At 41.8% G+C, this 71,478-nt stretch overlaps 1 protein-coding gene, 1 long non-coding RNA gene and 10 other non-coding genes across 12 annotated transcripts; 9 read left to right on the top strand and 3 right to left on the bottom strand.

Moving 5' to 3' along the window:
- Window positions 1-9,282: 9,282 nt before the first annotated feature.
- On the top strand, window positions 9,283-12,364 carry LOC110308596 (putative vomeronasal receptor-like protein 4). The gene has a single exon (XM_085830783.1). The coding sequence runs from the start codon at window positions 9,298-9,300 to the stop codon at window positions 10,204-10,206; it is 909 nt and encodes a 302-aa protein (XP_085686909.1). The 5' UTR covers window positions 9,283-9,297; the 3' UTR covers window positions 10,207-12,364.
- Window positions 12,365-22,753: 10,389 nt separating this feature from the next.
- Window positions 22,754-22,851, bottom strand: Trnai-uau (transfer RNA isoleucine (anticodon UAU)). Its single transcript has 2 exons — window positions 22,814-22,851; window positions 22,754-22,789 (listed from the first exon to the last, which is right to left on the bottom strand). It is a non-coding gene; the product is annotated as a tRNA-Ile (tRNA).
- Window positions 22,852-31,527: 8,676 nt separating this feature from the next.
- On the top strand, window positions 31,528-31,600 carry Trnav-aac (transfer RNA valine (anticodon AAC)). The gene has a single exon. It is a non-coding gene; the product is annotated as a tRNA-Val (tRNA).
- Window positions 31,601-31,782: 182 nt separating this feature from the next.
- Window positions 31,783-31,855, top strand: Trnaa-agc (transfer RNA alanine (anticodon AGC)). The gene has a single exon. It is a non-coding gene; the product is annotated as a tRNA-Ala (tRNA).
- Window positions 31,856-45,231: 13,376 nt separating this feature from the next.
- Trnaa-agc (transfer RNA alanine (anticodon AGC)) lies at window positions 45,232-45,304 on the top strand. The gene has a single exon. It is a non-coding gene; the product is annotated as a tRNA-Ala (tRNA).
- Window positions 45,305-46,222: 918 nt separating this feature from the next.
- On the top strand, window positions 46,223-46,295 carry Trnav-cac (transfer RNA valine (anticodon CAC)). The gene has a single exon. It is a non-coding gene; the product is annotated as a tRNA-Val (tRNA).
- A 5,903-nt stretch (window positions 46,296-52,198) lies between these two features.
- On the top strand, window positions 52,199-52,271 carry Trnav-aac (transfer RNA valine (anticodon AAC)). Its single transcript has one exon. It is a non-coding gene; the product is annotated as a tRNA-Val (tRNA).
- Window positions 52,272-52,485: 214 nt separating this feature from the next.
- Window positions 52,486-52,558, top strand: Trnaa-agc (transfer RNA alanine (anticodon AGC)). Its single transcript has one exon. It is a non-coding gene; the product is annotated as a tRNA-Ala (tRNA).
- Window positions 52,559-52,804: 246 nt separating this feature from the next.
- On the bottom strand, window positions 52,805-66,169 carry LOC110308580 (uncharacterized). Its single transcript, XR_002379575.2, has 3 exons — window positions 65,776-66,169; window positions 53,952-54,145; window positions 52,805-52,891 (listed from the first exon to the last, which is right to left on the bottom strand). It is a non-coding gene; the product is annotated as an uncharacterized LOC110308580 (long non-coding RNA).
- Trnav-cac (transfer RNA valine (anticodon CAC)) lies at window positions 60,312-60,384 on the top strand. Its single transcript has one exon. It is a non-coding gene; the product is annotated as a tRNA-Val (tRNA).
- Trnai-aau (transfer RNA isoleucine (anticodon AAU)) lies at window positions 61,770-61,843 on the bottom strand. The gene has a single exon. It is a non-coding gene; the product is annotated as a tRNA-Ile (tRNA).
- Window positions 66,170-70,532: 4,363 nt separating the features above from the next.
- Trnam-cau (transfer RNA methionine (anticodon CAU)) lies at window positions 70,533-70,605 on the top strand. Its single transcript has one exon. It is a non-coding gene; the product is annotated as a tRNA-Met (tRNA).
- The last annotated feature ends 873 nt before the right edge of the window (window positions 70,606-71,478 follow it).

The raw sequence follows: 71,478 nt of genomic DNA, 5'->3' as shown, positions 1-71,478 counted from the left end.
GGTTTCATCCCAGGGATGCAGGGATGGTTCAATATAAGGAAATCCATCAACGTAATACAGTATATAAACAAACTCAAAGACAAAAACCACATGGTCATCTCTTTAGATGCGGAAAAAGCATTTGACAAGATCCAACACCCATTCATGATAAAAGTCTTGGAAAGATCAGGAATTCAAGGCCCATACCTAAACATGATAAAAGCAATCTACAGCAAACCAGTAGCCAACATCAAAGTAAATGGTGAGAAGCTTGAAGCAATCCCTCTAAAATCAGGGACTAGACAAGGCTGCCCACTTTCTCCATACCTATTCAACATTGTACTTGAAGTCCTAGCCAGAGCAATTCGACAACAAAAGGAGATCAAAGGGATACAAATTGGAAAAGATGAAGTCAAAATATCACTTTTTGCAGATGATATGATAGTATATATAAGTGACCCTAAAAATTCCACCAGAGAACTCCTAAGCCTGATAAACAGCTTCGGTGAAGTAGCTGGATATAAAATTAACTCAAACATATCAATGGCCTTTCTCTACACAAAGAATAAACAGGCTGAGAAAGAAATTAGGGAAACAACACCCTTCTCAATAGTCACAAATAATATAAAATATCTTGGCGTGACTCTAACTAAGGAAGTGAAAGATCTGTATAATAAAAACTTCAAGTCTCTGAAGAAAGAAATTATAGAAGATCTCAGAAGATGGAAAGATCTCCCATGCTCATGGATTGGCAGGATCAACATTGTAAAAATGGCTATCTTGCCAAAAGCAATCTACAGATTCAATGCAATCCCCATCAAAATTCCAACTCAATTCTTCAACGAATTAGAAAGTGCAATCTGCAAATTCATCTGGAATAACAAAAAACCTAGGATAGCAAAAACTCTTCTCAAGGATAAAAGAACCTCTGGTGGAATCACCATACCGGACCTAAAGCTTTACTACAGAGCAATTGTGATAAAAAAAGCATGGTACTGGTATAGTGACAGACAAATAGACCAATGGAATAGAATTGAAGACCCAGAAATAAAACCACACACCTACGGTCACTTGATCTTCAACAAGGGAACTAGAAACATCCAGTGGAAGAAAGACAGCATTTTCAACAAATGGTGCTGGCACAACTGGTTGTTAACATGTAGAAGAATGCGAATCGATCCATTCCTATCTCCTTGTACTAAGATCAAGTCTAAGTGGATCAAGGAACTTCACATAAAACCAGAGACACTGAAACTTATAGAGGAGAAAGTGGGGAAAAGCCTTGAAGATATGGGCACAGGGGAAAAATTCCTGAATAGAACAGTTATGGCTTGTGCTGTAAGATTGAGAATTGACAAGTGGGACCTCATGAAACTGCAAAGCTTCTGCAAGGCTAAAGACACCATCAATAAGACAAAAAAACCACCAACAGATTGGGAAAGGATCTTCACCTATCCTAAATCAGATAAGGGACTAATATCCAATATATATAAAGAACTCAAGAAGGTGGACTCCAGAAAGTCAAATAACCCCATTAAAAAATGGGGCTCAGAACTGAACAAAGAATTCTCACCTGAGGAATACCGAATGGCAGAGAAGCACCTGAAAAAATGTTCAACATCCTTAATCATCAGGGAAATGCAAATCAAAACAACCCTGAGATTCCACCTCACACCAGTCAGAATGGCTAAGATCAAAAATTCAGGTGACAGCAGATGCTGGCGAGGATGTGGAGAAAGAGGAACACTCCTCCATTGTTGGTGGGATTGCAAGCTTGTACAACCACTCTGGAAATCAGTTTGGCGGTTCCTCAGAAAATTGGACATAGTACTACCGGAGGATCCAGCAATACCTCTCCTGGCCATATATCCAGAAGATGTCCCAACCGGTAAAAAGGACACATGCTCCACTATGTTCATAGCAGCCCTATTTATAATAGCCAGAAGCTGGAAAGAACCCAGATGTCCCTCAACAGAGGAATGGATACAGAAATTATGGTACATTTACACAATGGAGTACTACTCAGCTATTAAAAAGAATGAATTTATGAAATTCCTAGCCAAATGGATGGACCTGGAGGGCATCATCTTGAGTGAAGTAACACAATCACAAAAGAACTCACACAATATGTATTCACTGATAAGTGGATATTAGCCCAAAACTTAGGATACCCAAGATATGAGATACAATTTGCTAAACGCATGAAACTCAAGAAGAATGAAGACCAAAGTGTGGACACTGTGCCCCTTCTTAGAATTGGGAACAAAACACCCAGGGAAGGAGTTACAGAGACAAAGTTCGTAGCTGTGATGAAAGGATGGACCATTTAGAGACTGCCGTATCCAGGGATCCATCCCATAATCAGCTTCTAAACGCTGACACCATTGCATACACTAGCAAGATTTTGCTGAAAGGACCCAAATATAGCTTTCTCTTGTGAGACGATGCCGGGGCCTAGCAAACACAGGAGTGGATATTCACAGTCAGCTATTGGATGTATCACAGGGCTCCCTATGGAGAAGCTAGAGAAAGTACCCAAGGAGCTAAAGGGATCTGCAACCCTATTGTTGGAACAACATGATGTACTAACCAGAACCCCGGAGCTCTTGTCTCTAGCTGCATATGTATCGAAAGATGGCCTAGTTGGCCATCAATGGAAAGAGAGGCCCATTGGACTTGCAAACTTTATATGCCCCAATATAGGGGAATGCCAGGGCCAAAAGAATGGGAATGGGTGGGTAGGGAAGTGGGGGGCGCTATGGGGGACTTTTGGGATAACATTGGAAATGTAATTGAGGAAAATATGTAATAAAAATATTAAAAATTAAAAAAATAATAATTATTCTGTTTGTTGAATATTAACAGTTAAAATATTAAATATTATTATTATATAATATTATATATTATATTATATTATAAATATATATTTAATATTAAAATATTAAAATCCTGTTCTACAAACAAAAATAAAGTTCAACATTCTTAGTCATCAGGAAAATGCAAATCAAAACGACTCTGAGACTCTGATGTATAAACACGTCAGAAAGGCTAAGATTAAAAAAAAAAAAAAAAAAAAAAACTCAAGTCACAGCACATGCTGGCAAGGATATCGAGCAAGGAGAGCACTCCTCCATTGCTGTAGGAGTATAAATTTGTATAAAACTTTGGAAATAAATTAGGAAGTTTCTCAGAACTTTGGGAATAGATCCTCCTCAAGACCCAGCTATACCACTCCTGGGCATATACCCAAAGGATCCTCCACGATACCACAAGGACACATGCTCAACTATGTTTATAGCAACTGTATTCATAATAGACAGAAACTGGAAACAACCTAGATGTCGATCAATTGAAGAGTAGATAAAAAATAATGCGGTTCATTAATACATGGAATACTCTCAGCTACTAAAAATGACAACACCATGAATTTGGCAGACAAGTTGATGGGACTATAAAATATCATCCTGAGTTTGAAGAAACAAAAAGCAGCCAGCACTTGCCTCTGTGTTAGCCCTGGCGCTGAGTTTAGCACTCCCCTCCGCATTAGCACGCACACACACCAAGTTAAATTGCTAGCACTCCCTGGTGCAGCTGTATCCCATCTTTGAAGGAGGCAGGAAATTCAATGTCCTTAAAGTGATAAGGCCTTTAAGCGACTCTTAAGCTATGAGAAAGAGACAACCAGAGTTCCCAGACAGCTGTGACCAGCTGGTAAGAATGCACTAGTCACTGATATCAGAATGAGTTACTCTTTCCCAGGTCAAAAAACACCTTTTCCAGATGTATGGTCCGTCCTTGCTGTCTGAACAAATGTTATCAATTTAAAGGATAGCATTTCTTTACTCCTTACCTAACCATGTAATGCCAAGGTTCAAAAGCCCCAGCTTGTGCATTTTCCCTATATAATCACCAAGCCCCGGGGGTCACATTTCTAACATGCTGAGCAGGGAGAGTTGCATCTATGTACTTGCACCAGTGGTCCCTGAGAGTCTCTTGGGGTTCTCACAAACTGAGCATATCGAGTGAGGTAAACAAGACCCATGGTATTTTCTCACTTGTAAGTGGATATTAGCCATAAAGTACAGGATAACTCTGGTACAATTCTTAGACAAAAGAAGCTAAGTAAAAAGGATGGCCTAAAGGAAAATGCTTGAATCTCATTTAGAGGGGAAATAAAATAGTCATCAGAGGAAGGGAAGTAGTTGGAAGAGGGGGTGAGGAGAGTAACATGGATTGATGCACAAAAGAACTCATAGACACCATGGAAGCACACACAAGACCTGCACGAGTTTAAGTTAGATAGAGTACCAGTACTGAGAGAGAGAAGTAGAGGTTGTAACAGTAACCAAGAAACTATTTTCAATTAATGTCTGTTATAAATGGGACAATCAGTTTTCTACAACAATTGTCACTGGGTGACCTCAGCCATGCTCCAGGGAAACTCCATGTTTTTGTTCCTATTTCTGTTGTTGTTGTTGTTGTTGTTGTTTAGACTTTCTTTTTCAGATCTTTTGTTTTATTTTGTGGGGCAGAAAGCATAAGACAGCAAACTTAAAGTTGGGTGGGTAGAGGGATGTGGAGAATGTGGGATGTGTTGGGGGGAGGAAATGACATTATCAAAATCTATTGTATGGAAAAAACTGAAGTAAGAAAAAGAAAAGAACATCAGACAAACTTTTTTTTTAATTTTTTTTTAATTTTTAATATTTTTATTACATATTTTCCTCAATTACATTTCCAATGCTATCCCAAAAGTCCCCCATAGCGCCCCCCACTTCCCTACCCACCCATTCCCATTCTTTTGGCCCTGGCATTCCCCTATATTGGGGCATATAAAGTTTGCAAGTCCAATGGGCCTCTCTTTCCATTGATGGCCAACTAGGCCATCTTTCGATACATATGCAGCTAGAGACAAGAGCTCCGGGGTTCTGGTTAGTACATCATGTTGTTCCAACAATAGGGTTGCAGATCCCTTTAGCTCCTTGGGTACTTTCTCTAGCTTCTCCATAGGGAGCCCTGTGATACATCCAATAGCTGACTGTGAACATCCACTCCTGTGTTTGCTAGGCCCCGGCATCGTCTCACAAGAGACAGCTATATTTGGGTCCTTTCAGCAAAATCTTGCTAGTGTATGCAATGGTGTCAGCGTTTAGAAGCTGCTTATGGGATGGATCCCTGGATACGGCAGTCTCTAAATGGTCCATCCTTTCATCACAGCTACGAACTTTGTCTCTGTAACTCCTTCCCTGGGTGTTTTGTTCCCAATTCTAAGAAGGGGCACAGTGTCCACACTTTGGTCTTCATTCTTCTTGAGTTTCATGCGTTTAGCAAATTGTATCTCATATCTTGGGTATCCTAAGTTTTGGGCTAATATCCACTTATCAGTGAATACATATTGTTTGAGTTCTTTTGTGATTGTGTTACTTCACTCAAGATGATGCCCTCCAGGTCCATCCATTTGGCTATGAACCCACACACCTACGGTCACTTGATCTTCGACAAGGGAGCTAAAAACATCCAGTGGAAGAAAGACAGCATTTTCAACAAATGGTGCTGGCACAACTGGTTGTTAACATGTAGAAGAATGCGAATCGATCCATTCCTATCTCCTTGTACTAAGGTCAAGTCTAAGTGGATCAAGGAACTCCACATAAAACCAGAGACACTGAAACTTATAGAGGAGAAAGTGGGGAAAAGCCTTGAAGATATGGGCACAGGGGAAAAATTCCTGAATAGAACAGTAATGGCTTGTGCTGTAAGATCGAGAATTGACAAGTGGGACCTCATGAAACTACAAAGCTTCTGCAAGGCTAAAGACACCATCAATAAGACAAAAAAACCACCAACAGATTGGGAAAGGATCTTCACCTATCCTAAATCAGATAAGGGACTAATATCCAATATATATAAAGAACTCAAGAAGGTGGTCTCCAGAAAGTCAAATAACCCCATTAAAAAATGGGGCTCAGAACTGAACAAAGAATTCTCACCTGAGGAATACCGAATGGCAGAGAAACACCTGAAAAAATGTTCAACATCCTTAATCATCAGGGAAATGCAAATCAAAACAACCCTGAGATTCCACCTCACACCAGTCAAAATGGCTAAGATCAAAAATTCAGGTGACAGCAGATGCTGGCGAGGATGTGGAGAAAGAGGAACACTCCTCCATTGTTGGTGGGATTGCAAGCTTGTACAACCACTCTGGAAATCAGTTTGGCGGTTCCTCAGAAAATTGGACATAGTACTACCGGAGGATCCAGCAATACCTCTCCTGGGCATATATCCAGAAGATGTCCCAACCGCTAAGAAGGACACATGCTCCACTATGTTCATAGCAGCCCTATTTATAATAGCCAGAAGCTGGAAAGAACCCAGATGTCCCTCAACAGAGGAATGGATACAGAAATTATGGTACATTTATACAATGGAGTACTACTCAGCTATTAAAAAGAATGAATTTATGAACATGAGACAAACTTAAACCATTTAAGTTCTCTGTAAAGGCTTTCTGAGCAGAGCTCTTAGAGCACAGAAGCTACCAGAGTCTCCTCGTCTCTTTGTCCTAAACATGACACTGCAGACAGCCCCTGGCTGTGTACTCGATGATCTATTACTATTACTAAATAATATGCCTAAAAATTATTCAGAAAGTGATCACTTTGGATTGTCAGAAATTTCTTTCAAAGCAGTTCTTGGTTTAGCAGGTACATGGAGGGAAAGAGGCAAGACTGTAGTTAAGTCCAAAGGCCCAGAACCCCTCAGGCCCTGATCATCACCCTTCTCCTTACTCACAGACACTGTAATTGAAATCATAAAGTTTCTGGGTTCAGCACATGACAGAGCACCAGGGAGAAGGCAGAGCTGGCCTTGGGGATGGAGACAGAAGAGTCTATTCCCCTGACAAAGCCAAACTCCTGGTGGTGACATCCTGTCACCTTGCTTGAACACAAGGACTTGAGGTTGATAAACAAGGCCTGGCTGTGCTGTGAGGACACCGATCCTGAGCCCTGCACAGACTGCACAGGTGAGTGCTGCCATGCCATGGGAGATGGGGCTGCATTTGACCTTGATAGAAATCTGTGGAGGGCTGATGTGTGGGAGAGAAGGATGTGGGCTCCTTGTCACTCTGAGAGGGGACAGTGGCAGGATTCAGGAAGAAGATGGTCTATCATTTCCTAAGTGCAATCCAGAATTGTCTCAGTGTCCACAAGGACAGTGTGTGTGGTCACTGTGGGTGATCTGCTCCTTACACAGGACAGGCAGGGGTAGGAGACAGAGGCACCTGCAGTGCAGCCTGGAGTAGGAAGCTCTTGCTCCTACTGCTTCTCTTGGCTGTGTAACTTCTGGTGACTTCAGTCTTCTGTGCATGGAACACTCTTTCTTTCTTTATGGTGATTTCATTTATTGTAATTTCTCCTTTTCTAGATCAAATGTAAACCATCGAATATGAGAATTGCAGATAAAACAGACATGAGGCTAAATACTGGTAGTAACATCTGATTTTAGAAAATGCATTTTTTGTGCATAGTGGGAACTTCACAAGGTACTATTCCTGTCAGTTCATTGACTCCCTAAATTATACCTGTATTACATAAAAGCATACTTTACATATGAAAAGTACTTTTTAAAGAAGCCAAATAAGTATGCTCAAGGTGATGAACTTATGAACTGGAAAGCCAGAATTTAAGTCTACATTGGGTGGTCACAAAGGATGTTCTTGTGAAAACTGATCTTTCTATTTCTAAAACTTTGGTATCCATCAGACTATGTAGAGCATCCACACATCATTTGAATCCCTCATTTAACTGGTTGAACAGACTAAACTGTTTGATTCTAACATGGTAAAAGTAAGAAGTTTGTGGAAGTCAATTAAAAATGTACACATGCGGACTGAAGAGCAGGCTCTGTGGTAAGAGCTCTCACTGGTCTTGCAGAGTCCCTTGATTAAATTATCAGCTCAGACAGGAGCTATCAACCATGTGCAACTCCTGGTTCAGGGATCCAAGGCTGTATTCTGGCCTCTGCAAGCACCAGGTACACAGTGGTCATTAGAAATACGTGCACATAAGATGCCCATACACACAACAATGACTAAATTTAACATAAACAAAATATAACATAAATGTTTCTCTGACATTTCCTTGAATTGAAGTAAATGAATAATTTTCCTAGTCCAGAAATGGCACTATTCAGGAATCAAAGACATCTTCCTTATTTCAATACCTATTACTGCCAGTGTTACATTGCTCAGGAGTAGATGAAAGTGATTCACAGATAAATTTGGTGAGCAGCAGGGAATGCTAAAAAGTAGCAGACAAATACACTTAAGGTCCCCACATAAAACTATTTATGATTTATGAAAATGGAGTCAAAATGAATACATTTAAGCTTTAATCCTTATTTTTAACTTTAAACAGAATGAGAAAACAGAAAACAGATGTCATGTGTAAAATTACCCAAATCTGTATGAGGTATTAAGTTGTTAGTCATTTATAGGATATCACATCACTGACTGACAAAATCACCGATTTCATGAACCTTAGAAATCAAAGTGATAGGAAGTGCCTCAGTTTGGAGTCCAGAGGAACAATGGCTAAGCTGAGAGCTGGGATTTGATGATTCCTTGGAAGAAGGCTCTTAGGAAATAGTCAGGAAAAGCCTATAAGTAGTGGGGATGTGGTACCTTTAATATGATCTCATCCATAAGATGATAGTAAATAAAAGTTAATTAAACCATCCCACTCAAGAAGAGGATATGGACTAACTACTGCCCTATCTAATTAATCTGTGTTATTTATTACCAAGGTCAATTCAGAGTTGGAGACAAAGAAAAGCCACATGACTTTCCCTCGGAAGCAACCCATTGTGGCAAGGATTAGACTTTTAGAAGAGCTGCAATTTGTTATTAGCTCAATCTTTTCTTGAAGGATGAGTATATACAGGATGGCAAAAGGGATCTAAGAAGGGAAGACTCTAAGTTGATGCTCAACGTCATTGCTTAAAAGCTTGGTGATTCTATCCTTTGTCTGGATTTCTCATGGGAAAGGTTTAGAGATGGAGGATATAAAGAACTCCTGTGAAGGTTGAGAAGGCATCAGCATGGTGCTCACATCCAATTGTCATCATCATCATCATCTCCATGTCAATGGAACCAAGAACAGAAGGTCCAAGAATAAAATCAGGTATCTGTAAGCAAAAAATCTGTGCTCTTACATAATACACTGTTCATTCCACGGAAGAAAACAGAAAACCCACAGGCATGAACTATATCATGCCTACTTCCTTGTGTTTCTCAGGTTTTTCCTAGCTTTAGCCATGAAGATAATTTGGAGTGACCTCATCCAGAAAATAATTTTCATTTCACTTATTGGACTTGGAGTTTTAGGGAACATCATCTTATTTGTGAGACATGTATATACTTTCATCATGGGTCCTGAGAACAAAAATATAGATGTTATGCTCATCCACTTGGCTTTTGTAAACACAATCATTATTTATTGCATAGGGGTCAGAGACATAGCCACAATTTTTTACATCAGAAACTTCCTAGGTGATGTTGGTTGTAAAACTATAATTTATCTAGAAAGGGTTGCCCGTGGCCTCTCCATCTGCACCACATGTCTCCTCAGCATGGTCCAGGCGGTCACCATCAGTCTCAGGACCACACTGTGGAGAAAGCTCAAACCTCAGACACCATGGCATGTTATTGCCTTTCTCCTCCTCTTTTGGATCTTTAATTCCCTCATAAGCTCCAATTTGCTGCACTATATCACAGTAGGCAGTAGCATGAACAGTTCTGAAGTTGGAATGTTTACTGGATATTGTTACATGCTACCATCCAGGCACACAGTTAAGTGGCTGTTCCTCTCTCTCATGACTCTCCGTGATGTCATTTTCCAGGGTCTCATGGGCTGGAGCAGTGGGTCCATGGCTCTCCATCTGTATAAGCATCACAAGCGTGTCCTCTACCTTCACAGCTCCAGGTCTGCAAACAATTCTAGGCCGGAAATCAGAGCTACCCAGAGGGTTCTCACTCTCATGACCTGTTTTCTTTTCTTTTATTGGGCAGATTTCATATTCTCCTTCTACACAGGTTCCACAGTGACACATGACTCCACAATACTAAATATTAAAGCATTTTTAGTACTTAATTATGCTGGTCTCAGCCCCTTTGTCCTGATCACTGGGGATGTCCACATTGCTAAGCCCTGCTGTGTCCCCTGAGAAATAAGAAATTCCTTTCATACCTAGTTCTTTATAAACTAAAGCTTTATACACTTGGATGGCTTTGCCTTTTTATTCTAATGTATCACACCAATAAATTTGAGATTGTATATATTATTTTTTACAGAGAGCTTTGTCTTAGAAAATTGAAGACTGGTTCAGGCTCTAGGAAGTGGGCAGGGATGCTCACACTCCTACCAGCCCACCATTCCTATCATGCAGTTTAGTTTGCTGCATCATTCATCAGGAAATACAGGAGGGCATACAGTCACCTGGAATTAGAATTTTATTTTTCTACAGGTTTCTTACCCACAGGTTTATTCTGTCTTCTTGTTGCATCTAATGTACTTCCTTGATCACCAACTCCTCTATTTATTTACAAAGCACTTGCTATGTAGCAGAGACTGTTCTAATGAGCAGGAGAGCAAGTGAAGAAGAGGGATGTCAGGAAGCATCCTTTATCTGAAGGCCTCTTATAAAGTGGAGATGACCAGGGAGAGAAGCTAATTAATTGCAGCTACTAAGTGCTTGGCATTGCTGGGTACCAAACACTAAAGAACTGGTAAGAACAACATTGTAAGACAATTTCAAACACATCAAAACATTGATATTTGGTCATGAAATATATAGGGAAGCATGGAGAAATATCATCTTTTAGAGATTGCCATCACAGTTTGGAATACAAGCTCTACTTAAAAACTTCACTCCAGTATACAATGATGTATAAAAACATCTCAGGAACATTGTGCCCCAGCTACTGGTTCTCAATCATTAGGGCTTACACAGACAATGGGGCATTTTCTAGCTCACCTTGCCCCTTGCATGCCAGCCACATACTCAGAATTTAGATATCCAACCTCCTGATAGCTGCTCAGGCTCCTGGGGTTCAGCTGTGGACATAAGGACAGCAGTTTCAGCCCCTATGTTCTGATCAGCAGAGATGTCTGTGTTCTTAATGTCCTGCATGGTCACTGAGAAGTGTAGGAATTACATTTTATAGCTATTCTCTATGAGCTAAAGGCATGTACATTATAAACAGATTTTACATGAATATTAGAGGTGGGAAACACAATGTTTGCTTTGTAGCATAGGATGACCTGGAAGTTGCACAAGCTGATCTTGAGGTGTATCAGCACCCCAAATACTTGGATAACAGGCCTCCCCGATCAAATTGCCATTTGCCTTGGTATTATAATGCATTGCAACATTGAATTATATATTATAAAAATAGATTTCCTTTTCTTAAGAAGTCTGGCACTATGTAATCTTAGGATCTGTTCAAGATTTCTAGGCAGGTGGAAAGTAGATTCTTACTACCTTCCCATTCCAAGATCCCTGTCATGTGGCTTTTAGCTTATGGTTGGAACTGGGGAAAATACTGGAGGTAAGGCCTCTATCAGAAATTAGTATTTCATTTTTCTCCAGAGCCATATTGGAAAGCAAGATAAGGTAGGTAGAGGTGGGAAGATGACTCTTATCTGAGGTGAGCTTGCAGGGCCGAGTGAAGACAACAGTGAGACTAACAAAGTCACCACAACCAAGCAAATTTGATCAATAATTGTTTGGTGTTGCTAAGTTTCAAAATCAAAGAAAACTGGTGTGGATGCTGTGGGGAAATTATAACACAGTTAGACCTTAAAGTACCACCACAAGAATCTCTAGCAAACGGGCTCTCTCAAATGACGCCATCATATGTCTGGAGACAAAGCCTCACTAGCATACAGATGAGTAAATACCTCGCTGACAGACTATTTACACTGGAGCTTCCACCGCTTTTCCAGTTACTTACTATGGCCTGTTCTGAACATCCCAGTGTTCTTGAGATCTCCCCTCCTCTCCTCCCTGGAATCCTATCATCCCTGATGCCGCCCTGGTGCAGCCTGTTGAGCTGCAGACAAGGGGACTGCAGTGCTGAAGGCCCTGAGGGGATCACTTGGTAGACCCCAGTTGGCACAGCCTGGGCAAGCAGCAGGACATTGGAGGCCCTGGTAACTCCAAAGCCTCAGGTTTGGAAGAATCTGGAGGATCCAGAAAGTGTCCCGACCCCGCATCCTCAAGACACTGCACTGCAGTCATCCCAGGGAGGCTTCTGACTGCTCTTAGTTGTGTGCGTGCCACTCCTAAAGGGATGCAGGGCCATGAAGGGCTGTTCACCAAAGCTTCCCATCAGCTCACTGCAGTTCCTCCGCAGGATAAACAGCAAAACTCAAATAGACTTTGCTGAGAGTGGGGTTGAACTGCTCTCTGCAGCTCAGCTGTGCCTGGAGGGGACCCAAGGTTGCCTGAACTCCTTCCCTGGTCCAAGAGTAAAACTCAGCAGACTAAACCAAGAGATAGGCCAGGCTGTGCGCCTCTGAAATACTGCTCTATGCTAAGATAAACTAATTTCTTAATGCTTTATAATATAAATTTAAGGTCGCTATTGTGGTTAGTCTCTTGCGGGGGGCTGGGGGGGGGGGGGAAGCCCTGTCTGTTCTGGAACTAACTGTGGAGACCAGACTAGCCTCTAACTCACAGAGATCTTTCTGCCTCTGCCTCCTAGAGTGTGGGATTAAAGGTGTGAGCCACTATGCCAAGCTATGACTAGTTTTTATGTCAGCTTGTCATGAATTATAATCACCTTAGCAGCAAGCCTCACCTGAAGAGTTCTTTCTGTCCTGATTGATGTGGGAAGACCCACCCTGAATGTGAATGACCCTTAATGGTAAGAGCCCTAGTTAAAGGTGTGTGTCAGAGGGAAGAGCATCTGCCTCATGCTTGTTCATCCTTCCCTCCTGTCTCTCTGGGTTGAGCTGATCTGTTGCTGATGCTGGGACTGATTCTTTTGCTAAGAGCAAAGGGTTTTCTGAAGAAACATTGGGACAACTGAGGCACTTGCCTCTGGAGTAACTCAGGTTTGGCCCCCAGTGAGAGACAGCTATGGTGAGACTACTCTGACTGGTTCACAGGCTCAACGGCCCAGGAAAGTCCTCAGGTCTCCTCTCACTGTCATTTTACTGTGCCCTAATGTTATAACATATCAAGTCGATAAGGTAATCCAGCCTTTTCACAATAGGTTTGTTTTGCTTTATATTAAATCTGAACTAAAACTCTAAGACCTTGCTTGAGAAATCAAGAAAGCTGGGCAGATTATTTTATTTTTTTCACATTTCTTTTACACCCATTTGCACAATGGATTTATTTTATTTTGCAAAGAACTAAGTAGACATACTAGAGGAAAGGATACCTAATCTGTCATATTTTGAAGGAATAAGAAGTTCAGCTTTAATCTCAATGGTAAATATTTCTCAGAGTGTCTTTTTTTTATTATTTAATTGTATTTTGTTTTACTTTTTTCATGACAAGACCTTGCTTATAACTTTGCCTATCTTGGAACTCATTATGTAGACCAGGCTGGCCTCAAACTCACAGAGATTTCTGGGGTTAATGACATGAACCAGTACACCAAGAATATCTCTCAGATTATCATAATACTTAATATTTTCAATACCATGTGTCAGCACTGAAATCAAATACATAGCAGTAACATTATATAATCTGAGCATCTGATACCAATATAATTAGGAACACATACCCATACCCACAAGAATAAAATATGTACCTTTGTTTTGCACACTAACTTGTCATTTATTTGGGATATATTCAAGGGTTCTTTGATTGAAGAAATTATTGTGTTTTTAGACATTTGATTTCTTTTGAAGTGGTATCTGTGAAAAAACTTCTTGCTTTATATAGCATTATGCCTAGAGATACTATCCTGTAATGACAGGATAAAAACTCAGCTGAAGTGTAGTACGTTGCATGCAGATGTTGGCTGAAGAACACTCTTAACTTCTGACAGAAGGAAGGCATGCAAATAAGATGTGGATCAGGTCTATGTCACAAAAATTCAAATAGTATACCTCATGGGTAGGTTTGGCTATGAGAATAATAAGCGATCACTGAAGAACTTTCACTAAAAGAATGGCAGATTGTAACATAATTTAAAAGTCATCTCTTGATGCTGTAGCTGGCTGTGATTGGCAGGACAAAGAAATTTTAGAGGAAAGTATGAGAGAATTGTGCTAGTGCAAAATAAGACTGGATGTGCAAGTTCCACACTGAGTATGAGCAGAGTCTGACAAGGACAAGGAGAGCCTTCAGACAGTGGTACAAATGCAACAGGAAAGGAGAGGCAACAAAAGGACCAATGAGAAGCTCTTAGTGGAATGTGCTTTTTAGAGCAACTTTACAACAGGCAGTGGCAATTCTATTGCAGTGTTCCCTATATCTAGTCATCTGAAATGAGCCTGGGGCGAGGGTAGCTTGATAGACAGAAAAAAATGTGGCAACTCAATCTCAACATTCCAATGCAAGAGCAGGTTCTCCTGAACAGAAAGATTCAAGGGCAGGATGATGTCAAGTGGGATGTGATCAAGCAATCTCTACAGATATAAAAATATGGGAATTTTGATTTGGGTGGTAGTAGTTAAACAGGTAGTATTATTTAGTTGGATTTCCAATAATTGAAGATAGTACCAATAATGTTTACTGAAGACTAGAATGTGAGAGAGAATTTTGGTTGAAACCCTAGGTAAATTGGCTGCGAATTCTTTAAATGTAAATGATTTGAGGAATGGATTCCATGGTCAAATAGAGAAGGCACATCGAGTTTCAGACATGTTGAACTTTATTTGCATGTTAAGCATCTTCTGTGGCTTCAATGTGGTTTAAGTGTGTCTTGGAAGTCTGGGGCTGGAAGTGTGATGCCCATCTGTCAGTAATGAGGAGGTAGAACCGTATTTGGAATGGAATCAGCTCATCACGTGACTCTTGGTAAGATCTTAATAGAGATGTCTAGGAATAAATCGTTCCTATGGGAGTAGGTTATAAGTCAAGTTCATAGCACTCCATGACCCCTTCTATATGTAGTCATTTGTTCTGTTTCTTAGCTACATTGTGAAGCTTCCAGGAGGCACATGGTATTTGGTAATTCTGATAAGTATTCAATCATCTATCCTGACTTAAATAGTTTACAATTCTGTGCCTCAATCATGTTTAATTTTAACTTGTATTACCATCTGAAAACCATCCTTTCAAATCTAGAACATCTTCTTTAATGCTAAACAGACTATAACTAGTCTTCAACCCCATCATAGATTTGAGAAAAGATTAAATATTACTGAATATGTAGGAATCACAAAGACATAACTTCCAAAACTTAAACACTTGGCAGAGACAGGTGACTGCATGGACAGTCCCCAATATTCCTCATAACATTGGAACATCTGTCTTCAGCCTTCTGGTCCAGAACATCTGACACACCTTAAGTGAAGCAGGAATTATGAAGAACTAGCTTACCTGTCTGTATTGGCAGAGCTTAGCAATTGACTAACCTGTGTCCATTTGTCCTTTGTGGACAGTATCCTGTCTGTAGATGAAATTAGGGCATTTCTTGACCAGTGGCTAGCTTGCCACAGTTGAAACAACTCTATATAGAGGTATTGATGCTCAATCTCCTTACTTGAAGTGGGATGGGGGTACTGTCAGGAGCAGATATGTCTCATAGTCAAAATATCTATTAATAATGAAATTATTTTAAATGTCATATTCTGTGGATTTCTGACACGTTTGAAGACCATCTATCTATATATAGAATAATTGAATTGACAAACATTGAATATTTGGGGCTATTCATTATTTGAAAAACCTTAAAAACATTTTATCAAATTAATTAAATTAGCATCTAAATTACAATGAGTTTAACTATCAGACTATTGCATTACTTAATATCTTAAACAGTTTGCAATAGTAGCTATTAAAAGGACTGGTTGTAAGCCTTGTATTCTTAAATGGGTTGCATAGGTACAATGCCTATCTAAGAGTAACAAAATTAATTTAAATTTTGTGTCAATATACAAAGATTTATTTATTTATGAAAACCTTAAACCTGTATCAATATATAAATTCTGTACCACTGTAAGAAAATATAACTTCAATTCTACATCAAAATATAAAGATTTGTACCAATATAAGATTACAACTATAAAATGATTTAAAAGTAAATTAATAATCCATCCCCATTTATCTAATCTCTATACTACAACTTTATCCCCATTTTTTCTTTTCAACCTCTTTCTCTTTAACTAAGAAAGAAGGATAGAGGGCTGGTGAGATGGCTCAGTGGGTAAGAGCACCCGACTGCTCTTCCAAAGGTCTGGAGTTCAAATCCCAGCAACCACATGGTGGCTCACAACCATCTGTAACAAGATCTGACTCCCTCTTCTGGAGTGTCTGAAGATAGCTGCAGTGTACTTACATATAATAAATAAATAAATCTTAAAAAAAAAAAAAAAGAAAGAAGGATAGAGAAAAGGAAAGATGTGAAATCCCTGAGTCTAAGCTCTCTTTAGTTTTCCTCCCTGACCTAAGCTATAATTATTTCCAAATTATCCCTTAGAATGACAACATATCTATAACTCATAAAATAACCAAAACCAGACACCCAAACCCAAGGGATTGGGGTGACAGTTTTCCAAGACTGCTGAGATGGAGTGAAGAATTCCTTCTTTTTTTTTTTTTTAAGGGATAGGGAGGGCCAAAAAAATTAGAAAATAAAGTAGTTAGACTTAAGAAAGCTACCTGTAGCATTTATTGTCCAGTCTCTGTATGCTTTGAAAGTTCAGGGCTTAAGTGAAGTCCTGACGTCTAAAAGGCTGGATGAACTGGAGTTATTGGGGATCAGCAGCCATTCCTGAAGCTGTTCTGGAAGTAAGTCTCTAGAAACAACATCAGATGAGGCAGGATCAGGCAGGGGGCTGGAAATGACTTGCTAGTCATTTCAGCATCCCCAGGGGTGAATTTTGTCAAAGCTGCAACTTGGTGTTTCATTCTGAAATATATGAATCTTACAACTAATATTTAGTTCTATAAAGATATTTGTATGGATGGATTGTGCAAGGTGCACAGATCAGTTAAGGATGAATTTTTGCTCCTTGTTTGAGCAGGTGAAAAACAATTTAAATCATCCCCAATTAAATGTTTGCTTTCTAAGAATTGCTGTGGTCATGGCATCTCTTCACAGCAATATACTCATGTACAAAATTCTCTTCACAGCAAAATACTCATGTACAAAATTCTCAAAGAAAGTTTTTAAAAGAGTTGAGGAGATCAACAGAAAGGAGGTTCAGTGGCCTGGGCTTCTCCTGGCAGAGCTGTGGAGCAGATCAGATCCTAGAAGGAATCTTCTTTATAACTAAAGGAAATTTGCACCCATGTCTTCAAATCACAGTGCATTAGTAGCCCACTGTTTTACATATGGGACGATCTACTCATAAAATACCACTTTCGTAACTTACATGGATTGGAAATCAATGGTATCCTCAGAAGACACTTAGAAATGTGGGGGACTGCACACACCTGAACAGACACTGGAGTGGAGGCTGTAGGCTGGAAATGAAGAATGGATTGGGGTTTCACAGCACTCATGAGCATGGTTCAGAGCTGCCAGCAATATCAGTGCTTCTCCAGGTTTTCGGAAAGTTGTCTTTTGTTTTCCAGACTCTGAAGGAGGCAGTTTGTGCAAAATTCACAAAGTGAAGTGAAAAAAGCATCAAAAAAAGTGCCACCCTCTTTTAGGTGAGGGGACCTGTGTGCTGAGCACTGGACCAAGTCAGGATCCAGCTGCCTCACCTCTTTCTGAGATACCATTATTGACAGCTACATGTCCCATGCACCAGTCAGGGTTGAGAGAAGGGTGACACACTCCATCATTAGGAGACAGTTACATGTCCCTAACACTCCTCCACTGGGAGGAAGGTGGCATGCTCCTTTTTTAGATGCAGTACTGGCTTCCAAGTGACAGCCAAAGAATGCTTTGCCTGTGCCTTTGTTAACTTCCTCCACAGCCTTTTCTTGACTGTCAATGTGGGTGTATGTCTACAACTAAGACATCCCATTGATCCATACCACTTCAATAGCTTTCCTTCCAAGGCTATTATATCTGTGAGACATCATCAGCTGTCCTTCCTCACCCTCAGATCTCCACACCCTGCACATACACACCCATCTGACTTGTCCTCAGCTGTCAGGTTCTTGCCTGGCTACACTATGACCAATTGTTGGCTGTTTGCATTCTTGTACCCACAGCAGTTCTTTGGCAAAAGGGACCATTAATGTTGATTCATCTTTCTTCACCTCCAACTAAAGTTTTAACACCCTGTTCTGAAGCTGTTGCTGTGTTAGTACAGAATGGTAGGATAGAATCACAAAAGTATTTTGGGAAAGAAACTTTTATTGACAATATTTATTCTTTATTCCAAACAGCAATTAACTTGATTATTGCACAATACTGATATTTGGTCTGTTGCATGTGCAAACTTATTAGGCAAATTTGATAATCATTATTCAAAAGACAAATTGTTAAAACTTGCCTCTATGCATGTTTTTGTATTCCCTGTAAATTTATGCATGCAGCCAATAGAGAATGCACTTACTGTATTTATCAACTTCTGTATTGGTCAGGGTTCTCTAGAGTCACAGAATTTATGGGTAGTCTCAATATAGTAAAGGAATTTGTTGATGACTTACATACTGCAGTCCAACTCCAACAATGGTCAGCAGCAGCTGTGAGTGGAAGTTCAAGGATTTAGCAGTTGCTCAGCCCCACACAGCAAGCAGGCGAAGGAGAGTCTTCCTTCTTCCAATGTCTTTATGTAGGTCTCCAGCAGAAGGTATAGCCCAGATTAAAGGTGTGTGTCATCACACCTTTAATCCCAGATGACCTTGAACTCAGAGATCTCCCTGTCTTCATTCTTAGCCACTATGCCTCAAGCTCTCCATACCAAGATCCAGGTCAGAAACTTCTATTTCCCAGCCTCCAGATTAGGATCACTGGTGAGCCTTCCAATTCTGGATTGTAGTTCATTCCAGATATTGTCAAGTTGACAACCAGGAATAGCCACTACAATCCACCCCTTGTCAGCTTGACACAAATAATATCTTATGTCCACATGAAACAATAACAAGGTCAGGAATATGCCTAACATGATATAACTATTTAATCTAATGCAATCTAATGCAATTGGATCACATGTTTGTTCTCTTGAGTTTCCCTCTGCTTCAGCACAAATAATTGAATTACATGCTATAGCCACTGGTTTTGAAATGTTGAAAAATCAAGCTTTTAATTTGTATAATGATAGCCAATATATAGCTCATGGTTTATAATTGCTTGAAATTGTTCCCTTTTTAAGATACTGCTAATTCTCAAATTTTGCAACTATTTATGCAACTACTACTTAATTTAAGAGAAGGAACTGTTCCTCACTTTATAGGACATTTAGGAGCTCATACTGCATTGCCCAGACCCCTTAGTGAGGGCAATGCCACAGCAGATTTGTATACCAGGCAGATTATAGGCCATACACAGGAACAATTGGCTAAAACAATCTTATTCTTTACATCATCAAAATAGTAATAGCTTAAGACAACAATTTGGTATTTCTAGAGAATGTGCACATCAAATTGTAAAGACTTGTCCTCGGTGTCCTTGATTTCATCCTGTACCACATAATGATATTAATTCTGGAGGACTTGTACCTAATCAATTATGGCAACTGGATGTTACTCACATTTCTTGGAAAATTAAAATATATACATGTGACTACTGATACCTTCTTAGGCTTTCTAGTTGCAACTGATTTCACAGGAGAAGCAACTAAAAATGTGATTAGTCATTGCCTACATTGTTTTTCTATGCTGGTTGTTCCAAATCAGATTAAGACAGATAATGGAACTGGCTGTTGCAGACAAGCATTTGAGACATTTTGTTGACAATTTAATGTTACCCATATTACTGTGATTGCTTATAAACCTCAAGGACAAGGTTTTGTGGAACAGGCCCATGAATTTTTAAAACAATATCTTCCTAGAAAAAAAAAAGAGGGGGGATTATATTCCCATACACCACAAAATTATTTAAATCATACTCCTTTTTCTAAAAAATTTGGCCAGTTGTGGTGGCGCATGCCAGTAGGATTTGCTGAAGGAGGCAGAGGCAGGAGGATCACGAGTTCGAGGCCAGCCTGGGCTACACATTTGCCGGGCGGTGATGGCTCATGCCTTTGATCCCAGCACTTGGGAGGCAGAGGCAGGCAGATTTCTGAGTTAGAGGGCAACCTGGTCTACAACGTGAGTTCCAGAACAGCCAGGGCTATACAGAAAAACCCTGTCTCGGAAAAAAATTTTGGATGCCAAGAAACTCGTTTGAGTGTCTATGGCATCCTATAACTAGGCATACTTATGCCTAGGTGAAATGGAAGGACCTATTACTGGCATATGGCATGACCTGATCAGGTATTAATACGGGGAAGAGTGAGACCCTTATCTGAAGTGGGGGTGGATACAGGAAAAATGCACACCTATGTATGGGAGAGAGAAAGAGGAGAGCAGGAAAGGACAAAGGTAAAAAGGAAATCCATATGCATCCAGCCACAAAAATGAACTTTATGTGATTTATAAAATGATGCTGGTTTTAAATTTTACTTATATGCAAGGAAGGAGATATAGGTATTTTATTTTTTCCTTTAAAGAAACACAGGACACAAAGTCTCACAAGTAGGAACTGACTGGCTTCAGAGTTGCAGTCCTCTTGCCTCTGCCTCCCAAGTGCTGGAATACAGAGGTAAACAGTCCTGCTCATCCATAAAGTGTAATTTTAATAAACAGACGAGCAAAGCCAGAGTAAAGGGGCAAAAGTGCAGAGAAGCATTTCTAATATAATGTCAACAGCTCCTCGAAAACCACTGCTCCTCAGACATGAAGGGTCCTATGTAGCAGTGCACTGGACCCACTATCACGGGCACTGCTCCTTTTACCCAGGCCAGGAAGGGAGAGGACACATGGCCCCAAATGACCTTTGGACCACAGTGTGTGTGTGCATTTATTCTCTGCAGTCTCCAATAGTATCTGAGTATTTTACCTGTCTCCTCAGCGTGGACCAGGCTGTCACCATCAGTCCCAGGACAACCCTGTGGAGAAAGCTCAAGCCACAGACATGATGGCACGTTCTTTTACATCTTTAATTTTCTGTCAAGTTCCAACTAGCTTTGCTACAACAGCATGAACAGATCTGGAATTAAAGTGGATATTGTTATATGCTGTCCTCCAAATATAATTAAATGGTTCTCTCTCTCTCTCTCTCTCTCTCTCTCTCTCTCTCTCTCTCTCTCTCTCTCTCTCTCTCTCTCTCTCCCTCTCTCTCTCTCTCTCTCTCTCTCTCCCCACAATTTCATAGGTGGAGCAATGGTTTGTGGCTGTGTATATAAATGTCACAAGTGCTCCCTCTAACATCCCAGATCCGTTGTTGTAAGCAATTCCTGTCCAGAAATCAGAGCAACCTGACTGTTCTCTTTTAGTATAACCTACTCCTTTTTCATTGGTAGATTTTGGGGAGGGGCTAGACTTTATTTTTTTACTGGGTAGATTTTATTCTCTCCTTGTACACAGGCTCCATGGTGGCACATGACTCCATGATGCCAATCATAGAAGCAGTTCTGAGGACGGTAAACTGGTCGCCTCCTGTTTATCCCGATCTGCAGAGATGACCTGTTATTAACTGTCGGAGTACACATTAATGGAAGGCATTGCATTCTACCCTCATTCTGCCTGAACTAAAGATATATATGCAACAGGAATTGCTTTACTCCAGTAATTAAAAAAATAAATAAAATAAACCGGATTTTGCTCTGTACCTGGAGCTGACCTAGAAGCTAGGAGAATTCTCAAATGCTAGAGAGGGGCAACTACAGCACGCTTTGTCTTAGAGTTCTTTTTGTTTGTGGTGGTCCCCCATCCCCACCCCCCACTCCCTCAGACAGGGTTTTTCTGTATAGCCCTGGCTGTCCTGGAACTCACTTTGTAGACCAGGCTGGCCTCGAACTCAGATATCCGCATGCCTCTGCCTCTCGAGTGCTGGAATTAAAGGCGTGTGCCACCACACCCGACTGTCCTAGAGTTCTAATGTATCACAACATTTAAAAGCATATGAATAGATTTACAAAAGAGGAAAAGCAGCCTGTTACAGGCAATCTAAAACTAGTTCGAGATTCCTAGGAAGCTGAAAACAGATTCATTCTTTCTCCATCTTTCCATTCCACCACCGCTGTCATGTGACTTTTCGTTTGCGCTGGAGGAAAACAAAAAACAATAAACAAAAAGCAAAACAAAGAGAGAGAGAGAGAGAGAGAGAGAGAGAGAGAGAGAGAGAGAGAGAGAAGCTGAACCAGCTATCGTAATCCTACTGTATTTTCCCCCAAACCAAAGCATGGGAGCAACACAGGGAAGGCTGTGGTCCATTGAAATCATTAGTCTTTCTGGATTCTAAAAATAGCCGAAGCTGCCACCATAATCCTACTATATTTTTCCCCAAGCCAGCGCATGATAGGAAGACAGGGAAGGCGGCTGTCTAACGCAATCAGTAGTCATGTGATTCTAAAAATAATTAAATGCTGATTCTAAAATTAGTTCGTAACTGCTGATTCGGCTCCTGACGGGTCTATGAAAACAATGCTCCAGGTGAGGCTCGAACTCACAACCTCGGCATCGCTCTTGCGCACACACACTGTTGTATAAGTACCGCGCGCTAACCGATTGCGCCACTGGAGCATCCATAGACTAGCTCTGGTCACTCGTTACACGGCCTATGTAGAACATCCACCGTTCGCTATACTGTGGCGTGGGTGCATACCCAGCTATGCATCCAGTTGCACGTCCTCTGATACCCGCACCAAGCGGGTATTACAACCCTGGCGACCCGGAATGAGGCAGCAATCTGCGCGGTCCCGAAGCCTTTCCCCTCCCTCCACCTTGGCGTGAAAGAATGCTCCCTGGGAAGATGCGCAGCCTTGGCAAACGGGATTACTCAAAGACGCGTTTTTTCCTTCTGCCCTGATCTGGTCTAACACATGCTAGAGAAACCAAGGAACTTGGTTCCAGAGCCAATAACTGATAATAATCACAGCAGCAGTAAGTTCATGACTGCTGTAGTTCTCCTATTGGGAAAACTGTCACACTGATTCTATGCGGTCTCTGGCCTTTCTGCTCCCTCCCTCTTCTTTCATGGTCCCTGAGCCTATAGGAGAAGTGTGTGCGATATAGCTGTGTTAAGACTTTTTAAATGGGATTGTTTTCTCGTTCTGATAGATCACATTGCTATAAAAACTCAAAGCGTTTCGTGTTCATTTTGTATCCTGAATGTAAAGTTGTTTGTTCTTACATCTTTGTGGTAGGTAGAGCCGTCACAGATTTCTACCTGTTATCAGGAAACGGGCTTGTTTTTCTTTCTCTCTAAATCCAATTTGGATTCCTTTCATTTTTATTGCTAACTATTCTTGCTAGTGATAAACTGGGGGGGAGGGGGGGAACTGTCAAGAATGGACATTCATCTTGTTTCAAGTCTTACAAGAAAATCCTTTAACATTTTTCCATTAGTTACGATGTTAGCTGTGCCTTTTCATAAATGGACTTTAATGTATTGAGAAAATTTTCTTCTATTCTTTGTTATGACTTTATTTTAGTCATGAATGGATACTGAACCTTGTTAAATGACCTTTTTCAGCATCTATGGTCAAAGAATTTTGCTTCCATTCTGTTGTTTTATCACATGAATTTGAGTATATTAAGCTAACTGTGCATCTTAGAGATAAGGGACACCTGATCAGTGTATATCTTTTTTTAGTTTGCTGTCACCTATTGATGATCTCATATCTACAGGCTCATAAGGAATACATACAGACCTGTAGTTATCGTAGTCTGTTCGCCCTCATTTTCCCTGGAGTACTGTTGCCTGACCTATGAGTCTGAGTGATGTTCTCATAAAATAAATGTGGAAGTATTTTCTCTACACTTGTGTTTTGAAAGAGTGTAAGAAGGATTGGCAGTGATTTCTTCTGTAACTGTTTCATGGAATTCAGCGATTAATAAATGTGGTTCTTAACTTTTTCTTGTTAAATGTCTATTATATAACATCAATCTCATTTGTTCTTGATCTGTTAAGAAGCCATTGTTGAGACGGGTGTGTGGTACATACCTTTAATTGCAGCACTCTGGAGGCAAGGACAAGTGGAGCTCTGAGTTCAAGGCCAGCCTGATCTGCATAGTGAGTTCTAGTTCAACCAAAAGTAAAGAGAGAAATCCTGGAGGAGGCGGGTGACAGTAAATACTGGCATGTTAAATGTAACTAGTTCCCTTTATTGCTTTTTGATGTCAAGAATAGTCTATTTGCACATCTTTGTTTTTCTAAGTCAATTCAAATCTTGGAAGATGGGCACTCCTCTCTCTGTGCTCTCGCCATCTTTAAGACCTAAAGGTGTTTTGCTCCCTATTTTCATGAACTTACATATTTGTGGTTTTTTTTTTAACATTTTATTTATTTTATGTGTAGTGTGCCTGATGTTGATAGGTGTACTACATATGTGCTGAGGTGAAAGGGGGGCATCAGACCCCCTGAAACAGGAGTTACAGAGAAGAGTGAGTCATGCAACCAACATATGTACTGAGACTCAAATCCAGCTCCTCTGCAAAAGTAAAAACATCAAGTACTCTGATCCTCTGAGCCACCACTCCAGTCCCGATATGTGTTTCTTTCTGCATAGAGAAGCATGCAGTTTGTTTATACAGTGGATTATGTTGATGGATTACCATATATTGACCCATCCCTGCATCCCTGGGATGAAGCCTACTTGATCGTGGTAAATGATCATTTTGATGTTTCTTAGATTCAATTTGCAAGAATTTTATTGAGTATTTTTGCATTGATATTCATAAGGGAAATTGGTCTGAAGTTCTCTTTCTTTATTGGGTCTTTGTGTGGCTTAGGTATCAGCATAACTGTGGCTTTGTAGAATGAATTAGGTAGTGTTCCCTCTGTTTCTATTTTGTGGAATACTTTGAATAGTATTAGTATTAGGTCTTCTTTGAAGGTCTGATAGAATTCTGCACTAAAATCATCTGGTCCTGGGCTTTTTTTTGGTTGGGAGACTTCTAATGCCTGCTTCTATTTCTTTAGGTGTCATGGGACTATTTAGATTGTTTATCTGATCCTGATTTAACGCTGGTACCTGGTATCTGTCTAGAAAACCATCCATTTCATCTAGATTTTACAGTTTTGTTGAGTATAGCCTTTTGTAGTAGGATCTAATGATTTTTTTTTAATTTCTTTACTTTCTCTTGTTATATCTCCATTTTCATTTCTGATTTTATTAACTTGGATACTATCTCTGTGCCTTTGGTTACTCTGGCTAAGGGTTTATCTATCTTGTTGATTTTCTCAAAGAACCAGCTCCTGGTTTTGTTGATTCTTTGTATAGTTCTTTTTGTTTCTACTTGGTTGATTTCAGCCCTTAGTTTTCATTATTTCCTCCCTTCTACTCCTCTCGGGCGTATTTGCTTCTTTTTATTCTAGAGGTTTCAGCTGTGCTGTTAAGCTGCTAGAGTGTGCTCTCTCCAGTTTCCTTATGGAAATACTCAGAGCTATGAGTTTTCCTTTTTAGCACTGCTTTCATTGTGTTCCATAAGTTTGGGTGTGTTGTGCCTACAGCTGATAAACAACTGCAGCAAAGTGTCTGGATAATAAAATTAATGCAAACAAATCAGTAGCCTTCCTCTACTCAAAGGATAATTGGAATTAGAAAGAAATTAGGGAAATGACACCTTTCACAATAGTAACAAATAATTAAAATATCTTGATGTGACTCTAGCCAAGCAAACGAAAGATCTGTTTGACAAGAACTTCAAGTCTCTGAAGAATGAAATCGAAGAAGACCTCAGAAGATGGAAAGATCTCCTATGCTCATGGATCAGAAGGATTAACATAGTAAAAATGGCCAGCTTACCAAAAGCAATCTACAGATTCAATTCAGTTCCCATCAAAATTCCAACTCAACTCTTCACAAAGATAGAAAGAGCAATTCTCAAATTTGTCTGGAATAACAAAAAACCTAGGATAGTGAAAACTATTCTCAACAATAAGAATACTTCTGGGGTAATCACCATCCCTGATCTCAAGCTGGACTACAGAGCAATAGTGAAAATCAAATCAAAACAAAACAAACAAAAAAAAAAATACCACATGGTATTGGTACAAGTAGATCAGTGGAATAAAACTGAAGACCTGGAATTAAATCCACACATCTATGGTCACCTGATCTTTGACAAAGAAACCAAAACCATCCAGCAGAAAAAAGACAGCATCTACAGCATATAGTATAGTGCTTGTTTGAGTAGCAGTCAGTATGTTAAAGAATGCAAATTGATCCATTCTTATCTCCAGAGTGATATGGAGACTTCTGAAGAACTATAAAAGTTCAAGAAAAATCAAACATTCATTGTGCCATCCTTCACATGGCATGAAAACTTACTATAATTGGTTATTAATAAATTAATTCATAAAAAGACAGTTGTCTTTCACCTACTCAAACAAGGAACAAAATTTCAGCCTTACTTGATCTGTGCACCTTGCACAATCCATATGAATATCTTACTGCTACTAAAATTTTGGCTGTGAGATTCATATATTACAGAATGTACAGCTTTGGTAAGATTCATCCTCAGAGATGCTGAACTAACCTGCTTAGACCCTTGCTTCCAACTGCCGAAAACAGCTTCGGGACTGTCATGGATTCCAGGCCATCTTGCCTTGTTCAACCTATCAAATGGATCTAGTCAGACTTCAGTCAAGCTCTGAGCCTTCTAAGCATACAACAACTAGATAACAGATGCTAAAGCTAGATTTCTTAAATCTAACCAAATTTTCTAATTTTCCTACCCCTCCTACCCTTTTAAAAAACATTTTTTCATTGCCCCTGTTCAGCAGGAAGAAGTTGTGGAGAGTGATCAGCCCAATTCCCTAGGTGTGGGTGTCTGGTAATGGTTATTTTACTAATTATAGGAAAGTTATCATTTTTAAGGGATAATTTGGGTCATATGTAGAGAGCTCTTGGTGCTGTGACCCGTCCAGCAGGTCCAGTTATTCGAGGGTCTCGAGGGGACCTTCTCCTAAGAACCAAATGGGGGGGTAGAGAGAGACGAGGGTCTTGTGTGAATAACGACACGGAAATGTTCTGGATTGCATTAAGAGACCCCACTGTATTGAGAAAGGTCCAAGGCTTAAATGCACAAGCAAAAGGGGAAGTGTCTTTCAGCAGGAAGGATGGGGCAGTAGAATTGCACAAGCAAAAGGGGAAGTACTTCTCAGCAGGAGGGATGGGGCAATAGAATTGCACATTCTTTAGGCAGTTACAAGGGGAAGCAGGAACTTGGTGGTATCAGGGTATCTTGAGGTCAGGACATCTGGAGCTGACTTAGGGCTGAAACAATCTGTGGTTGTTCTCTGAGCGGTGTGTCGGTGGCCCGCTTTTGACCCTCTTTTCTTCTAGGGGGGGAGAGGCCCAATTTAGAGATCAGGACAATAGTGTTGTCTTAATAGCTCCCAACAGTGCTGCTTATAGAAGTGTGTCAAGCACTTGTCACTGGGCTCAAAGAAGTAGGCTCAGATAAGAACATTCACATTTGGGCTAATACAAAGCTCAAGGCAAACTCAGGAGAGGAATGTGTGGCATTCCTTTTATCTTGGTCATCCTGACAAGCCCCTAGAAACAGCGACCAGGGGGCTTAGTTTATTGCCTTGTTTGATCTCTTTGTTTATTACTTTATTTAATTACTTTGTCTTTAATCTAAGAACCAACCCTATTCTCTGCAAGTACCTAGAATGGTATAAATGCTGACTGGGAAATAAGCCTGCTTCAGCCTCAGCACTGGCTGTAGTCATGTTATAATGTTGTCAAATTGTCTTTCTTTTCAACCCTAACTAAGATGGGGGTGGGGGTCATGATAATTTCTTGATAGTACAGAGCATACCAGTCTCATCAACCTTTCATATTATATAATCAGGGGGTAGAGGAGAAGCCAGTAAAAATTATGTAAAATTTTGTATGCATGTTTTAATAAATTATTAAGGCCTATCTCCTCTACCACTGCCTGATTTTTGCTCCTCTTTGGGTCAGTCATTTCTGTCCAGACTGTCGGTATGCCTGGATGGCTTTCCCACACTGGGATCTACCTCTAGCAGTACTGCTACACTCAAATCTTCTAAACCATCAAGCTGTGAATACTATATGTTACCTTCTTCTCATCTGTGAGATAAATCATTTAACGTAATAAGCAAGAAAGATGTTGATGAACTAGCATTAACATAATCATTGTAATGTTTTACATTTTATTAGCATATAGTATCCATACAAGAAAGTGGGTATGTATACATATATACATAGTTTGAAAACCAAGAAATGCAAGACCACACCAAGAAAACAAAGACTGAGTAGTGTATGAGTGAGTCCCTCATGGATCCATTCCACCTGCCTCTCCAGCCACTTTTCCTACCTCCATTCTCCTCCCTCAGTCCAGCCCATGTCGTGGGTCTATCACATGGACTGCCTTCCTCAGCACCTTCTGAAACTTCTCTTCCAACAGCCTGAACCCCTGGCCCCTTGTTCCCTTCCTCACAAGCTCAAGTGCATTTCCCCTTCAAGATTCAGTCACATAGAATGTCAGGCTGGCTTCCCCTGACTTCCCCTCCTAAGGTGAGCATCCTGCTTCTGCGGGGCTGGAGCACTGTCTTCTCTCTGGGGTAGCTCCTCATGTTTAACCGTAGTTGTTGATGTTTTTACCCTGGTGTTTTCAGTATGAAGGCCCAACATTATCTTTGGCTCTTTAGGGCTTCAGTCTGGTAAATAAATGTTCACCACCTCTTTGAGTGAGTTGCTGTGAGGAGAGGTTTTATAAAATCCTAAGTAATAAATACACTTTCTGCACTCCACGACCTGTGATGTTTGCCTTGACAACCAGTTTGGAAAGTGTCATCTACTTGTGACAGTGATAAGGAGTGTCAGGAGCTCTTGATCCAGTCAGTCACAAAGGTAATAAAAGGCCGAGTTACATCTTCACCTGGGACTCTGTGAGCCTACTCTGTCCACATCGAGCCTCTTCTACAGGAACAACGGTAAGAACAGAGTGAAAGTCAGCTAATCTGTGGTGGTTGTTCTCTGTGACTAGAGCCCAATAATGAAACACTGATAAAAACAAATGTTGCCTGGACTTTGTACAAACCTCTAATCTCAGTACTTGGGAGTCAGGCACATCTCTGTGAGTTCAAGGCCAACCTGGTCTACATAGTTAGTTCCAGGATAGACAGGGCTACATGGTAAGACCCTGTCTCAAAAACAATAAGGAAAAGAAGGGAGAAAGAGAAGGAAGATAAGGAGAAGGAAGAGGAAAAAGAAGAGAGGAAGGAGGAAGAGGAAGAAAAAGAGGAGGAGGAGGAGAAGGAGGGAAATGTTATTGAACATGCTTCAAAATAAGACTGGGAAGCTATTTTGTAGACAAACTACCAATTTCCAAAGTTGGGTGTTTAAGGCTCCTGCCCTGTCCTGTGGAGCAAATTGAGCCTGCTACTTCAACTGGCTTAAGAACTCTGTACTTTGTGTTTCTAGGATATTTCAGGTTCAGAAAGTACCTTGTGACTTCATTACTAGCTGTAGGATCTGTGGTGTGCAGTTACAGCCAAAGCTAGCTGACTCCTACTTGTAATGCAGTGTGGAGTCCTATGCAGTTAAGGTCATTTATCCATACTTGCTGGATCTCAGTTAGCAATATGGATTATGGATTAGTTTGTGTGATGGCTATCCTGGGAAATTAGTTACAGCCTGATATGGGTTAAATGTAAGGAAGAGTGCTCTCATTTTTAAAAATGATCTTTAACAAAAAAATGATGTGTATGGGTGATTACCCTCATGTATGTCTGTGCACAGTGGGCATTACATCCTGATGCTGACAGTTGTTAACTGATGTGTGAGCGTTAAGAGCCCAGGTCATCAGGAGGAACATAAATCCCAATGTCACCAGGAGACACTGCAGTAACCACTGTCACTTCTGTCTCCAGATTTGTGGGTGTGATAATAAAACTACTTTGTTTAAGCCGTTGGTTGCTGAAAGATTCCTAGGCTACCTCTCTCATAACTCAGTATTGGAACCTTATGTCCCAATCCTCTGATCTAACTGATCAAAAGTTTGAGTCAGTGACAGGCTGTCAGAGTGCCGAAGGTTAGTGAGACACAACCACACACACACACACACACACACACACTCACAGTATTGTTCTGGACATTCTTTTGAGGACTGCTTCTTTATGGACTGGAGCCAGCCTTGCTTGGCTGTCAATATGTTTATTCTGAGTTGACATTTGCCCAGCACCAACTCTAACCCCAAAGATAATCAGCCACTTAAAATGGAAAGAAAATTCTAAAGGTAAAAAGTCAAAATGCAAATTGTGTGCCAAGCAGCAGGACAGTCAGAGCCTTCCTTGAGAAATGAAAACACAACTGTATCGTGTAGTCACCCACGGCGCTTCCATTTCGACACCCAGCTTGGAATAGCATAAGATCAGATGCCTGTGCACAACCCAGATCATGAGTTAGTCTTTTCCCTGATGCTGACATTGCTTCAGGCCTTCCCTCCTGCAAGCAGACATTAATGTAATGTCAATTACTGTAGACACAGAGGGTGCTGCTCCAAGGAATGAACCAGGAAGAAGAGACACAGCTGAGCAGGCAGGATGAGAAGCATCACAGTTGAAATGTTTGCTATCCATCCTCAAAAACAGAAGAGAGCTGGTGTGGCTGAGGTGTGCTGAAAAGGAGATGCTTACATGATTTCGATGGGATATAAATAATTACAGTCGTTAAAAGTACAAGCATGACAAATCCTTTAGAAATTTAGCAATAGGGAACATTACCAAAGTCACGGGCTCATACTTGCTCTGTTCATGGTAGTGAATCCTCGTCTTATGGGCGACTCGCACCTTCACATTCACAGCAGGATAACTCCTAATAACCAAGATACAAAATCAAGCTACCGTTCATCAGTGGACAAATGAAAACACAGCAGACACACATGGGACGTTAGCTACTCCGCCCCTTCTAAAAAGGCTTTGTCACTTGCAATCACTGGAACGAAGAAGCTGAGGACACAGTGTTAAGTGAGGTAGACCAGCCACAGAGGGACAATTTCCACAGGGCTTCGCTTACAGTGTGCAATCTTTGTATTCGATTGGCAATAGCAGAGAACAGTGGGATCAACAAGGGCTAGGGATGGAGTGGGACAGCCACAGTAGTTACATTGACTTAGCTACCCCGTGATACATACATATTCAAAGAATGCCATCAAACCATTTACTAAGAAACCTTGGAATCTATGTGTAGAAAGTGGGAAGGATGACCTCTTTAGGGTGTTTCCGTAGTGTAGTGGTCATCACGCTCGCCTAACACGCGAGAGGTCCCCGGTTCGAAACCGGGCGGAAACATTACTGATTTTTTTTTTTTCGAACTCTCAGTTCACTCCCTACACTTTTGAGAAGTTAGAAGATAGTAGTCTCGGTCCTATGTTTTTAGCATTAAAAGACATAGTAACTTGTATGGAGAAGAAAAAAAAAATAGTGGGGGCACTTGGCATAAATGAAAATCCAAGAAAGTCTTACTGTAGCTTGGGGGATTAGCTCAAATGGTAGAGCGCTCGCTTAGCATGCGAGAGGTAGTGGGATCGATGCCCACATCCTCCAACTATTATGTTAACTAGATTTAGGACTGAAAATTACACTTTGCTCTCACACTCTATAAACAAAAGGGTCAGCACTCACTTGCCAGTTTCTCACACCCACATTGTGCACTCTCTAGTTTGTGTATTTGACAATTGTTTTTGAGCGTTTCTATTCCTTCACTCCACAGACACTGGTGCAGAATCTCTTCTGTTTAACCAGGTTTAGGCTTTTCTTCTTAAACCACTTAGTACTTCTAAGTTCTCTGCCCACCTCTCTGGAATCTTTTCCTCGCCCATCTCTTTGCTCACTCGCCCGCGTTATTGGAGGATTTTTGTGCTCTCACCGATCTGCACGGCCGACAGCATCGCACGGCCCAACCTCCTCTTGGCCTGAATGAAAAGTGGCTTCCGTCCCACTAGTCTCAATTTTCCATTTCTAAACTCTGCCACCTGCCCGGGTTCTCTCAAAAGCTCTCCAGCGACTACAACGTTCTCCTCGAGGTGTCTCCAGGTAATCAGGCTCTCCCAACCTCCTGCCCTCTGTGTGTTTTACACGCATGCGATTCCTCTGTGATGCAGCGCTGCGTCTCCATGCGGGAATCCCTACTCCCGCGCTTCTTCCAGTGAACTCTTCCCTCCTCCGCTCCGCCGAGGTGCATTTCTTATTCTTTCCCTGTGACAGGTTCTCGCTTCTCCTCTATCGTTTTAAATCTCTATTTTCATTGCACTTCTCAAAGTTCTCTTAGTTAATGTGGATCTGTAACTTCGAGACTACACTTTAGCAAAGTTATAGTGTTTGACTTGGATTGTAAAATGAGAGAAAACCGTTCCGTTGTCGTTTCCGTAGTGTAGTGGTTATCACGCTCGCCTCACACTCGAGCCTTCAGTCTCAGAAGACAGTACATGTATATGTAGGTAGCCCTGCCTCCTGCCAGCGACTCTAACTGGGAAAGGTCCCACCTGATATTCCTATTCTAAGATACTCCAGTCCAAGGTCCTCGGACAGCAGACCAAGGACAGTGACCCTTAGGCTACAGAGGGGTGAGGGTGAGGAGAATAACTGCTGGCCTGCAAAGGAGAAGCTCCAGGTTCTAGTTCAGAGACAGACTCGGCAGATTTACCGCGACACCTCTGTCCCTCAGGTAAAGACTCTTCCAACCTATACTAGTAAGACAGCAGCAGTGTCGGGACACGCGGCTCATTTGCGGGCTTCTCTGCCTGCTGACGTGCTGGAACACACGCAGCTCAGTCTCAACAATTTGCTCACTTGCCTCCAGAAGCTGTAACGGCAAGAACATACTCAGTTGCTCTTTCTCTGCGGGAGAATTTCCTCCTACAGCCTGGGCCTAAATACCAGCCTGGTCTGGACTGCCCTGGCAGAGTTTCAAGGGGATAGAACCCAGCTCTTGGGGCAGGAGGCTACCAGGAGTCCAGTCTAAATCAAGGCTGTGGAGGTTGGGAGATTCGGTATTTGGAGTGTTAACGAGTGAGTTACTGTGCAGACCAAGCAGAGACAGGGGAGTTGGGGCAGAGGACAAGTTCAGTATTTGATACTCAACCTCTGCTTCCCAGTTCAGGCCTTGACACTTCCCAACTCGGGGACCCTGAGAAAAACACTCAATCTACCTGAGCCTCTGTTGCATCTGGAAAGGACAGATGTGTACAAATCCTTTTACTGCCAAAATTAAACTGGACCCCACGGAATAAAGTCAACAAATCTTTTAGAGTAGTAAAGAGTATGTGGGACAGGAAAGCACAGGATATTTTGTGAATTATAAGAGGAATGTCTCTACTTATGCAGAGTTTTCTTAGTCATGGTTTTCTAGAGTAATGGAGCTTATAGACTGAATCTCTAGAGAGAGAGAGAAAGTGGATTTACAGGTTGTGGTCCAGTCAAAGAATCCAGTAGTTGAATCCACAAGGCTGGATGTCTCAGCTGGTCTTCAGTATACGTCAGAACCCTGATAAGTAGGCTCTGATACCATTCTGAAGGAATGGATTTGCTAGCAAAGCAAGAGCAAGCAGACAAAGACCAAAATCCCCTTTTTTTGTATCCTTTATATAGGCCAGAGCAGAAGGTAGATCTTCCCACCTCAAAAGATCTAAAATAAGCTTGTGTCTTTGCAACTCAAAGATCCAGATCAGAAGTCCACTTCAAATAATATAGCTAAGTAAAAGCCTCCTGGGTTTTCCTAGCCATTTGGGGTTTTTAGTTAATTTCAGATACAATCAACTTGACAATGAAGGAGAGCCATCACATGCAGACACAGATGGAAGCAGAGGATACAACAACAGAACGGAGTGGACAGAGAATGAGCTTAAGGGCGATTCACTGCTCATTCACTCATTCAGTCAATAAACAGAGGAGCGCAGGAAGGAAAGACTCCCGAGGGAAGAGTGTGCCAGAGGAGTGAAACGAGGTAAGGGAGGGGCCCGTGGCAGCTGTAAGTGAACCTGCTCCCTCAGCTCAGAGGGGCTTACTTAGATGAGTCCCAGCGGGGTGTGGACGCCATCGTTCTGGATGTGAAATGCTTCAGATGCAGCACTAGCTGCTAGGGTGCAAAATCCAAGAGATGCTTTGTTCTTTAAAGCTGCCAATGGATACAGGGTGAATAGAGACTAAAACATTTCTAATGTGAAGTTGTGGGTGAGAGAGGCAGTCTCAGTACAGCTGCAGGTTTGTCAAACTCCTGATCACAGGTCCTGAGGTCCAGCCTCAGAGAGGCCAAGGAGACCTCCTTTTCCATCTAGGGTCAATTAGTTGCTTGTGTAGCAGGCTGACAGTGGATAAAAAGAAAGGACTAAAGAGAATTCCAAGTCACATTTGAAACAAACAAACAAACAAACAAAAACATAAACACTGATGGTTAGTGATCACATTGAAATCAATTCCCAATGTTTTGACCAGATGGATTTAGACCATACTGGACACGCAAGCACATGTTTGCTCTTACTCCCTATCATGTGATGGAGGAAGCAGGACAAGTCCCTTCTCAGCTTGGTACTCTGAATGTGCCTGGCTGCAATTAAGGTACAAAAAGAGGTATGAATTCATTCACTTATTTATTCCTCTAACAAATTAATCCTAGTAATCCCCCTTTGTGAAATGACTGTTATTGTTGTAGTGTTTCAAAAGGAAATGAAATTCAGAAATGTTGAGAACTGGGTTAATCAACTGAGGCTTTCCCTTCTACCATAATGTATGGGGGAGAAACATAGCTTTCTCAAAACCACATTGGTGTCTCCATGTTCAATGGCAAAAGTGTTCTCTTCAGCAATCTTCTTAACCATCAGATTACCAGGAGTAACCAATGGCCTTGGGAATAACCTGTGATGCTTGGTGGTTTCCATGGAGCCCCTTAGGTGGATGTCTCAACAAGATGCAGCCCATTCCTGGCCCTGGAGATTTTACTTGTTGTCATTAGATATCTACTTATAGCATTGTCTCTCTTATTATTGGCAACTCCATGTAGATTTCTTTCATATATACTTTAGGAAACTTCTACAGTAGTAGGTTTCTCTGTGGTTATTCCAATGGCGCTTGCTGTTAGTTGTTCCTCCCCATATTCCCTCCTTTACCGTTGCCTTCCCATCCAGCTACGTATTTAATCCTATTTAATTCTCCTAATCTAGTTTCCTCTTTATCCCTCCATAACTACTATATTCTGTTTCCCCTTCCTAGAGAGATCCTCTCTTCCACCTTTGTCCTTTACTAACTACCTGAGTGCTGTGGTTTTTCAGATTATAACTCACATATCAAAAGCTTAAAAGCAACACCCACATATAAGAGATAACATATAATATTAGTCATTTGCACCTGGGTTACCTCACTCGAGTTTATTTTTCTACCTGCATCTATTTAGCTACAAATCTCAGAATACCATTCCTCTTAACAGCTGGAAAATATTCCACTGTATAAATGGCCATATTTTCATTATTCATCCATCAGTTAGTAGATATTGAGGCTGTTTCTAATTTCTGGATATTATGAACAAAGTATCAATGAACATAAATAAGCTAGTATCTCGATAATAGGATATAGAGTCCTTTGGGTGTATGACGCATAGTGGTACAAATGGATCTTATTAGCCTGTTTGTTTGTTTGTTTGTTTGTTTGTTTGTTTGTTTGTTTGAAACAAGCTCTCTCTGCACAGCCCTGGCTGTTCTGGAACTTACAGTGTAGATCACCAGACTTCCCTCAAACTCACAGAGGTCCGGCCTGCATCTGCCTACCAAATTCTGTCATTAAAGGCATGCCCCGTCATGCCAGTTTTAGCTGGATTTTTTAGGTAGATCTATTTCCAGCTTCCTGAGGAACCACCACAATAATTTCTATGGTGGCTGCATATGTTTGAACTCCCGCTAACACTAAGTAGTATTCCCTTTTCCCCACCGCCTCATCCCCTGTGCTGTCATTTGCTTTATCGATCTTGAACATTCTGACTCAAGTAAGATGAAATCTCAAAGTAGTCTTGAATTGTACTTCCCTAGTGACTAAGAATGTTAAGCATTCTTAGTTTCTCACCATTTATATTTCATCTTTTGAGAGCTCTCTGTTTAGTACTGTAGCTGTTTTTGCTTTTGTTGTTCTCTTAATATTCAGGGTTTTAGTTCTTTATATACCTACTAGATGTATAATTTGTAAACAACTTTCCCCATCCTGTAGCCTGCTGTTTTGCCAAATGACAGTGCCCTTTGCTGTAAGAGGTTTTTAGCTTCACGAGGTTCCGTTTTATTAATCTCACTGCCTTGCTATCAGTGTTCTGTTCTGAAAGCCTTTTCCCAAGACAATGAATTCAAACCAATTCCCTACTCTGTAATCTATCAGATTCTGGGTATCTGGTCCTGCGTTGACATCTTTTATCCAGTGGGAGATTTTTTGTGCAGGATGATAGATGCAGATCTATTTTCATTCTTGTATATGTAGCTGTCCAGTTTGCAAACAATTTGGATGCAGATGCAGGCAGACTTCTGTCTCTTCTCCAGTTTATGTTTTGCTTCTTTGTCAACAATCAGTTGTCCATAGATATGTGAACTTGTGCATGAGTCTTAAGTTTGACTCCATTGATCAACATGTCTGGTTTTGTGTGAACAGCATGCTGTTTTGATTACCAAGGCTCCATAATACAGCTTGAAATCTGGGGCAATGATACTTTCAGCAGTTCTTTTATCATCCAGGATTGTTTTAGCTATCCTGAGGTTGGTTGTTTTCTTTCTTTTTTTTTTTAATTTCCATATGAACTTGAAGATTTTTTTTCAATATCTATAAAGAATTCTGTTGGAATTTTGATGGGGATTGCATTGAATCTGTAAGCTTCTGGCAAGATGCCCATTTTCACAGTATCAATTCTACCAATGCATGAGAGGTCTTTCCATCTTCTAGTCTCTTCTTCAATTTCTTTCTTTGGTGTCTTAAAGATTTTATTTTTACATCTGTCTTAGTCAGAGTTTTTTTTTTTTAGACTACAGTAAGATATCGTTTATTAAAATATACTGTTATACATAAAACCCAGATTTTCCAAACTTTTAAGTTGTACAAACTCAGCCTCCTGGCAAAAATATAAAACAGTATATCAGAGCACAAAGATAATTGTATACTCAAAATCATTAAGCCTACAAGGTAATACTGGGCATATTGAAATAGAAGTTTCGGTTAGTTACATAGAGCAGCCTACTCAAGTTTTTTTTTTTTTTTTTTTTTAAGCATAATAGAACAAGCTTTCCCACCTGCTAACACTGGCACTTCATTTGTTTCCTCATCTCTACCAAGAAGTTAGTAACCCCTTGAAAATTATTCCAATGTTCTTTGCTTGCTAATATTTACATTATTTCCCCTCACCTTTATTACATCTTCAAAATGGCCTCATTTTGTTAGCGTGCTAGATTTTGAGTCTGATAAGTGGACCTTAGTGATAAAACTTGTCAGCATTGTTCTGACCTTAAGAAACACAGCTTTTATTTGAAATAAGGTCCCCATTCAAGAGCACCTCACATGGGGTTTTTGGAAAACATTGTGTTGGAGATTTCAATGGCTGTGAACCAAAAGTTCTACCACATGCATCATGGTAGTCTATATCAAGTGAGCAAAATTAAAGGTTCTGTTTGTCAGGGTTTCTATTCCTGCACAAACGTCAATCATGTCCAAGAAGCAAGTTGGGGAGGAAAGGGTTTATTCAGCTTACACTCCCATACTGCTGTTGATCACCAAAGGAAGTCAGGACTGGAACTCAAGCAGGTCAGAAAGCAGGAGCTGATGAAGAAGCCATGGAGGGATGTTCTTTACTGACTTACTTCCCCTGGCTTGCTCAGCCTGCTCTCTTATAGAACCCAAGACTACCAGCCCAGGGATGGTACCCCCCACAAGGAGCCCTTCCCCCCTTGATCACTAATTAAGAAAATGCTTTGCAGATGGATCTCATGGAGGCATTTCCCCAACTGAAGCTCCTTTCTCTGTGATAACTCCAGCCTGTGTCAAGTTGACACAAAACTAGTCAGTACAATTGACCCCTTGTCAACTCGACACACAAACACATCACTAGTAAGCCTCAACCCTTAGTTTCTTATTCATCCCCAAGATCTAAACAACTTTAAAAGTCCCATGGTCTTTGAAAATTCTTAAAATTTCAATCTCTCTTAAAATCCAAAGTCTTTACAATTAAGTCTCTTAACTGTGGGTTCCACTAAAATACTTCCTTCAAGAGGGAAAAGCATCAGGGCACAGTCACAATCAAAAGCAAAATCAAACTCCAACCGTCCAATGTCTGGGATCCAACTCATGATCTTCTGGGCTCCTCCAAGGGCTTGGGTCACTTCTCCAGCCCAGTCCTTTGTAGCACACAGCTTGTCTTCTAGGCTCCAACTTCCTGTACTCCACTACTGCTGCTGTTCTTGGTGGTCATCTCATGATACTGGCATCTCAAAACGCTGCTGTCTTCAACTATAACTTGGCTTCAATAATAGCCTCTCATAGGCTCTCTTCATGGTGCCAAGCCTCAACTCCTTTGCATGACTCCTTCAGTCCTGGGCCATCAATTGCAACTGAGGCTACACCTTCACCAATGGCCTTCTATGGCCTCTCACAGTCCCGAGCCTCAGCTGTTCTGTGTGACCCCTTCATGCCTTCAAAACCAGTACCACCTGAGTAACTCTTACACATTACTAATTCCAGCCACAGCACAAGGTACAACCTTGGCTATCTCTGGAACACAGCCTCTGTGCTCTCAGAAAACACTTCCCAGAAGATGTCACCTCAATGATGCTGGTCTCTTCTTAATCACCTCTAATTTCTTAGCTCCAGCTAACCAGCATCAATAGTCCCAGTAATGCAAAGGTTTCACTTTAGTAATTCTGGTATCTTGTTAATCACAGCTGATTCTTCAGCCCCTGCTAACCAGAACCACAGAATCTTCACAATCAAAACAGCAATGGCCCTAAAAGAGTCTTTAATTTTCCCTATGAAATTTCACAAGCCAGGCCTCCATCTTCATTTTCAACATTATATGTCAAGCTCCTATACAACACCCCATAGAGCTCTTAACATGGATCTTCTAGCCCAAAGTTCCAAAGTCCTTCCACAATCCTCCCCAAAACATGGTCAGGTTGTCACAGGAATACCCCACTATGCTGGTACCAATTTGTCTTAGTCAGGGTTTCTATTCTTGCACAAGCATCATGACCAAGAAGCAAGTTAGGGAGGAAAGGGTTTATTCAGCTTACACTTCCATACTGCTGTTCATCACCAAAGGAAGTCAGGACTGGAACTCAAGCAGGATAGAAAGCAGGAGCTGATGCAGAAGCCATGGAGAGATGTTCTTTACTGGCTTACTTCCCCTGGCTTGCTCATCCTGCTGTCTTATAGAACCCAAGACTACCAGCCCAGGGATGGTCCCACCCACAAGGGGCCCTTCCCCCCTTGATCACTAATTGAGAAAATGCCTTATAGCTGGATCTCGTGAAGGCATTTCCCCAACTGAAGCTCATTTCTCTGTGATAACTCCAGCCTGTGTCAGGTTGACACAAAACTACCCAGTACACATCCCAAGATGTTTTCTGAGGATATTGTGAAAGGAGCTGTTTCCCTGACTTCTTGCTCCATTGGATGTAGGAAGGCTACTGATTTTCATGTGTTAAGCTTGTATCATAGAACTTTGCTGAAATTTTTATCAGCTCTAGAAGTTTTCCGGTGTACTCTTTAAGGGCTTTTATGAATAAAATGTCATCTGCAAATAAAGATACTTTGACTCCTTCCTTTCCTGTTTGTATCCCCTTTGGGTTTCTTTTAATGCTCTTATAAGACTTTAAATACTATATGCAAAAGATTAGAAAAATGAACATCCTTGCTTTGTTCCTGATCTTAGTGTAAATGCTTTGAGTTTCTCTCTCATTTATTTTGGCTGTGGGCTTGCTGTAAATTGCCACTATAATATTGAGATGTGTCCTTTGCATTCTTACTCTCCAGGGCTTTTGTTATAAAGGGGTGTTGAATGTTGGCAAAGGTCCTTTCTACATCTAATGAGATGATGGTATTTCTTGTCTTTCAGACTACTAATGGGGTGGATCCTGTTTATTGATTTACATATTTGAGCCACCCCTGCAAATCTGTAATGAAGCCAATTTGATCATGGTAGAAAACATTTTTTGATATGTTCTTAGCAAGTATTTTATTTAGAATCTTTTTGTCTTTGTCCATAAATGATACTTATCTACAAATTTTTATTGGGTCTTTGCATAGTTTGATATGGGGTAATAATAACTTTTTAAAAAGAATTAGAAAGTGTTCCTTCAGTTACTATTTTGTGGAATAATTCGAGTTAGTTATTATTCATTCTTTGAAGGTTTGGTAGAATTCTGGGCTGAGTCTATCTGACTCAAGCCTTTTTTTGAGAGGGAGTGAGACAGGACTTCTATTTTACTAGAGGTTTTGGGATGGTTATGGTTAAATTATTTATTTGATCTTAACTTTGATGGGTCTTACATAAAAGGCATGCATCCATTTCTTGTACGTTTTTCAATTTGGTGTAATATAGATTTTCAAAGCATGTTCTTATGATTCTCAGTTTCCTCAGTGTCTGCTGTAATGTTCCCTTCTTGTTTCTACTTTGGTTAATATGGATTTTCTCTTTGTATTTTATTCAACTTGGCTAAAAGTTTGTGAATTATGTTAATTTTCTCAAAGAACTAACACATTTCATTGATTCTTTGAACTGTTTTTTATGTGTTTGTTTGTTTGTTTCTAAATCATTAATGTCAGCCCTGTTTGATTATTACTGTCTATTATTTTTGTTATTTCTTCTTGTTGTTCTAGAACTTTCAGGTAAGTTACTGCTGTGAGATCACTCCATGAGTGTGTGTGTGTGTGTGTGTGTAATAAATGATTAGTGTTATGAACTTGCCTCTTAGAACCACCTTCCTTGTGTCCAGTGTGTCTGTGTATGTTGTATTTGTATTTCCATTCATTTTAAAAGGAGGTTTCTTTCTTAGTTTCTGTCTTCACCCATTTTTCACTCAGCAGTGAGTTAGTCCATTTCCATGAGTCCATATACTCTTTTTTGCTCTTGGTATTCAGCTTTAACACACAGTGGGTAGAAAAGAGGCAGACTGTTATTTCAGTTTTCTTATATCTGTTGAGACTTGCATTCTGTCCTGGTATGTGGCCATTTTTGGAGCAAGTCCCATGAGAGGCTGAAATAAAGTGTGCTCTTTAGTGCTTGGTTAGAATGTTCTGTAGATGTCTGCTAGGTCCAATTGACTTATGATGTTATTTAACTGCAGTATTTCTGTTTAGTGTTTTTCTTGCTGACCTGTCTATTGAGGAAAGTGGGGAATGGAAAACACCCACTATCACTGCATGTTATAAATTTATGATTTTAGCTGTAGTAGTATTTCTAGTATGAATTTGGTTGGCCATGTGTTTGGTGCATAACTGCAATATTCTCTTGGTGGTTTTTTTCTTTAAAGACTATGTAGTGTCCTTCTCTATCACTTCTGGTCAGTTTTGATTGGAAGTCTATTTTGTCTGATATTAAAATAAGTGCACCTGCTTGCTTCTTGGGACCATTTACTTGGAATACCTTTTTCATCCTTTTACCATGAGATGCTGTCTATCCTTGATGATGAGATTTATTTCTTACGTTCAGTAGAAAGATGGATTCTGTTTTCTAATATGTTATTCTGTTATCAACGATCTCTGATATCTGTTGTTGTGGTGTGAGGTTTTCCCCTCTCTTTTGCTTTACTTACTGTTCTGGGATTATTTGTTTCCTGTGTCTATTTGGATGTGGCTAATCTCACCAGAGTGAAGGTTTTTGTTTGTTTGTTTGTTTGTTTGTTTTTGTGGAATGTTGTTCTTTCTTCATTGGTTGGGACTGACAATTTTGCTGGGTATAGTAGTCTGGGCTGGCATCCATAGTCTCTCTGGGATTGTGGATCATCTGTCCAGGCCCTACTGACTTTGAGAGTGTCCATTGAGAAGTCAGGAGTTATTCTAAGGAGAATGCCTTTATAAGATTTACCTTTTTCCCTTACAACTTTTAATATTGTTTCTTTGTTCTACAGATTTAAAGTTTAGAATATTATAGTTTCTGGAAAGTTTTTTTTTTTCTGGTCCTGTCTATTTGGTATTCTGTGAGCTTCTACTTGGACAGCACCCCCTTCTTTAGATTTGAGAATTTTTCGCCTATGATTTTGTTAAAAATATTTTGTGTGCCTTTGATTAGATTTTCTGGATATTTTGTGACAAGATGTTTTTAGTTTTAACATTTTCTTTGACTGAGATATTCATTTATTCTACCCTGTCTTCAAATTCTCTCTTGAATGTATTGTAACCTGTTGATGAGGCTTGCCTCTGAAGTTTCTGTTTGGCATCCTAAGTTATTTATCTCCAGTTTTAGTTCAGCTTGGGTTTTCCTTAGTGATTCTATTTCTACTTTCCTATCTTGAAATGTTTTGCTTGTCTTAGGATTTCTATTACTGTGAAGAGACACCATGATCATAGCCCGATCCAACTAACCTTCCACCTTGTGAAAAAAGATTAAAGAACAGTTTAGGCATGGTGGTATAGGCCTTTAATCCCATCACTCAAGAAATATAGACATGCAGATCTCTGAGTTCAAGGTCAGCCTAGTCTACACAGCTAGTTCCAGGACATGCAAGCTTAGGCAGTGAAAGAAACCATCAAAAACAGAAAGTGGTGAAGTTGTAATTGAACAAGGGGACCATTTTCAAGCCCAGGCAAACAGCAAAACTTGGCAGCTTTGGCATTAGTGTCAAGGAGTTATGGAATCTCCCTCAATGGCTAAGGAAAGCCCTGTGACTATGACTGAGGCCAGGTGTGTGGCAAGGGTGTCCTGTGTGAAAGTCCAGAGAGGCTATTACATGAAGTTGTGAAGGTAAAGCCTGGATTGCTTCAGAGACCTCAAGATGTTGGAGATGAAAGAGTTCTAGGACACCTGCCTAGGAAAGCTGTTAACAGGAAATGGAACCAGTTCATGAGAAAGAAGTGTGTTGCAGTCAACAAGGCTGAAAGGAGTTGAAGATCTGAAGACCACTTTGACATCAGACATGGAATTGCAGAGTTTGGAATTTGCCCGGCTGATTTTTCATCTTGTTGGTCCAGTATTTCTTCACTGTGCTCCCTTTCAGAACAGTAATGTATATCCTGGGTCACTGTATCTTAGAAGTATGTGATCTGCTTTTTCATTTTAATTTGACAGGAATTACAGTTGAGAGATTGTATGAAGAGACTTTGAACTTTGGACTTTAAAGGAAGTTTGAGATTGTTATAGACTATAGGGACTTTTGAAATTGAACTGAATGCATTTCAGCATTATGATATGGCCACTAGCCTGTGGTGAGGGAGTGAACTGTGGTGGTTTGAATATCAATGGCTCCCATAGACTGATGGGTTTGAATGCTTGATCCATAGAAAATGAGACTATCAGGAGATGTGGCCTTGTTGGAGAAAGTGTGTCACTGTCGGGGTGGATTTCTATGCTCAAGCTATGTCCAGTGTGACACACTGTCTTCTTCCTATTGCCTGTGAATCAAGATAGAGAATTCTCCAGCATCATGTCTGCCTTCACACTGTCATGCTTCTTACCGTGAAGATAATGGACTAAACCTCTGAAACTGTAAGCCAGCCTCTATTAAGTGTTTTTCTTTATAAAAATTGCTGTAATCATGGTGTCTCTTTACAGCAATAAAACCTTAAGACACTAAAACAGGGGGGGGGGGCAGATCTGTGTGTTGTTGGCTGACAAGAAAGAATCCTTAAGATATTTGCATGCAGTTCCGCAAATTGCCATAAGGAGGCGGTAGATGCCCCGGGATATTAGTAAATTAATTATATAACTGTCAAAGTTAAATTACAGAGTTACATTATATATCTTAGATGGCTTACTTACCCTTTTCAATTAGGCTTACAAGATGCCACATCACTCATTATAGAGGAATAAATAAGTTTTCTTGACCATACACTAATAATTTTATTCCTTATTAGCGCACTAGTACTCTACATTATTTCACTTATATTAACAACTGATCTGTGGCTGCTGGGAATCAAAGTCAGGTCCTCTGGAAGAGCAGCTAGTGCTCTAACATGACAATTTCTTTAGAAAATGAGAAGAGAGCCACAGAGCCTGCCCCTCACAGTAGTGGAATCAAGGTGTTCTGAAACATTCAGTGTCTTTTTTGCGACATTCAATCCTTCACATTCACAGCAGGATAACTCCTAATAACCAAAATACAAAATCAAGCTACCGTCTATCCATGGACAGATGAAAACACAGCAGACACACATGGAACGTTAGCTACTCCGCCCTTTATAAAGAGGCTCTTGCAATCACTGAAATGACGAAGCTGAGGACATGGTGTTAAGTGAGGTGAACCAGCCACAGATGGACAAATTCCACAGGACTTCGCTCACAGTGTGCAATCAGAGTGTTCAGTTGGCAGTAACAGAGTAGAGTAGGGTCACCAACGGCTAGGGATGAAGAGGGAAGGCCTTAGCTACTTTGAACCCCATGATAACACACATATACAAAGAACGTCAACATCCTGTAATTTACTAAGCAAGTTTTGAATGCATCCATAGAAACTAAGAAAACATATGAGTTCAGAGTGTTTTTGTAGTGTAGTGGTCATCACGCTTGCCTAATATGTGTAGAGGTCCCCGGTTCGAAACCGGGCGAAAATGGTGTTTTTCTTTTTCTTCTCACTTTCTCTTGTGTGTTTAGATTCTCAGCTCATTCTCTACACTTTTGGGCAGTTAGGACAATCTCAGCTCCACCGTTTCAGCCTACGCTGTCATGCTTTCCAGCTTCATAGCTATACCTGTGTGAGGACCAGTGGAGACAATTAGCATAAAAGGAAGTACAAAAGAAAAAAGCTTTTCCTTATGTCGGGGGATTAGCTCAAATGGTAGAGCGCTCGCTTAGCATGCGAGAGGTAGTGGGATCGATGCCCACATCCTCCAGTTATTCCTTATGTTATGCACCACGCCTTGGAAGAGTACTCGCTTCCTCTAAATTGAGGACTGAAACTACCCTCCTTAGTCTTAGTCTTTCCTCAGACACTCTGAAGATAAACTAGAGGTTTTCATATCCACGTCATGTACTCGTTTACATTAGACAATTGTTTCTGGGCGTCTCCATTTGTCTTTCCACTCGTACATTAAGTCAGAACCGCTTCTGTGTACCCAGGTTTAGACTTTTCCTCTTAAACCGTGCTGTGTTTGTTCTCTTGCCTCTTTGGAACCTTTCTCTTTCTCGTCCATCTCTTTGCTCACTCAACCGCATTATCGGAGGGTTGTTTTGCTCTTCACCGGAGCTACCCACAGTACAGCACTACCTGGAGTTCAGCATTTCATGGACTAAACTCCACTTGGCCTAAGCGCGAAGTGGCGTCCTCTCCACTAGTCCATTTCTAAACTCTGTTGGGGAGAGGGAGAGGGGAGAGAGGGAAGAGAGGGGAGAGAGGGGAGAGGGGGGAGAGGGGAGAGAGGGGAGAGGAAGAGAATCTTTCCTTAACAAGTTGCTGAGACCATTTGAGCCACATGCCCAATTTCTCTCCAAAGGCCTCAAGATGCTCCTCGAATATCTCCGGGTTATCAGGCTCTTCCCCGGATTCCCCTGCGGTGCACAGCTACATCTTAACGCTGGAATTCCTACTCTCCTCCCTCCCAAGAGCTCTCTCCGCCCTGCGCGCCACCCAAGTCACATTAATCCTTCTCTGTAGCAGGATTTCGCCTCTCCACTATGATTTTTATCTTTGCTTTAGTTGCATTCCTTGCGTTTGTCTCCGTTGGTGTGAATCTGTAACTTTTGGATCACACTTGGGCAAGGATACAGTGCGCATCTTGGAGGACAAAGTGAAATAAGTGCCGTTGCTGTGTGTTTCCGTAGTGTAGTGGTCATCACGCTCGCCTCACACGCGAGAGGTCCCCGGTTCGAAACCGGGCGGGAACAACACTTGTCACTGTTTTTTTTTTTTTTTTTTTTTTTTTTCTGAAGTCTTCAGATTTTCAACAGAGCAAACACCCATCTGAAAGGAACCGCATGCACTGTAGGATGTTTCCCTCTGGGTCCCAGATTAGGCATAGATCACACCCAAACACCAATTTTCAAGCACAAGCCAAATACAGAGAGATCCATTATTAAGCAAGGCAAAAAGACAAAGTGGCTGAATCTGAAACCAGCATAAACCACAGCAAAGAGCTTTGCATGTGTTAATTTTAAGAGGGAAAAACAAAACAAACAAACAAACAAACCCGAGGCCTGTGTTAGAATGAACTAGGACTTTTTGGGAAATTCTGATTGGAAGCCGGGCGTGGTGGCACACGCCTTTAATCCCAGCACTCGAGAGGCAGAAGCAGGCGGATTTCTGAGTTTGAGACCAGCCTAGTCTACAAAGTGAGTTTCAGGACAGCTTACATGGAAAAAAACAAAAAGAAAGAGAAAAAAAAATTCTGATTGGATATTTTTAATCAGTTAGTTCAAAAAAATACATTTTGACCTTGATGTTTTGATAGTTGGACCTTGTTCGGGCACAGGAATGAATCAGCAGGCACATAAAGGACTAGATCTTGGGGGTTAGCTTTGGAAATGTAATCTAACGTTTTATCAAGGGGAAGAAGGACAAAAGGCAAAGTTGTTGGCACCATGTTTGTCATGCCCCGGCCTGCTAGATCTTTTCACCATGTTTCTTGACCAGACCTACAGGAGCACATTCCCCATGCTTTTTCTAGGGAAACAAACAAACAAACAAACAAAGGAAGGCACACCTTTCCACTGCCACCAGGAATTTGTTAGCTCTCCACATTTTTCCACGTCCACTTCAACTCATCACTTTTCTTGTAGAACAGTAGTTCTCAGCCTTCCTAATTATCTATCTTAGTTAGGGTCTTACTGCTGTGAACAGACACCACGACCAAAGCAACTCTTATAAATGACAACATTTAATTGAGGCTAGCTTACTAGTGCCACTCCCTGGGCCATACAAGCCATCACACTAATGTTGCGACCTTTTAATACAGTTCCTCATGCTGTGCTGACCCACAACCACAACTTTATATTCATTGCCAATTCATAGCTGTAATTTTGCTAGTTATGAATCATATGTAAATATCTGTCTTTTCCTGTTGTCTTAGGCAATTTCCGTGAAAGGGTCGTTCTACACCCCACCCCGTCCCCCGCCCCTCAGGAGTCGCGACCCACAGGTTGAGAAGCACTGTATTAGAAACTGGCATAGATGCTCTGATCCTGAAAGGCTTTTGAGCAGTCTGTGAGAACCTCGGTTATGCATTTTCGGACTCATCAGCCATGCAGTCCTGGAGCCCAGGAAGCTGCTCCGGGGTTCGAGTTCACAGATACAGTCTGCAGGTTTGCCTGTACCTCTGCTCCTCAGGTGAGGAATCTTTCAACCTATATAAGGAAGAAACAGCAGTGTCTGGATACACGGCTCATTTGCACACTTTTCTGCTTCTTGCCTTGCTCCTTTTTAAAATTGATTTTCTAAAAAAAATTTTTTCATATGTGTATGAGTGATTACCCTCATGTATGTCTGTGCACAGTGGGCATTACATCCTGATGCTGACAGTTGTGAACTGATGTTAGGAGCCCAGGTCATCAGGAGGAGCGTAGATCCCAATGATGTCAGGAGACCCTGCAGTAACCACTGTCATTTCTGTCTCCAGGTTTGTGGGTATGATAATAAAACCACTTCATTTTAGCTACTTACTGTGGAAAGATTACTAGGCTAGCTCTCTCATCACTCAGTATTGGAACCTTATGTCCCAATCCTCTGATCTAACTGATGAAAAATTAGAGTTAGTGATGGCTGGCTGTGTACCAAGAGTCAGTGGGGTGCACTAGGCCAAATGGAAATGTGTTTTCTGTTGTTAATCTCCTTACTTAAAGATAGGCCTCACTGTGTTTCCTTGGCTGGCTCCGGCCTGCCTATGTGGACAGAATGAATTCTCAATCCTACCCCCCCTCAAAGTGCTAGATAACAGGCAGATTGTTACTATCAGTTTCAGACTCCTGGCTTCCTGTTCAGAAATCAGACCTGTAGAATCTTCCAATAAGTTGCTTCCAGGTTCCTCACACTGAGGCCAGGGATTTGAATTTGTCAGTGCAAGGACTGAGCAAGTAAAAGCACTTGTCGCCAAACTGCTGAGCTGAGTTTGTTCCTGGGTAGAAGGCGTGGTTGAAGGAGAGAACCCGCTCCTGCACTTGCCCTGATTTCCACGATGGAGCCAGGGCACTCTCCTCTCCTGCCCTCCAGCAAATACCTGTAAAAGAATTAAAAAAAAGAGTGCTTGCATCAGTGAGGCTGGGAAGCTGGAGGGTAGACAGATGTCAGAAAGGCCGGTAGATCGACACTAAGACGATCACTGACAAAGCATCTGGAATCCACCCACGTCAAGAAAATCGTCAGAAAGCTTCTTTCTGAGAAGTTTATAAAAAAAACTCGGTTACGACTTGCATTAGGTCATTGCACACTGAGAAGGTCGAGGGAGGTGCAAAAGGTTTCTACAGGTGAAAATAAGAAACCAGCACCGGTTTCATAGGCGGCAACCCATTTTGCAAGGAGAGAGCCCATGTGAGGATTCTTGGCTTTGTTTTAAACTCCCCCTCCGAGAATGAACACAAAAACAAGCAGCTCACCCTGCTCAGTTTTCTTTGATAAACAACTGTTGCAGTCCATGTAGAAACAAGCTCCCACGGCTCTTAACCAACACAGAGAGAAGCTTTAGTGGGGAAGTAGGTGCACCTGGTTAGGCATAAACACTACGCAAAACACTGCGCCAAACAGACATGAGATATAGAACCTTCTTGCAGCTAGGAGGCGACTTGGATGAGTTTCTGCCCAATGATTGGGCTGAGGCCAGAGGAGCTATACTTTTCCTTGTCTCCCCACCAGGCCCTGTGGGTCCTGAATCCCATTATACTCTGTGTGTGCGCCAAGCCTGCTTCCTGCGCTCACCGTTGGGAGGACTCTCTGGATTTGTCCTTAAGGAGACATCCACACCTTGAGAGGATCACCAATGTAAGGGAGGTTGGCCACTTCGCAGTCCGTGCAGGACATCCCGAGTCACCAAATTCTCAGCACAAAGATTTTTTATCCAAGGTCAAGCTGGGTGGCTGGTGGTGTGTGTGTGTGTGTGCGCGCGCGCGCGCGCAAACGTGGCATCGGAGCTGGCTGCAGCTGCAGCAGCAGCAGCAGCAGCAGCAAGCAAGCAAAGCAAAATAGCAGGAGAGGGTTTTTAAGGAGAAAGGAGGGAGTCTGTGCTAGAGTCACAATGTAAATACTCTGATATTATCTGGCACACATTACCGGGACTCTCAAAAAGTAACTGGCCAGAAATCTGAAAATTCGGAGAAACTTGTTTTTGTTTTCATAGTATGTTAGAATTCTATTTTGTATCATTGATGAATACACTGGATAGTTTTATGTTAACACAGGCTGAAGTCATCTGAAAGGATGGAATCTCAAGAAAATGCTTCCATAAGATGGGTTGTAGATAAGCCTGTAGGGCATCTTCTTAATTGATGGAGGAAGGCCTGGCCCATTGTGGGTGGGGCCATCTCTGGGCAGGTGGTCCTGGGTTTTACAAGAAAGCAGGCTGATCAAGCCAGTAGGCAGCACTCCTCCATGGCTTCTGCATCAACTGCTATTTCCAAGTCCTTGCCCTGTTTGGGTTTCAGTTCTGACTCCCTTTGATGATGAGCTATAATGTGGAAATGTAAGCCAAATAAACCCTTCCTCCCCAGGTTTCTTTGGTCATGGTGTTTCATCACAACTATAGTAACCCCAAGACAGTGTATAACTGAAGCAAGATTGGAAGAGGAGATGTGTTCCTAGGTACAGATCCCAAGGACAGTGCCATTGTTTGGGTTTCCCACTTCCACCTTTCTAATAGCTCCTGTGTGACTGGTGCAGGTGCAAAACATTTATGAGTTCACACCCGTGGTCTCTTCTGCTTTCAAACACATTGGCACTGGGTATCCTGTTACCGTCATTTCTCAAGCTATCCTAAAATCTCTAACAGGTAAACAACTGCTGAAAGGAGACAGGGTGAGCCTCCAAAAACCCATCCATCTTTGGATCTCTAAAGCAATGCCCTGAATGTTGAGTGACAGCCTGCCACTTACTTTCCTATCCCTCATACTCATTAGGATGACTCCTCCTGTAATCTGTTACTTTTAAACCCTTGTGGAACTTCAGTGGGAAAGTCCAGATGCCACCACCTTCCCCAGGGATGACTCATGATAAAAATACAGCTTACCCTGTGACATTCCTCTCAGGGACTACGCTGCATTTTAGAACACACTTCTGTCCCTAGATGAACCTCTGTTTTAACGCTGCATGGCCTCAGAGGCTGATTGAGATGTGTTACCCCTTCATCAAGACAGACATATTTAACCAATGTGGAAGGAGAATTACCTCAGTCTTCCCAGCCCCATTCTCCTGACCACTCCCTCCCCAACCTCTCCTGCATCATGCACAGTCCTCCACCTCCCCAACCTCTCCTGCACCATGCACAGTCCTCCACTTCCCCAGCCTCTCCTGCACCATACACAGTCCTCCACCTTCCCAACCTCCCCTGAACCTTGCACAGTCCTCCACTTGACATAAAAGAGAAAAAAAAATCAAGTTAGGCATTTTTCAAAGAAGACAATAAACTAATCTATGAAAATGTGCCCATCTCATAAGTGACCAAGAAAATGAGACCCAAAGCCCAATGAGTATACCTTACTCCAGTCCTCCATAAATAGCTAACCATCCTCAAATATAGAAAAGAGCTGGTGAGGCATGGAAAAAAGAGGATGCTTGCACAGTTTTGATGATTTAAATTATTATAGTCATTATAGGTACTAGTATGACAATTCCTTTAGAAATTTAGCAATAGAGAACATCACCAGTCACGGGTTCATGTTTGCTCTGTTCATGGTAATGAATTATTGTCTTCTGAGACACTCATATCTTCACATTCAAAATTATTCATAATAACCAAGTGTATTAGGGTTCTCTAGAGTCTCAAAACTTATGGATAGTCTCTATATAGTAAAAGAATTTATTGATGACTTACAGTCAGCAGCCCAATTCCCAACAATGGTTCAGTCGCAGCTGTGAATGGAAGTCCAAGGATCTAGCAGTTACTCAGTCTCACACAGCAAGCAGGCGAAGGAGCAAGAGCTAGACTCCCTTCTTCCAATGTCCTTATATTGTCTCCAGCAGAAGGTGTAGCCCAGATTAAAGGTGTGTTCCACCACACCCTTAATCCCAGATGAAAGGTGTAGCCCAGATTAAACGTGTGTTCCTTAAACTCGGAGATTTAATCTTCTGGAATCCATAGCCACTATGGCTCAAGATCTCCATACCAAGATCCAGATAAAGATCTCCAAGCCTCCAGATAAGGGTCACTGGTGAGCCTTCCAATTCTGGATTGTAGTCAAGTTGACAGCCAGGAATAGCCACTATACCAAGATACAAAATGAAGCTACTGTCCATCAATGGACAGATGAAAACACAGCAGACATACATGGAACATTAATGCTACTCAGCCCTTTATAAAGAGGCTCTGTCACTTGCAACCACTAGAATGAAGAAGCAGAGAACATGAAGTTGAGTGAGGTAAACCAGCCACAGAGGGACAAATTCACCGACAATGTGCAATCTCGGTGTGCAGGAGGCAGTAGTGGAGTGGCTCACCAAGGGCTGTGGATAGAGTGGGACAACAACCTTGGTTATTTTGATTTAGTTAATCCATAATACAAGTAAATACAACAAATGCTAACCACAAGCCAGTAAGTAGGCATATTTTGAATGCATGTCCTGAAACTAGGAAAACTAGGAGGCTGTGGGTGTTTCCGTAGTGTAGTGGTCATCACGCTCGCCTAACACGCGAGAGGTCCCCGGTTCGAAACCGGGCGGAAACATGGTTGCTTTTGATCACTTTCTCCTGTGCATTTAGACTCTCAGTTCAGCCATTACACTTTTGAGCAGTTAGAAGACATCAGTTTCAACCCTATGTTTTTAGTTTTGACTGACATGTTTTCGTGGACCCTAACCATGGCAAATATCTTGTATAAGGACTACTGGAGACACTTCACATTAAAGAAAGGACAAAAGAGCTTTTCTCTCCTCCACCTTGGGGGATTAGCTCAAATGGTAGAGCGCTCGCTTAGCATGCGAGAGGTAGTGGGATCGATGCCCACATCCTCCAATTATTATGTTATCTTGCGCACCACGAGTCGAACTCAACTTATGCTTTCTTCTCACATTCTAAGCCTAAACGTTAGTGCGCCCTTCTTCACCACATTTTCACTTTCCAGTTTCACAAATCCACATCATGTTGTCATGTGTTCATTTGACAAACGCTTCTGAGCATCTCAATTTGATTAACTCAACAGACACAAAAAACTTATTCGGTACAAACAGGTTCATTCAGGCTTTTCCTCTTAAACCACACCGTACTGTAGCATCGCGCACCAACCTCCACTCGGCCTAGTGGGATGTAGCACCCTCCGAACAAGTCTCAATTTTCCATGTCTAAGTTCTGTAAAACACAAACACAAATACAAAAACAAACAACCCTGACAATCTTCCCTTAACCGCTTGCTGTAACTATTTGAGCCACCTGCCTGGGGTGTCTCAAAAGCTCTCCAGCGTCTACAAGTTCTCCTCGAGGAGTCTCCGGGTGATCAGGCTCTCCCAATCTCCAGCCCGCTGTGTGTTTTACGCGCACGCGTCTCAACGCGGGAATCCCTACACTGAATCAGCGGGAATCCTTCTCGCTGAGCTCTCCTCTCCGCCGCGCTGCCTGAGGAACATTTTTGTTTGTTTGTTTGTTTTTGTTTTTTTTTTATTTTTTTATTCCTTCCCTCTGCCAGGATCTCGCCTCTTCTCTTCCGTGATTTTTATTTTTGGTTCGCGCTAATTTCTTATGATTCTTTCCATTAGAGTGGCTCTATAACCTCTGCATCACACTTTATACAGTATTTGTCTTGCTTTGTATAATTAGAAGTTAAAATTAGGTCACTTGTCGAGTTTTCGTAGTGTAGCGGTTATCATGATCGCCTCACATGCAAGAAGTCCTCGGTTCAAAACCCAGCGGAAACATTTCTACTTTATGTTCCCAGTCACAGAAGAAGGTGCACAAAATCCAAAGATTAGCCCTGCCACCTGCTCGCGACTTCCACGAACACCTTTGGGTTCCAGGCGGCTGAAACATCCTGAAGTGGTCGCGTTTTCTAACCTGAGTCACTTCCTGTGGACTATCTGGATTCTACCTGTCCTTTGCTCCGGAATGTGAAACAAGGTCCTGGACTGCCCGGCCCCACCCTCCCAACACCACCTCCCCCCGGAAGAACGAAGCAACGTGCAAGCCTTGCCTGGCCCATCAGGACAAGACTCGTCCTAGTTAGTAGTGCCTCACAGCTGAGGGCCAAGTCTGAGGCCCCGGAACAGGGGACCAAGGGAAGTGACCTTTAGGCTACAGCTGGGTGAGGGTGAGAATAAATGAATGAATGTTGGGGCTGGGGGGTGGGGGGAAGGGGCAGTGCGAGGTAGGGGGCGGACTCCCAGTTCAGGTTCAGAGATAGACTCGGCAGATTTACCTCACTTGGTTCCTCAAGGTGAAGACTCTTCCAACCCATACAAGTAAGACAACAGCAGTGTCGGGGCACGCGGCTCTTTCGCAGGCTTCTCTGCTCGCTGAAGTGCTGGAACACACGAAGCCTGGTCAGGGCAAGGGGCCTGCTGCCTCTGGGTCTAGAGCTGAACAACCAATTTGCTCACTTGCCTCCAGAAGCTGTAATGGCAAGAACATACTCAGTTGCTCTTTCTCTGCAGGAGAATTTCCTCCTACAGCCTGGGCCTAAATGCCAACTTGGTCTGAAAACACCCTGGTGGAGTTCCAGGGGGATAGAACCCAGCTCTGGGATAGGAGACCATTACCAGGAGTCCAGTCTAAATCAAGGCTGTGGAGGTTGGGAGATTGGGTATTTGGAGTGTTAACGAGTGAGTTACTGTGCAGACCAGGCAGAGACAGGGGAGTTGGGGCAGAGGAAGAGCTCAGTATTTGATACTCAACCTCTGCTTCCCAGTTCAGGCCTTGACACTTCCCAACTCTGAGACCCTGAGAAAAACACTCAATCTACTTGAGCCTCTGTTGCATCTGGAAAGGGCAGATGTGGATAAGTCCTTAATTGTCCTTCACCGTGTTCCCTCCTTTTTCCTTGTCTTCCATCCAAGTACCTATTTGACTCTAGTTTATTCCCTCTGTGTCCCTCCATAGCTACTATCTTCTGTTCCCCCTTCCTTGGGGGACCCTCTCCTCCACCCTAGTTCTTTACTGGGTAGCTAATCTCTGTGTTTTTTCAGATCATAGCTCACATATCAAAAGCTTAAAAGCAAAATCCACATAAAAGATAGCATGTAATATTAGTCTTTTGCATCTGGGTTACCCCACTTGGATTAGTTTTTCTACCTCCATCCATTTAACTACACATTTCAGAATATCATTTCTCTTAAGAGCTGAATAATATTCCACTGTATAAATAAATTTTTCACATTGTCATATTCATTCATCAGTTAATAGGCATCTAGGCTGTTTCTAAATATTATGAATGAACCACCAACGGACATAAATGAACTGGTATTCTGTTGTAAGATACAGAGTTCTTTGAATATATACCCCAGAGTGGTACAAATGGATCTTATTGGCCTGTTTGTTTGAGACAGGGTCTCTGTGCACAGCCTTTGCTGCCCTGGAAGTCACTAAGTAGACCACCAGACTGGCCTCAAACTCACAGAGCTTGTCCTGCCTCCCAATTTCTGGAATTAAGGCATTACCACACCATGTCAGTTTTAACTAGATTTTGAGGTAGATCTATTCCCAGTTTCCAATTTCCATAGTGGCTGTACAAATTTGGACTCCCAGTAACAATGAGTAAGTGTTACCCACAATCTCACTACCATTTGCTTTATTGATCTTGGCCATTCTGACTCAAGTAAGACAAAATCTCAAAGTAGTTTGCATTTGCAAATTGTGTCTTGACCAAGCCAGCTCAGTTAATCAACAGGTTCTCCAGTGCAGGAGTGAGGATTAAAAAGAAAAAAAAAAAAAAAAAGACAGTAAAGACAAAATTGTAGCATGACCCCAGCCAGTTCTGAGGCTAAGGTAGGTTTATTTTTTCCCAAACTGCTTTTATACCATTTTAATTACATGCAAGTAGTAAGGACAGTTCTAGGTTGAGGAATAAGCAAAACAATAAACACAAATAGTCAAGGAGCAAGCAAAGCAATAAAGAAAGTCCCACGATCACACCCTTGATCACTGTTTTCTAAGGGCTTATCAGGATGACCAAGATATCTGAGCCTACTTCCTCCCTATCCTAGCCCAAAGTCAGATTCCTGCCTGAAGCACATTTCCTGTGCTTGGCCAATGTCAGATTCCTGCCAAGAGGCCCCAAAAGCTCTCCACAGTGTCTTTCATTTTTTGAGAACCTTCTGTTTAGTTTCATGTCACTTTAAAATAGGGTTATTTGTTTTCTTGATGTCCAGTTTTTGTTCCAGTTTTGCTTAGTTCCTCATATATTGTACATACTAACCCACTGTGAGATGCATAATCATAAACAACATTCCCCATCCTGTAGCCTGCTGTTTTGCCAAATGACGGTGCCCTTTGCTGTACAGAGGTTTTATTAATCTTACTGCCTTGCTGTCAGTGTCCTGTTCTGAAAGTCCTTTCCTGAGACAATGAATTCAAACCTATTCCCTACTCTGTAATCTATCAGATTCTGGGTATCAGGAGTTAAGTTTTGTGGATGGTGATAGATGTAGATCTATTTTTATTCTTGTATATGCACCTGTCCAGTTTGTCAAGCACCATTTGTTGGAAATTCTGTCTTTTCTCCATTTTGTGTTTTTTACTTCTTTGTTAGCAATCAGTTGTTCATAGGTGTGTGAGCTTACGCATGAATCTTCATTTCAATTCCACTGATCAACCCATCTGGTTTTGTGTGGACACCACACTGTTTTTATTACCATGACTTCATAATACAACTTAATATCTGGGTGGTGATATTTTTAGCAGTTCTTTTATCATTTAGCATTATTTTAGCTATCCTGAGGTTGGTTTTTGTTTTGTTTTGTTTTGTTTTGTTTTAATGTAATAAACTTAAAAGATTTTTTCAATTTCTATGAAGAACTGTGTTGGAATTTTGATGGGTATTGCATTAAATCTGTAAATTGCTTTTGGCAAGATGTCCATTTTCACAATATTAATCCTACCAATCCATGAGCATGGGAGGCCTTTCCATCTTCTAGTGTCTTTTTCCAGTTTATTTCTTCAATATCTTAAAGTTTTTATTTACACACTTTCACCTCCTTAGAGTTATTCCAGAATATTTTCTTTGAGATATTGGGAAAGGTATTGTTCCCCTGATTTCTTTCTCCATTTGTCATTTGTTTGTAGGAGAGCTGCTGTTCTTTATGTTAATTTTGTTTTCAACAGTGACTGAAACTTTATCAGCTATAGATGCAGTCTTTAAGGTCTTTTCTGTATAAAATCATGTCATCTACACATAAAGATATGTTGACTTTTCCTATTCATATCCTTTTGATCTGCTTGAGTTTTATGGTCTTGTTAAGACTTCAAATAGTACATTGAATAGAAAGAGGGGGCATTCTTATCTTGTTTCTGATATTAGTGGAAAAGCTTTAAGTTTCTATTTAGGTTAATGTTGGCTGTGGCGTGCTGTAAATTGAAGTGTACTGAAGGGTGTGTTTTGCATCCCTGGTTTCTTCAGGACTTTTATCATGAAAGGGTGCTGGATTTTCTTCACCTAATCAATGAAGGTATTTCTTGTCCTTAATAGTCCATCTATGTGGTGCATTATATTTACTGATCTGCATATATTGAACCACCCTTGTATCTCTGGAATGAAGCCAACTTTGATCATGGTACATAACCTTTATATGTTCTTGGATTCAATTTGCAAACCTTTTATTGAGAATTTTCTGTCTATGTCCATAAATGATATTGATTTGTAAATTTTTTGTTGGGTCTTTGCATGGTTTTGGCATTGGGATAATACTACCTTTGTAAAAGGTAGTATTAGTGTTATTTCAGTTGCTATTTTTGAAATAATTTGAGGAATGTTGTTTACTCTTCTTGGAAGGTTTGGTAGAATTCTGCTCTGAGTCCATCTGGGCCAGGGCTTGCTTTTTTTTTGGTGGGGAGGGACTTACTTTTAGTAGAGGTTATAGGTATGTTTAAATTGCTTATTTTATCTTGAATTAACTTTGGTAGATGATACATATCAAACTTTTCATCCATTTCTCATTGGCGTTCCAATCTGGTGGGATAGAGATTTTCAAGGCGTGTCCTTGTGATCCTCTGAGTTCCCTCAGTCTCTGTTGTAATGTTCCCATTTTCACTTCAGCTTTTGTTATTATAGATCATCTCACTGTCTTTTAATTCATTTTGCTAAAATATTGCCAATCTTACTGATTTTCTCAAAGAACCAATTCATTCGATTAACTCTTTGTATTATTTCTGTATGTGTATTTGCTTGTTTCTATTTCATTGACTTCTTTCTGGAGTTTGATTACTTCTTGCTGTTTTCTCTCTCAGGCTGTTATTCCTTCTTGTTGTTCTAGAGCTTTCAGGTGTCACTAAGTTACTGCTGTGAGATCACTCCATGTGTGTGTGTGTGTGTGTGTGTGTGTGTGTGTGTGTGTGTGTGTGTGATAACTGATTAGTGTTATGAACTTGCCTCTTAGAACCACCTTCCTTGTGTCCAGTGTGTCTGCGTATATTGTATTTGTATTTCCATTCATTTTAAAAGGAGATTGCTTCCTTGGTTTCATCCTTTTACCCTGAGATGCTGTCTATCTTTGATGATGAGATTTATTTCTTAAGTTCAGTAGAAAGAAGGATTCTGTTTTCTTTTTTTTTTTGGTTTTTTCGAGACAGGGTTTCTCTATATAGCCCTGGCTGTCCTGGAACTCACTTTGTATACCAGGCTGGCCTCGAACTCAGAAATCCGCCTGCCTCTGCCTCCCGAGTACTGGGATTAAAGGCGTGCGCCACCACGCCCGGCTAGGATTCTGTTTTCTAATCTGTTAGTCTGTTATCAACGATCTCTGATATCTGTTGTTGTGGTGTGAGGTTCCCCCCTCTCTTTTGCTTTACTTACTGTTCTGGGATTATTTGTTTCCTGTGTCTATTTGGATGTGGCTAATCTCATCCGAGTGAAGTTTTCCCTCTAATGTTTTTTGTTTTAAATTTCTCTCAATTGTCTTGTAATCTGTTGATGAGGGTTACCTTTGAGGTTTTGTTTGACATCCAAATTTTCTATGTCCAGTTTTAGTTCAGTTTAGGTTTTCTTTAGTGATTCTATTTCTGCTTTCCTGTCTTGAGATGCTGTTCTTATCGCATTGTCTCAGGGTCTCTATTGCTATGAAGAAGCACCACGACCATGGTAACTCTTATAAAGGAAAGCATTTAGTGGGAGATGGGATGCAGTTCAGAGGTTTAGTTCTTTATCAGGAAGGGGGAGCTTGGCAGCACTCGGTCAGACCTGGTGCTGGAGATGCTGAGAGTTCTATTTTTGGATTAGCAAAGGAGCAAGCAGAGAGTGTGTGCCATTAGGCCTGGCTTGTGCTTCTGAAACCTCAAAGCCCACTTTCAGTGACTCAGTTCCTCCAATAAGGCCACATCAGCTCCAACAAGGACACACGTCCTAATTCTTTCAAAGAATGCCTTATGAGCTTATCGAGACCACTTCCGTTCAAACTACCACATTCATTTAATTGTTTGTGTTTTTATACTTTTCAGTTAGGCATTTTTCTTATCTTTTTAAAGGTTAAAGTCCTTAAACACATTCATAATTACTATTCTAAAGGCCCTGTCTTACACTTTTTTGCATATATTGCATTTCTCAAGGCCTGTGTCAATGGGGTTACTGGCTTCTCGGGAAGGCGTATTGTCTTGCCTGTCCATCTGGCAGAGAAGCTATGATGCTTGAGGTGTTTCTTGGTGAAGTTATCTGTTCCTGTCTTTATTGGGTGGGTGTCCTGTTCTTTGGTTGCTGTCGCCCACTCTGGATCCTTGGCAAGTGTGGTGGCCGTGGGGTTCCTGGTAAAGAGGGATCCTGTAGCTTGCTGAGTGACACAAAGGAATGAGGAAAGAATCAGAGGGAAAGTGGGAAAGAACTAGTGGATTCCGGTTGGCACTGGTTCTCACAGGGTCTGGAGGTCGAGTCTGGTCGGGGCTCCCGCAGGCACATTTAAAGAATGCTTGTGTTTACAAACATTGAGTCCGAACCTTTTCTGTGAGACCATCTTTGGGCCCCCTCTCCCCCCCTTAAACTGAGCTGCTCGGTCTGCCATTCTGGAATTTTCCCCATCTTTGTCCATCTTTTACCCATTCTACGCCATAATAGGGGTTTTTCCTTCGTTTCACCGACAGGGAGCTACGCGGCACTGCCGCCGCCAACATCGTGAGGACAAAAACTCCATTCAGCCTGAGTGGAACCTGGCCCCCTCCCTACTAGTCTCAATTTTCCATTTCTAAGCGCTGTGACAAATTGAGCATCTTCCCTTAACATGATGCTGTGACTATTTGAGTCACGCGGATCGTCGCTCAAAAGCTCTCTGGTATCTACAACGTTCTCCTCGAAGTGTCTCCAGTTGATCAGACTCTTCTGTCCTCCTCCCTTCTCTGGGTTTGACTCGTTAGAGATTTCCCTGGGATGCACTGATGAGTCTTCACTCCTACAACAAGCTTCTCCCTTCGCTGAGCTCTTTCCCTTTCTCACTCCGTGGAAGTCACAACTTCCTTGTACAGGATGTCGCCTGACCAATGTGGCTTTTTAATCTTTGGTTTGTTTGCATTGTAGTTTTCAGATAAGAATTTAGCAAATTTACTCTATCTTGGTTAGTAACGGATAGAGGTAGAGGGTTGGAGGGTTTCCGTAGTGTAGTGGTTATCACGCTCGCCTCACACGCGAGAGGTCCCCGGTTCGAAACCGGGCGGGAACAGTATTACTTTTCTCACTTTCCCTTGTGCTTTCAGAGTCTCAGTTCATTCCCTACACTTCTGGGGAGGTAAAACAATCTCAGTTCTATGGTTTCGGCCGTCACTGTTATGCTTTCCTGAGTCCTAGCTATACCAGGTACCTGCGTAATGCTAAGTGGAGACTCTCAAGCATAAAAGACTGTACAAAAAATTTCCTATTATGTCGGGGGGTTAGCTCAAATGGTAGAGTGCTCGCTTAGCATGTGAGATGTAGTGGGATCGATGCCAGTTATTTTCAGAGCATGTTTCCAGTGAAAGCCTGACAATCTGCTTTTCCAATTTTGGAAATTAGAGACTTATAAAAAAAAAAAGTCTTACACTTTTGCTCCCTTCAGCACACACTCGCTTGCCAGTTTCTCATACCCACTTCATGTACTCCTAAGTCTGTGCATTTGATAAAAGTTTGTCTCAATTTGTTCTTTCACTCCACAGACACTGGGTCAGAACCTCTTCTGTGCCACCACACATATCCATAGCTTCTTTTTATTTTTATAAAACACAACAAAGGGCAGTTGTAAGTGAACCTGCTCACTCAGCCCAGAGGGGCTTGTTTAGATGAATCCCAGGCTTTAAAGTATGTAAGAACTGGAATGTAGTAGGTTAGTGGCATGGTTCTTGCTTAGCATATAAAGCCCCAATTCAATCCACAGCACTTTAACTAAACTTCGGAGAAATATCTGAAACATCTGACTTAACATTACATCGTCTTGATATTTGCCTTCTATAATGTAACAGAGAAGCTCACTAAATGGATCGTTGTAAACGCCAAAACACAGACCTCTGCTAGGCTCCCTGGGAATGCTGGGAGAGACAAAACTCAGGTTCAGAAAACTGTTCAGAAAGATCTCGGCTGGAAGATCCTTTGGACCTCACCAAGCAGCTGGACATTGATGAAGGACTTGGGGTTCTGAACCCGACGTTCCTCCGTTCAGTGTCTCTAGATTAACAGAAGGCAGAAAACAGAAATGAAGGTACAGCCAGAGGCCAGGACTGGGGTTTCCTGGTAGCATTACCCAGCCTTCTAATGCACACAGCTTTGCAGGAAGTCTGTGTGAAGTCAGTGTGACTGGAGAGGAGCCACACTGTGGAAACGTGGCAAGGAGAAAGACCCAGGTACTCACTGCTGTTTCCCACTGCTTCCAGATTGATTCCTTCTGGTTCTCTACGAACTATGAAGTGTGCTTCAGGACACTAAACCACAAAATAAGAACGCAGCTAGACGGCACAGATCAATCAAAAGAAAACACAGTCAAGGTTGGTATGCCTTACACAGCTATACGGAGTAGATCTATGTCACAGTCGCTTCATCTTTTATTTTGAAGGCAAAGCATAGTAGCTAAAATGTATATGGCCCGTACGGGGATCGAACCCGCGACCTTGGCGTTATTAGCACCACGCTCTAACCAACTGAGCTAACCGGCCAGACGCGAGGCTTACCCCTACGACCTCTACAGATATTTGATGATAAAGTTGACAAAGACTTTCGTCTTCTTTTTCTAAATTTTAAGATTTTCTTAAAGATGTAAAGATGTACAAACCCTGCCTTTATCTAAGTAGAAAGTTTCTATAAACAGAAAGAAAATTCTATACGACAGCAACAAATGTCACCTTGCACTCACTCAACTCAACTCGGTCTGTACGACCCACAGAGACTCGCCCTACAGTCCAGTCCACTCGCTCAGTCGACGCACAAACTGCAAGCCGGCTGTAATCTGGCCGAGACCGAGTTCCGCAGCCCACTTCTTCCTCTTACCCACAAGTGACTATTTGAAGTCTTGCCAATTTTAGTCAATTTCAGAAAACAATTCTCCAAAAACATTCAGATAATGCGGAGGGTGGCAGGCCGCCTCCAGATCAAGTCTCTCTACTGCACTGCTAGCTAGTGGCGGGGATTCCGGACCAGCGGCTCAGGAGAGGCAGGGTATTTTGTTCCCAGAAGATCTGCGTTGCTCCGGGCCGCCGGGACGTGGTCTCTCCGGACACTATCGCGGTCCGTGGAGTCACTGCGTATTGAAAAGAGTGGAGGACCAGCGCGCCCTAGTCTGTCTCAAGGACGAGTCCTCTCGGCTCTTCCACGCCTGTCCTGGGTCTCAGTGATGCCAAGCTCCTCTCAGCTTAAACTGTAGCTGTTCCAGAAGTTTTGGGGATCCCGGGACTTCGTGGCGGTTTTTATCTGCCTCAGTGGGAACCGGAAGAGGAGACAGGGATGCCCTCCGAGTCATTCGGTCTTTCTTTAATGAAGTCGCAAAGGAGTTGGGAACTTGGGATTCTGAAGTGAATATTTTCGGGTCGACCACTCTTTGGTGACAACGATTATCTGTGACTCCGAAGTCTCCCGCAATCTCCAAGTCTGTAACTGAAGAGGCCAGCGTAGCACATCAGCCTACATGTATAGTCGTTTGTTCTTCGGGGGATCTTTCGTTGGAAAGGCACTCTTGGTCCTTTTCTCCAGGGACCCTCAGAGCTCTAGTCCCCTAACTGGTAGCCTTACTGTGGCAACAACCACAAAAGTAGATACGAACAAAGGAGGATTTTTAAGAGCGCGACGCGTGGGGCCTGACACCGCTCCTTGAAACGTCACAAGCCTCTGCACTAAAACTGCTTTTACCGCCAGGCCATCAGGACCCTAGGTTCCCCGACTGCCAGTCCAAGAGCTCTGCTGGGGTTTTGATTTCACCAATTCCCTGTCCCCGCTATTGATCCAGTAATTCACCAAGGTTAGAAAACCTGTGTGTGTGCGAGGGAGGTTGTCTCAGGAAATCCTTGTCTCACAGGCCCCTTGAATTGCATATCAGACTCGATTATCCAAACTACTGAGCCTCTGCCAAAGTGCGGCTCTTAGGCAACGTGAGCTTAATTATGACATTTTAGCAGGGTAGTGAATTTCTTCCAGAGAAGGAGAGTTTGACCCCCAGAATTAAAAATAAAATAATTTTTAAAAAATACCAAGTATGTTGGGCTGTGCTTGTAATCCTTAGTCTTGAGAGGCACAGACGGGGGCTATTCAGAAAGTCACAGGCCAAAGAGATACTACTATCCCAAAACAAAAACAAAAATAACAAACCCAGACCACCAATAGGGACCGGCTAGCCTCTTAAATGTGCACACATGTATACAATAGAGTGAAAATATATTTATACCTTTTTATCTTGGGCTTAAAATTTAAAATTATGTTATGTGTGTGTTCATGTACATGAATACAAATGCCTAAGGAGGCCAGAAGAGGACATCCCATTCCTTGGAGCTAGAGTCGCAGGTGTTTCTGAGCTGCCTGATTGGGCGCTGGGAACCGACTCTGTTTCTCTTCATGAGAAGGCTGTGCTCTTAGCCATCACTACAACATAGTTGTACAATTGTAACATCGGTCTCTGTTCAAAGAAACTGCATGAGACTCTGGGTTAATCACCAGCCATGTGACTTAGCTCACTTACCTAGAGCACAGCCAGAGTGCTGCAGAGGCTCTTGGGTTCCTAAAGGGCTGGCTGCCTTCAGGAGCTTCTGCAGGTCCCCGCCCCTGCCCTTACCATCTGTGTCTTTCCCCATCCCATCTCATGCAATTGACTAGACTCCTCTCAACTATGGGATGTGACTCATAAAAGGAGACATGCTCTATTAATTACATGATTCCATACAACCATTCTATCCTATTCTTAGCAGATAGATTCATAAACTAGGGTCCTCAAGGTTGTCGCCCCACCCCTACCTGTCACATAAAGTTTCATGGAAGCCACCTGCTAATGTCTGTACCCATTAGTCACTTTGAGGAAAATGCCCTCCGACTAGCGACGTTTCTTTCTTAGATAATGGTTTTTCAGACACTGACTCTGTTCACCCTTTTCTGAAGCTACACTCTCCAAGGTTTTTAAGTTACCTGGGGAAAAAGTTACAAACCTCAGCACTGTTCTAAGACTGAACTTGAGAGTAAGAATGTAAACATCATTCTTGATGCTATTCCGTATACTAGGTGGGTGCCTCCTGTGGTATTCCTTAAATGCCTCTGAGAAGTAAACTGTTTTTTGTTGTACAGCAAATTTACATAGTTCTGTTTGGGGTTTGTAGCAGATTAAAAGCAGATCACATATGGCCCTCACTGTCGGGGGTCATATCCGAAGACCTTGGCATTATTAGCACCACCCTCTAACCAACTGAACTAACTGACCAACCGAATGACAGCTTTCTACCTAACCCTATAGATATACAACATGTACTTGTCAGTTGTTTTTGTTTGTTTGTTTGTTTGTTTTTTTTCCCCAGAAAGATTTTGCTGAAGGGACCCTGTTATAGCTGTCTCGGATGAGGCTATGCCAGTGCCTGGCAAATACAGAAGTGGATACTCACAGTCATCTATAAGATGGAACACAGGGCACACAATGGAGAAGCTAGAGAAAGCACCCAAGGAGCTGAAGGGGTCTGCAAACCTATAGGTGGAACAACAATATAAACTAACCAGTACCCCCAGAGCTCGTATCTCTAGATGCATATGTAGCAGAAGATGGCCTAGTTGACCATCAATGGGAAGAGAGGTCCCTTGGTATTGCAAACTTTATATGCCCCAGTACAGAGGAATGCCAGGGCCAAGAAGCAGGAGTGGGTGGGTAGAGGAGCAGGGCGGAGGGAGGGTATAGGGAACTTTCAGGATAGCATTTGAAATGTATATAAAGAAAATATCTAATAATAAATAAATAAATAAATAAATAAATAAGAATTTTCATTTTGGGCTGGAGAGATGGCTCAGTGGTTAAGAGCACCAACTGCTCTTCCAGAGGTCCTGAGTTCAATTCCCAGCAACCACATCATCTCAACCATCTGTAATGGAATCTGATGCCCTCTTCTGGTGTGTCTGAAGACAGCTACAATGTACTCATATATGTAAAATAAATAAATAAATCTTTTTTTTTTTTAAGAATTTTCATTTCTCTTGCCTTTCTTTACTTCGATTTTCAAGATTTCTTGAAGCTGGAAATTTTTATGAACCTCGCGTTGTTCTAACTAGAAAGTTTCTCTGAGCAGAAAGAAAATTCTGACAAATATCTCGTTGCAATGATTCCTGACCAGTTTGTGGAACCCAGAGATACTGGTCACAGCACAGTCTACCGGCTCAGTAGTCATACAGACAAGCCGCTCTCTGGCCACAACGGAGTTCGCCTGTTGCACAGTTCTCCTCGTTGCCCCTACGTGACAATTTGATAGCCTTTCCTATTTTTACTGAATTTCGGAAACCTCCCGCCAAAAACATTTGGGTAACACAGTGGGGTTGTCCATGCTCATTCCGTCCTCCTTTAATGAAGTAGCGAAGGAATCAAAAACTTGAGATTCTGAAATGAGTATTTTCAGGTCACCCAAGAAATACTTACGTCTGGCACTTACGGTCTGAGCATCTCCAGAGCCTAGGCGACCAAAGGGACAAACCCAAGGCGATTCACACGGGGTCGGACAAAGCCAGCGTTGACCACTACAGGACCCGATGCCTGGATTTCCCTTCTACCAGGATAGAATGACCCAGCTTGAAGTCTCCTCATCCTGACGTCTAAGGCAGCCACTCATCGCTGAGACAAGGAACTTTGGTGACAACGAATATCTGTGACTCCGAAGTCGCCCTCAACTTCCGAGTCTGTAACTGAGGAGACCAACGCAGCGCATCTGCCTCCACCTCCCAGACGTTTGTTCTTCGGTGAAAAGACGCTGTTCTGCCGTTCTTTTATGAAAAGACACCGTTGGTCCTGTTCTCCAGGGACCCTCTGAACTCCAGTCCCCTAACGGGTGGTCTTGCTGTGATGACAACCACAAAGTAGACCGAACAAAGGAGGATTCGAAAAAAGCGCGACGCGTGAAACGTCACGCACAGCTCCTAGAAACGTCACAAGCCACTGCACCACACTAAACTCAAAACTGCTTTTACAGCCAAGCTGTCTCCGACGGCCGGTCCACAAGCTCTGCCGGGTCATTTCACACTGTCAGGGATATTGATTCAGTACCCATCCAAGGTTAGAAAACCCGTGAGCGCACAGCTGAAGAGCACCTTACAAAACCTCTGAAGTTAACCTCGGAAATCCTCGTCCTACATGCCCCATGAATTGCGTCTCCGACTGGATTATCCAAACTAGTGAGCCTCTGCCTAGTGTGCACAGCGAACTTGGGCACAGCGAGCTTGATTACATTTCAGCAGGGTAGTTAACTTCTTTGGGTAATGTGGGGAAATGGAAATCTCATTCACTGACCTAGAATGAGAGGGAAGAAATGAGTGCCGGCATCATGCTCTTTATGTCCTTCCCTCTCCAATCTGTGTCGTGGAGTATTCACCACAGAAGACTTCTTGGACATGAATTTCAGCCAAGTCTTCATTAGCCGGCAGTGACCACGCTGAGTTTCAGGATCCAAGTGTAGCACCGAACCTTTCACATGGTGGGCCTTTAAGCACAAAAACCATGTCATGGGTTGACATACTTCAGTTAACAAAAACAGCCAGAAGCAGAACTACAAAAGCCAAAAGGCAAAGTTTTAGAGCCTTTTCCAGAAGTATGGACTTTGATTGATTAGGTCTGTTTTTGTTTTAGCAGGCAGTGCTGTCTACATGTTGAGTTTTTGTCCTGAATAGTACTTCCACCATGGAGTCTGTTGTGCTAAGGACTGGGGGCCTACTAAGGTCTGGAGCCCTATTATAGCCCTAGACTTCCATGGGCATTGTCCTCTGGTAAGTATCTTCAAGTAGGGTGTATTTGCTGGTTAAAAAAGCAAATAAAAGTCATACATACATACATATCTTTTATATTAAAATATAAATAATAGCTGGGTGGTGGTGGTACATGCTGTTAATCCCAGCACTTGGTAGGAAGAAGCAAGCAAATTTCTGTGAGTTTGAGGTCAGCCTGGTCTACAGAGGGGACTTCGGGACAGCCAGGGCTATAAAAAGAAACCCTGTCTCAAGAAAAAAATTAAAATAAACAGTTTATATATACACATGTGTACATGTCTGCTCATGTGTAAAGACCAAGAAACAACATGCCCTTCTTAAGTCGCCATTGGTGTTTTGATTTTTGTTTGGGGACAGTATTCCTTTGGCCTGTAAAATGCTGACTAGGCTAGACTAGTCCAGGGAACCCCAGGCACCGTCCTGTCTCTGCCTGTCTACAGTCAGGACTACAAACACAGCCCACTACATCAGCTCTTCTCTTTTCCTTTTGTTTAAATTTTGAAGATCAAACTTGGATCTAAAGAATGGCTTGCGTTTTCCTAAGTGAGAGTATGTCTGATGAGCAGAGTTACAAGCCTGGCTCTCTTACCCAGCCTCTTCCCAGATGATTCCCTGCTCTCTTCCTTCTGAAAGCCTGACCTACACTCATTCCTAAGCTTCCTGAGCAGAGTTTGTGAATATAAATAAGACAAAGGTTGTCACAGGCATACTTCATCAATGGCACCTCTTGACTCGATTTCCAAGCCATTTCCCACCTTATATTCACAGGCTGAAGTCTGGCTTTCTGACAAAATACTAATTTTTTTTTTTTTACTGAGTCCCTAAAGAATTCTAAACCTAAGTATGCAAGTGTCCTTTAGAAAATTACTATCTTTTGGATACACATATTCACACACACACACAAATTTTGTTTGCTTTTTTCGACATATTTTATATATCTATATTATATAAGCAATATATTTTAATATCTGTATATATTGTTTTGCTCATTTAAATTTCTGTAGATGTTATGTGTACTTGAGAACATGTGAGTGCAAATGCCTACGGCGGCCAGAAGAAGATATTGGATTGCCCTGACTAGATGCTGGGAACCAAACTCCGTCCCTTTGCAAGTGTGTGCTCTCAACCACCTCTACAATGTGGTTTTAAATTATAACATCTGTCTCTGTTCAAAGAAACTGCATGAGACTCTGGGTTAATCACCAGCCATGTGACTTAGCTCACATCTAGAGCACAGTCAGAGTGCTGCAGAGGCTCTTGGGTTCCTAAGGGCTGGCTACCTTCAGGAGCTTCTGCAGGTCCCCCCCCCTGCCCTTAGCATCTGTGTCTTTCCCCATCCCATCTCATGCAATTGACTCAACTCCTCTCAACTGTGGAATGTGACTCATAAAAGGAGACATGGTCTATTAATTCCATGAGTCCATACAACCATTCTTTCCCATTCTTAGAAGACAGACAGCCTTATAAGCCAGGATCCTCAAGCCTCATTCCCCAGGCACTTACAGCTCCATGGAAGGCACTGGCTAACGTCTGTTCCCATCAGTCACTCAGAGGACAATGCCCTTCTACTCTTCCCTAGTGACATTTCTTTCTTAGATAAGGGTTTTTTAGACCCTGTCTCTGTCCACTTTTTTTTTTTTTCCTGAAACTGTGCTCTTCTTAAATATTTCTAAATTACCTGGCTAGCATTCTTCATTCTGAAAATCCTTTTTACTTGTTTTATTTTGTTTAAGTCAGGTCTCTCTCAATCTTGGCTGTCCTGTAGCTCAGTATGTAGGTTATTAGGCTGGCCTTGTCATTCCACAGATCTTAAACAAAGCCGCTACCAGTGATGCTAGCTATGCTCAGAGAACATGACCATGTTTCAGTATTAAACCAGAACCCTGCTTGGGTGAGAAACAGGTGTGAAACCCCTCTGAGCTCTGCACCTCCTCTACTCCCTTGGCACTTGAATATTGAGACAGACTGCGGGAGGATGAAGCAGAGTATGAGACTCAGTAAACACAAGAAAAGTGGAGGGAGGGTAGGGTGAGGATGGGGCAACTTAGAGACAGGTGCCTCTAGATCAGGCAATGGGAGCTGTGTTTCGCTTTGCTCTGGGAGGTCTTTCAGATCTATGCTGATACTGGAACAGGAATTTCTCTTCTGGAGAAAGAAGACTATAAAGTGTTGCCTGTATGAACTCGTGAAACTCAGAGTGAGATGTGTTTCAGGAGCAGGGTAATCAGGAAGGGACTGGGAGCGGAATATGATGAAAATACATTGTATGCCTGTATGCTGCCTGGTTTGTATCAATTTAACACAATCTAGAGTCTTTGGAGAAGAGGGAGCCTTCACTGAGAAATGTTTACACAATTTCCGGATGTAGGCAAGCATTTTCTTAATTAGTGATCATTTGGAGAGGGCCCAGCCCATATTTTGTGTGTCCGGGTGAGGGGAGTCACCCCAGTGCAGATGGTCTGGGGTTCTTTAAGAAAGCAGGCTGAACAAACCAAAGGGCCCAAGCTAGTAAGCAACACTCCTCCATGGGCTCTGCATCAGCTCCTGCCTTCAGGTTTCTGCCCTACTTTGAGTTTCTATCCTGACTTCCTTTGATGATGAAACATGACGTGAAAGAAAGTGTAAGTCAAATTAACCTTTTCCTCCAAAGTTGCTTTGGTCATGGTGTTTTATCACATCAATGATAACCATAATTAGGACAACCTGTATGAAATTTTCAAAGAAAAAAACAAAAAAACAAAAAAAGAAAGCTGAGCCCTGATTTGTTTGTTGTCTGGCTTTATCAATCATCACTGTGTGATTAGTGCTACTGAGCCTTGGCTTTATCAGTAAGATAGGAATAATGATATATAGGCTGTGAAAAAAATAGATTGAGAGAAATAATGTCAATAAGATCCTTAATAGGTTCAGAGGTCATAGACATGGAAAAGAAGAAACAAAACAAACAAGAAACACAATATCAATATAATGTGTTAATATCAATAAAATGTGCTGATACTAATATAATGTGCCAATGTGGCATTTTGAGTATAATGTCCAAAGCAACATGATTGGACCTGCAAATTTGCACCACCTGTCCTGCGGTCTCCCAGGACTGGTGTGAGCTGTTTATACCTTTAAGAATTCAATAATAGACACTGTTCCAACAAGATAGGGTTGACTCAGGAGAGGAAAAAAGATATACAACAATGGAGTAAAATAAAAAAGTAAGACTGAAAGTAGTACCAGAGACTAGGCATCCCTAAATCTTAATTTCAAGACTTGTGAAGCTCTTCAAAAATGCCTGTGTGGAAATTTCCCCGCCCCCAAACAAACACCTCAAAATGCAAGAATTCGCAGTCTAAAGGCAAAGCAAGGACAAGTGGAAGATAGTGAATGCGAATGCTTACTGTAAGACAGAGACAAAAGTGAAACTCTGTAGCCTTCTTAGCGCAGTAGGCAGCGCGTCAGTCTCATAATCTGAAGGTCCTGAGTTCGAGCCTCAGAGAAGGCAGTTTTTTGCTAGTAATATTTAGCTTCACGAACTCTTATAGAGCTCTTTACTGACCGAAAACTACCTTCCTAAATATCCTTCTCTGTGCTCATCTTTATTTAGTTCAGAGCCAGTCTTTATGGAGCTTAGGGCCACAGAGGACAGAGGCGTTTTGGAGGTTAGTGAATGGAATTGCCCCGAGTAGATCCACAGACCGGCTGGTGCTGCAGAGAAACAGGATACGAAGGCTCAGTAGGTCAGTGAGAACGCTCTTAGATACCGGCATCTCTTTCTCCAGACGCTTGGTACTTACTGAGAGACTGGAAGTCAACTTTGTGGATAGCTAGAAGATTGAGGTCGCCTAAATGAGAGATGTACTGGAGTAAACTGGAAAACAAGCTAAACCTTGACAAAATTAGGGAGAATCCAGCCTGGGAGTCAGGTGGATCTATCTGGGCGGAGAAATGCAAAGCTTCTGTGTTCCTGAGGAGGACACGACACCCAAGGAACCTGTAGGAATAGTCCAAGAGAAGTCTGACCCCGAAAAGCACTGTCTTCAAATAAGAGTTAGTTGCACCCCTTGCATTGCACTTCTAGCTATTTCAACTGTAGCCTCAGAATTCCTCAACCTTCCAAGAAAAAAACAAAACGACACGCATGCTTCCATAATGACATCAGGATAATCTGCTATGAAAAAACCCGCTGATGGCCAAAAATGTTGAAGGATAAAAACACCTGTGCCTCGAGGGGAGGGAGCGAGGCGGGTGGAGGGGGCGTGGCAGCAACCAGGTGTGCTGCTGCCCTTACTCCACCCTCAGGAAAAAAGTGTTTCTGTTAAGAATATAGTTCCAGCAAGCAGACAAAACAGGTGTTCTGTTAAATTTCTGCCCTTTC

This window comes from Mus caroli, unplaced genomic scaffold, assembly GCF_978045245.1.
Source record: "Mus caroli unplaced genomic scaffold, Mus_caroli_1 scaffold_15, whole genome shotgun sequence".
Taxonomy (NCBI): domain Eukaryota; kingdom Metazoa; phylum Chordata; class Mammalia; order Rodentia; family Muridae; genus Mus; species Mus caroli.
This window is presented reverse-complemented; position numbering and strand designations above follow the sequence as displayed.

Coding starts and splice junctions, on each gene's coding strand:
- LOC110308596 (XM_085830783.1), top strand. CDS start 9,298: ATGAAGATAATTTGGAGTGACCTCATCCAGAAAATAATTTTCATTTCA.